The sequence below is a fragment of the Hibiscus syriacus genome, unplaced genomic scaffold, assembly GCF_006381635.1.
Source record: "Hibiscus syriacus cultivar Baekdansim isolate YM2019G1 unplaced genomic scaffold, ASM638163v2 tig00110472_pilon, whole genome shotgun sequence".
Taxonomy (NCBI): Eukaryota; Viridiplantae; Streptophyta; class Magnoliopsida; order Malvales; family Malvaceae; genus Hibiscus; species Hibiscus syriacus.
This window is the reverse complement of record NW_024062752.1, coordinates 2,577,430-2,649,518: the sequence shown is the minus strand read 5'-3', so window position 1 is coordinate 2,649,518 and position 72,089 is coordinate 2,577,430. Positions and strand designations below refer to the sequence as shown.

Genomic DNA, 72,089 nt, shown 5'->3' with positions numbered 1-72,089 from the left:
CATATTCCATGCATTTAGGTCCTCTACCAATAATATTAGCTCCTGAGAAATAGGTTGTCTGGCCTCTCTACCTAAAAAGCCGGCATACAAAAGTAGTAGAAGGCATATTCGGACAACATCGACGTCATTCATCCGAGTAAAACCATCTTTCTTATTAAACAATTTCTTCATGTCGTCGACGTGTAAGTTTGGCTTCTCTATTGACTCATCAGGAAAAACCCTGGATAACCATGATGGGCGGGTGATATGACGAGTGTACCGGCCTACATCATCGTGTCTGAATCGTAGACCAGTGATTAAGCAGAACTCCTTCCGCCCAAAACAAGTATACGCCGGTGGAAAATGAAACCATATCTCTTCCTCACCACGTTGTATACTGTCGGGTAGATCGCTAGTCATGGTCTGAAGCCACAAATGGGTCAAATTAGCATCTCCACCCGGATGCTGTACTCTCAGCCATGGCCCGAAGCAGGTTTCCTCAAACAATTTTCTTTGTGCAGGTGAAAGCTTCGAAGCAATTGTAGTGGCTAGGCTAACTTTATTCCTTAATGTCAATGAAGCCGAAAAAAATTTCTACAAAAAAATAAATATACCAAGTTAGATATACCAAAAACTACACTGTCAAGATATACCAAAAACAATAAACATAAATAGTAGTTTATTCTTGAAACTAAAATTTGCAACACTGTTTTGTCTTTTGGTTGAAATGAAAATCGCAACGAGATAATGAGAATCGCAACGCGGAAATGACTATCGCAACGAGAGAATCGCAACGCGAAATGACTATCGCAACGAGAGAATCGCAACACGAAATGAAAATCGCAATGCGATTTTGGTTTCGCGTTGCGATTTTTATTTCGCGTTGCGATAGTTATTTCCGCGTTGCGATTTTTATTCTCGAAACTATTCTTCTTCTGCATTACTTCAACCAAAAGACAAAACAAAGACAAATACTAACTTCACAGGCTAAACAGTTTAGCAGTATTGGCAGCAATCGAATGAATTTAATAAGAAATCTAAGTGAAATGGTTAATCTATTATTGAAATTACCAGTAAACTTATCATCAATCTCAATATGAAAAACCTAAAATAATGCAAAAAATTCAAAATAAAAAATAAAAAAAACTAACCCTCGGAGGTTGATTTTCTATTTTTGAATGATTGTGAGGGATTTTTGACTGTGAATGGTTGTGAGGGATTTCGCCGGCGATGGGGACGGAAATCTTCGGAGATGGGGACGGATTTCGCCGTAGATAGTGAGAGATGGAGATAGGACTGAGTGTTGTGATTTTGGGTTTGAGGTTATGAGTTGCGATTACTGTGGACGGTTCAGTTTCCGATTTATTAAGAAAAAATTCGTGTTTGGAATTTGAAAAAAAAATACGCGTTAATACGAATGGCGCTATGTAAATCGCATTGCGATAGTAAGATTCGCATTGCGATTTACGTATTCGCATTGCGATTTTCCTAATTCGCGTTGCGATTTACTAAATCGCGTTGCGATTTACTAAATCGCGTTGCGATTTACGTATTCGCATTGCGAATTATGAAAATCGCAACGTGAATACGTAAATCGCATTGCGAATTAGGAAAATCGCATTGCGAATAGTCAGTATCGCATTGCGATTTACTTATTCGCATTGCGAATTGGGAAAATCGCAACGCGAAATTGGAAAATCGCATTGCGATAGTCATAATCGCGTTGCGAATCTGGAAACTGATTTGCGATAATGAAGATTGCGTTGCGAATTAGCGATCGCATTGCGATTTTGTTGGTCATTTTGGCAAATCCGAAAAAAATTGGTTAAAATCGTATATTATATATGGGATTTTTGGTCACTGAGGTTATTTTCTCTTATTTGAATGAATGAGATTCTCTTTGCCTAATTCATGACCAATTAGCTATGCATTCTCCAGTGCGGTAGTTTAGTCTTTAGTTAGAACTGTGTAAGCCGGCCCGGTATGATCAGCTTAGTCCAGAGAAGTTTAGACAATGTGAATTGCACACCGGGTCGGCTCGATTTGGTTTGAATAAAAATCCTAATATGAGAATTAATCTTTTATTTTATGTATTTTCGGGTTGACATTGTTACATTAACAATAATAATTAAAATATTGATATCTTTTAGATATGCTGGATATTATAATTTAATTTTTCCTTTTAAAATTGAGAAACAAATGCTAGAAGGTCGTACTTAGACAAGGATAATTTCAAAAAATCATCAATATTTACCGATAATTTTGTTTTAATATATATTTTGCTTTAAATTTGAAATTAAAATGTAATAAAATAAAAAATACAAGGATTACAATATCAATTTTTAAAATAAGTTTTTTTTAGTGAGAACGATGCGTTTTAAAGAATTAAATTTTGGTTTGAACTACAAGTACGGTGTAAATTTTAGAAATTTATACGCGGACACATTGTCATTATTTTCAGCTTTTTGCCCTAAAAATTTTGTTTAATTTAACCTTTTATTTTGAATTTTGAATTTTTTTGGTTATTTTTGAATCTTTAACTTTATTCTTTTTTAATAGCTACACTTAAAATAATAATAATAAATTATTTCTAGTCCTATACTTTTTCCTACATTTTAATCCCAAAAATATACTAATATCATCCTTAATGACGAACAACTTCATCAATCTTTGTAAAAATTATTCAAACCTCTTAATAGAATCTGAACAGCATTATTTCCCTACAAGAATTCAACAATAATATTTTCATTATCTAGCCTGTTTTTTAACATATAATTAAATTGTGAAATCAAGAAATATTCTTTGATTTTTTATTTGATTTGATTGTATAAATCGTTTTCTCTTGTAAATTATATTCCCATGATATAACACCAATAATTCAGCCTTTGAAGACTTTGTTCTCCCCCCCTCCCCCCTCAGTTCCCATACAGCAGGTAGGAGAAAACAACTACTGTGATTCTTTCAAAACAATTCTAGAATATTAGGTCATCCAAGCACGTGATTTAGAATTTGACTTTCATTTTCCAAGCTAAAACTTGAATTGTTGACCACCAAGAGGGATTCAAACTGCTATTGTTCCATTTAATCAGGAGATGCTATGGCAATGCCTCCCCTCTACTTCTGCTCCTAGCATAAACTATCACAATTAAAATAAAATCAATTCAATCTCAACAATAAATTACAACGGCTAAATAACAATTTAAATATATTTAGATTTAGGATAAAAATATTGACAAAATTTATAACAAAATCTAAATAAAAATAAAAATTAAAAATAATTCACATATAGTTTATTCAAGACGAATTCGAATTTAAAATATTAAAATTCTCAAATCCTCTAATCATGCTCTAATGAAACAATGCAACATATGATTAAAATGTTACGCATAAAAGCACACAAGAGAAGCCAATGGCGTTGCTAATTTCGTTGCAAATCAGATGTGGATTCGACAGGAAGACACCGTATTTCTACAAACCCATCCGAGGGAAGTGGAAGAAATGCTAAAATCTGATATATCGGTCAGCTAGGCTGATTTTGTAACCCCATTTCTCAACCAAAAAAAAAAAAAAGCAAACTAAATCCTATATCAAATTGTATATAAATCATTTTTTATGTGGATAAAATTATGTAGTGATTCATTATGATGATATTTTCAGTTCAATTTTCTTTATTCATAATGTATGAATAACTGAGTTCGAAATATTAACCTCCGTTTAAAATTGACTGTATTATCTTATTAAAACAATCAATAATTATACATTATTGAATTGAATTTTGGATTATTAAACATAGTACAGAACTCTAACTTTGCAGCCTTAATTTAAAAAGGAAAAAGGAAAACCAACAATTTAGTTTGATTAATCTCTAAACTCAGAAGTAATGATTGTAGAGAATTTAAGTGGTAAGTCAAATCTTGGGGCAAATATTTTAAATTTTCGTGGAGCAATCATCTTCATTAGCAGACATTTGCCTGCCTTAGATGATAATGGCCTGAACATGTACTCTTATCTTTATACTATTTTTGAATTGTTATTACCTACTAATGAAGTCAGAGATGATGCACTCTTCTTCCAGAAACAAAAGAAAAAGAAACAAAAGTTTTTGACATTCATTTCATCAACCCTTTATTTAGAGTATGACTTAGTTTACACACTTTTATATTCTTTTCAAACCTAGACCGTAAAAAGTAAAGGGTATATTACACCTGTAGACCTTAAAATATATCTATATTTAAGGATTAGGTTATTTGTCTAAAAATGAATAATAGTCAATAACCCATTTCACGAAGAAAATTTGGTTACCTTCTTGTTTTTCAAAATCGAACTTGCATAACTCAAGTTTTGAAATGGAAGTGTCAAAAAGGTCCTTAAATGCAAAAGACAACGACAAGATTGACCTTTAAAAGTCTATCCACCATTGTTGAAAATAAAACGCGAGTGTTTTTCATGTTTCATACGTGTATAAATATTATTAAATATTAAAATATATAAATATTATCTTTTTATTTAATAAAAATAATTTCATAAACTATCATTGCATTTCCATGAAAACTTTTGATGGATGGGGTGCGTTTGAAATTTTAATGAAATTAAAGACTTTTTTCTAATTTGATTGAATGAGGTTCTTTTGTTCATAAGAGTCAATAATTTGACTTTCACCCGAAAAAATCAGCCAAGTGGGACGAGACGACTCCAAATTCACATTATTTAAGAAGTTTCTTTATATATATATAATGTTTTCCAAGGCTAGCTAGCTTTCCCCGTATGATTGATGGATGCTGGTTCATGCACTGTACACACAAAAGTTGAACGATTAATACTTTAGGTAGCTCCGGGGATCAAGATCAAAGAAGATGAACGTTGTTCAAGGAGTTAGTGATAACAAGGTCGTCGAAGAAGATGTCCCACTTCCTGGGTTTCGGTTTCATCCTACTGATGAAGAGCTTGTAGGGTTTTATCTTCGACGAAAAGTTGACAAGAAACCACTCAGAATAGAGCTGATCAAACAGGTTGACATCTACAAGTTTGATCCATGGGATCTCCCAAGTATGTTCTAACCTACTTTCTTTCATTATTATTCAACATGTGTAAACGTATATATATGGGAAAAGGGATTTGCAGACTTCCTTTGTATGATTGGAATTTTCCAAATAAAAGGTAGCTTTGCAGATCTTAAAATTTTTATATGAGAGTAAAGAAAATTATTGCAGAAATCGATTAAGATTAATGAACTTGTCGCAGAAAAAAAAGTGGAGAAAGGATAATTAAAACCAAATTTCATCCAACAATATACTTTTTGTATTTCATGCACTGATAGCATGAAATTAAACACTATAAGCGCATCCAAAATAAAATTTTAGTTTATAAAAGTGAATTAAACGTTGATGTTTTTTTGATGGAATGAAGCAGGAGCTAGCATGGCGGGAGGCGGCGGAGAGAGTGAATCATATTTCTTCTGCAAACGAGGAAGAAAATACAGAAACAGCGTGAGACCAAACAGGGTAACCGGGTCTGGTTTTTGGAAAGCAACCGGTATTGACAAGCCTGTTTATGCAAAATCATCGTCACCAGGCCAAGGCCATGCCTGCATTGGCCTAAAGAAAACTTTAGTGTATTACCGCGGAACCGCCGGCAAAGGAACCAAAACTGATTGGATGATGCACGAGTTCCGCCTTCATACCGACAATAGTAAAATCGTTGTCGCCGGCTTTTCGAATCCGAAAATAGTTACACAAGAAGCTGTAAGTCAAAATATTGTTCAAGTAGGGTTAATGCATGCTTCGTTTCAATCATACAATAAAATTATGACAATTTTATTACGTTATCGGGATTGTAGGAAGTATGGACCATATGTCGAATTTTCAAGCGAAATTTCTCGGTAAAAAAACACAGATCAGATTGGAGACAACTCGCAGCAAAAAAAGCTTCAGCTGCCACACAAATTAGCTCTCAAACATGTAGTACGGAATCGAACAGCCATGGGAACTACATTAGCTTCGGTTCTCCAATGGTTGAAGGTTATTGTAATGACGAGAAGCCATGGATGCATGCGAATCATATGATCAATGGAAGAAGCCAATGGTATGATAATATTGCAGACAAAATGAGTGCAGTAGCTCAAATACCTTCATCAATGGAGTCGTCTTCTAGCTTTTCGAATTGTCCGGAAAATGATTTCTTCATTGATGCTAATTGGGATGAGCTGAAATCGGTTGTGGAGTTTGCTCTTGAGCCCTTTCCTGTGTAAATAATACTATTATAGAGTGAGTTAGTTTCTAATTTATATAAGCAGACTTGGATTCCTTCTTTTGGATTTCTCATGTAAATTGTTTTCTTTAACTTTGAAACTTCATTTTTTTTCCAAATATTTTATTTACAATGTACAAGTTAGGAAATCATCAAATATTTATTACGATATCAAATATTGGAACTATATTTTAATTTTTTTTGAAACATTTGATGAAATAAAAAAAACTGAAGCTAGCAGTCATATGGGTTGCTCGTAATTGACTCTATTAATAAAATGATTGGATTATTAGTTTCATAATAATTTGGGGCCTTAGAATAAATAAGTCAGAGATCGGATGCACACACACATATTAATTATAATTATAAATTACAGGACATACTTGTTCATTGTTCAACTGTTCATAATTTTTCTTTTGCAAAAAATAATATCAAAATCTTTTCAATTTGTTTCAACTTTCAAACCACGTGGCTAAAACTTATCCAAAATTAACAACGTAATCGTTTTGTTTTGCATCGTCGAACAAATATACAAACCTACTAAAATATTATAAAACAAATTATTTACTTAAAAAATCTGTAATACTCGGAATATATAAAAACAATATAAATACATGGGCACAAGTTTTATATTTAGCTTCTCTTTTTTCTAGTGTTATTATATTATAGATATATATTTTTTAATTAAAGGTGTAGGTTTTATGTTTTGTACGAAATTATTATTTTTATGTATTAGGACAAGTGATAAATTTCAAATTAAAGTAAATCTAGATTCCAATCTACACTACAATTAAAATCATTCTTAAATATCTGGAAAAAAAACAAAAACTAAAAGATACACTAAGAAGACTTGCATCAACTAAAGCAAAAGCCTTTCACTCTTACAGGATATCTGGAAATCATTCGTCGTTTCCATGGTGTCGGGTTGGTGTTCGTGTTTATGTAGCATGTGTACTCCGTCATGTTCGGAGTATGCAGTATTCCCTATACATGCTTCTATCATGTTCTTTTGTGTTATCACCTTTTATTATGCATTTGTATGAACATCTCCTACCTTGAGCCATGAATTTGTATCCAAGCCAGCTTTATTGCCAGGATCATACCTCAGCAATATGGCAAACAAAATCTTCCCCTGAATTGATCGAAAAACTTTATATCACTCGCATTGCAGTTGACAAACCGAAAAAAAGCAACCGAAATTGATTTTAGATTTATTATAGCTAACCTTCATTCTCCTGTATGATGCTAGAGTTGCCAAAGGTTCATTTGTCTTCTTCACTTGCCCAATTTGCTGGTAAAAATTGATCATCTGACATCGGTTGCAACCGCCTAATGACTGCGGAACAAATGTTTATTAGGAAACACAGGCCATGTTTACATCGCATAAACAATAAGGTTTTATATTTATTCGATTTTTGGAAACAAAAAGACAATGTCGTCTGGAGTGGTCTATTTGCGCTCCAGATGATATAGGAAATTAGACTGTGGATGTAATTTATCACTTTAAAGAACATAGAAAAATATTAAAATAACATATCTAATAAAACTGAGAGCAAATTTAGAGAATTCACTAAAACCATGAAGAATCTAAACCGAATGCCAATTTCAGCTTCTTGCATGATAATAAAAGAGTTCATTGAAAATCATACTCGAGGATAGTCTATTGTTGAGGTCAGATACACTTTCCTCGGAAATCAATAAGAACTGAGCTTCGTTTGCAAAATTCACCCTGCTGTTGACATCTCTGCACATACCCACACTTCTGTTCTTCTTCGAAGAGCAGCAATACTCGGACTGGCAACACCGCCCTAAAGTGCAAGGTTGACGAACAGCATTACTAAACCATTGATTTATTTCGTTTTCATAACATTGGACTTCGTATCTGATAATCAAGAAATAACCAATATGTTGCAAGACAAAATCAGAATTTAAGAAATTGGTCTATCCAAGATCCCAAGACAAGGTTTTTGAAAGCCAGTCAGTCCATGACCCACAGACACCTCCACACTCAGCCATTCTCCAAAAATATTTAACTTGACTTAATAATGAAAGAAAATGAAGATTCATTTGATCGTACCGCACCTTTGATTATGCAAATGAAACTCTTCTTTCTCAAAAAAAGAAGAATTAGAGTCTAGTTTGATCTGTAATTTCTTTCTGCAACGGGGTGACTCTACAGACAATATCTGCTGCTTAAGGTTAATGAAGGTATTAATGAGGGACATTTCAGGAACCTACAAAAGAAAACAGGATAAAAATTAATTTATCTAAAAAATTTCATTGGAAAAACAAATTCCTGTCCAAAAATAGATACTTGCTATGACATTTGATTCTTCTAGAAGTAACCATGTCCAACATATATCCGAACATGTGTGTGAGGATATGAACTTTCAAAACCCCTCCAATACATGGAAAAAACCAACTGTTTGGAAACACGCTCGTATCCAATACTCATTCCCGTGTTCAAGTAACACAGGTTTAGTACCAGGCTCATTATCTATATTAAGTTGTTCAAAGCCATGCATTTTCAAAGTATGGAATCTCATTCATCAATACATTCCAGGTCGACGAAATGCAGTAATCATAAAATAGAGTATCCATTAGTCATTAAAGAAAAGAGTAAGAAAGCAATGACAAGAAAACCGGACCAAAGAGATTGTTAAATAAATGAGTGTCCCCCCCCCCTCTTTCAGTCTGTCAGATTACCTAATAACATTGTTCGGTCACGTACAATTTTTGGAAACATATCCTTCCCAGTTCCTAAAGTTTCCTACTAACAAAACAATGGAAGCCTTTACTCCTTTTTCTTTCAGACTCTTCAATTCTAATCTCTATAACTATTTCGTGTTTTCTAATAACATATATTCCCTAAGGAATGACCATAATGCACGGAATACTTTCATGTTAACACAGGTCCATACTAAAGCTGTTGGAAGACGGGCTTTTTAAGCAAGTCATAAAATGCTGCTCAAACAGAGGTTATTCAATAGTTTTCAGCAAGCTTATCAAAGAATTAACAAATAGAATTACCCTGTATTTCAAACTATCTAAGAAGAATATCCACTAAGAAGCATGCCAGTCACCCTATTTTTCATTGCACAAAAAATGAAGTATTAACCAATAATTAGGATAAAAAATATAAATCTACAAAAACAACAGCATTCAGAGGTACAGGATTCTTCTAAGCAGAGAGACTATTAACCTTCTTTTGTGTGAGAATTTCGCCACTCAACCTTTTAAGAAGCCATTTCGGTCATATTGCAGACCTGCATTGACAGGGAATAGTGAACAGACCTCTTAGTTCTACATCATAGAGGAATCAGCAAGCAAAGATCACCCATGCATGCATGCACAAAGAGCAACAACGAACCAAAAAGCTGAATAACCATTATCACGACAATGTAGAAATTTGTGTTAACATTATGATGGTACATGATCATAAGGATGTAATGTTTTTATCACACGTCTTGGACAGTATAAAGATAGTGTTATCACAATGGGTAATAACAAAATTTTTGAAATGAGAAACTATAACATACAAACATAAAAAACCATCAACTTCATTATAAAAAATTCAGCTTGAGCTTTTGGCTATATGGACAGAAGGAAAATAAAAATATCGTATTGGTTTAACCATGAACTGCTAAAGAAGCCAATGTCCTAACCATAGAGATAACGACAGGTTACCAGTATTGCTGAGAGGCCAATTTTTCACACTGAAACCTGCGCATGATTTTATTGGATAGATGTTTATGGACATAAGGCAGCTACCAGAACTTGATAGTTGATCTTCAGAGCCTATCGTTCAGAAACAACAATATGTTACGACATAAAAACAGAAAAGCCAGTACCAGAAAATCTACACAAATTGTCATACTGATAATCATGGGACTCTATGCCACATGATTAGAAGACTATTTAATGTCATTTGCAACTTTTGTACAAAGTTATAATAGAAATAGAAGGCCATTCCTCTTAAAAGAAAATAAAGTGATGCACCATGCAAAACTTAACGGAGAATGTACCGGCGGTCTCTGTATAATGGTACATCAAAAAAGTACAGGTATCACAGTACCAAACAAGAAAAATTAAATGATGTATCTACTTACAAAATAAGAATCCATCTACAATAGTACTATATGATAGAGGAGCACCATGTAAAATAAGAACCATATATTCAGAAACTCTCTTCTTCTGCTCCAGCTCTATGCTAAATCTGCGTGATTCGAGTATTGGAGAACAACCAGCAGCCCTTGCCAAGAAGCAACTTTAACTTCGAGTCCATCCGATCTCAGGGCCTCTTGCACTATATCTGGATTGTACATGCTTTTAATCACCCCAACCAAGCACCTTTTTCTCCATTCTAACTCTCCTTTCAAAAGGCATATCTCATTTGCTTTCTGCATCTCTTGGTCAATCGAAAGCTCCGGGATCGACTCCACTATCTTCACAGAGACTTCTTTTAGAAGGGAATCCGTGTTGTTGCATTCCTTTCCTTTAGGGTTAATATCTCCAATCAAAGCTTCCTTAAACGACCTGGAATCTTTCATTGACGAGCGCTTGATCCAAACTTTGACTTTTTCCGCCTTAGGGTTTGGTCTGGGGCTTTTTCGGTTTTCTGACTCCTCATAAACTCTAATGTGAAACCCATCTATCAGCCCGCCATCTCCTTTCGCTGCAACGTTCAGTGCCTCATCCTTGTTCCTATATCTCACAAATGCGAAAGTTAACTTATTGTTGAGTCTCCTCGCATTATTGTGTGCTATAAACACGTCAATAACCACTCCATAAGCCTGAAAAACCTTTCTCAAGTCTGAACGTTGAATTCTTTTGCTAACGTTGTCCACAAAAACTGCGTAGCCCATGCGACGAAAATCTCTGACGACTCCCCGGCGATGTGCTGTTCTCTCCCAACGCTCCATTCTCCTTCTGCGTTCCGGTCGCCATTGACTCCCCTGACGCTTCATCTCCTCTACGCAACTTAATAAAAAAAAATATTCTGAAATTTGCATTTAGGTCCCTTAACTTTTAAAACTTGTAATACAGTTCCTCAACATTTAATCCGTTTATAATATGGTCCCGCACCTATAAAAATTAAAGTAAATTATATAAATGATCACTGAATTTTTTAGGTACTTAAATTTAGGTCCCCCAACTTTTAACTTACAAAACATTCCTCAATTTCATTCTAAACCCTAAATTCCAAAATAATTCAATTACATTCTAAAACCCAAATTATAAAATACTTCAATTTCTGTCTTTTTTTATAAACGACGCCAATGTCACTAAATTATTAATTAATTTACTTTTTATATTTAAAAACAAATGATATTTTTTTAATATTAATTTAAAGACATGAAAATTTTTCAATAGTAAGAATATATGATAATAATTCATTTATTTAAAAATAAATATATTTCTGATTATTTGTGTATGTTTTTATATCTAATCATACGTGTTAATATATTTTATATTTTCATATAAATATTAAGACTACATAAATAGCAGAGTCAAAATTTTATATATGAGTTATGTTAATTATAGTAATGATGTATAAATATATTTTATTTTTATGTTATTTCTATTATAATTAAAATATAAATACTACCATGATAATTAAATATTTATTTACTTATTACATCGAATATTTTATGTAGAAAAATTATTTAATAAAATCATAAAAAACACAATAAAAAATAAACACTGAAGTTGACTACTTCAAAAATAAAATAAAAAAATCAATAATTTAATATAATATACCCTAAGTTGATGATAACAATCAACTCAAAAGATATGGGGTTTGTGCCATATTTTCGTAATGTACGTAAACTTTCTATTTCATGGTCACGTATTCTTTTAGTTCTAGCACGATCTATTTTTTAATTTTTTAAAACACTTAACAAAATTATATTATAACTCGTTAAGTGATTTCATAGGTAAAAAATGTTATTTTCTTTAAAAGTTTTAAATTCAAACAATTGTGTTTGTAGGGTATATCTATATTATTAATAAATTAAAAAAATTGAATAAATACTATCTTATAATCACATCAAACTATTAAAAAACTAAATTATAATTGAAATAAATAAAAATTATAAGGATGTCAATTGAGGATTTTGATTCTTAATTTTTTCATTGAGAGATTGTGTTTTTTAATTCAATTTCTTCCATAATACAACAACAACAACAACAAAACCCTATTCCCATATGCAATGGGGTAAGGGGAGGTAGAGTAGTAGACTGCCCCCAACGCATGGTTAAGAGCAGCTTCCGTGGAAGACCTCCGGCAGTCAGAAAATTAAAAATAAAGATAAAATGCGATGCATGTATAAATAAATAAGTAAATACATATTTGAACAGTCTTCATATACAATCTTCATATGTGCGTCATATAATGGGAAGTAATCCTTGCTAATAAATCCCTGCATAATAATCTCAGCATATAGACAGAAACGTAAGACCAGACTAAAATTAAAGAGAGGAAACATGAAGAGAATGATACACAGAAGTGAACGATAACAACATTAATTCGCTACCCTAGTTCTAAGCCTTCATTAATTCCAATGACAGAAACGTATAAAAAGTAGAAATCATGAGAATTACTATAAAGACATTTAAAAGAAGACAGAAATGCTACACCCTATGGATGTGACCCGCACTAATCGACTACCTTGGTCTTAAGTCTCCATAATTTCCTATCAGAGGTCATGTCCTCGGTAAGGGCTAAATCCTTCAAATCAGATCTTAAGCAATCTTCCCACTTCCGCCTTGGTCGTCCTCTCCTTCTGGCACCGTCGACTCTAATCGACTCTACCCTCATGACCGTATCCGACGGTTGTCGCCTAAGGACATGCCCAAACCACCGTAGTCTTCCCTCTCTCAATTTTTCGGATACATGCACCACCCCCAAGGACATCCTAATAGCAGAGTTTGGTGTCATGTCCCATAGAGTCTTACCACATGCCCATCGAAGCATTCTCATTTCTGCGGCCTCCATCCTCCTTACGTGACCCTTCTTGATTGTCCAACATTCTGATCCATACAACAGCGCTGGTCTTATTGCCATTCTATAAAATTTTTCCTTAAGTTTTTTAGGCACCATCCTGTCACACAAAACTCCAGTAGCTGCCCTCCACTTTAGCCATCCCGCCTTTATACGGTGTGTAACGTCATCATCTACACCCCATCCTTATGTATCATAGACCCTAGGTACTTAAAACAATCATTTGAGGGGAGAACATGTCCTTCTATGCATACTTCTACATCTTCATCGTTTTGGTTCCCACTGAAGTTTGAACATAAATACTCTGTCTTTTCAATATTGATCCTTAACCTTTTTCTTCCAAAGCAGTCTTCCGGGTAGCCAGTCTACTATTCAGCTCAGTTTTTGTTTCAGCAACTAGGACAATATCGTCAGCAAAAAACATACACCATGGAACACCGTCTGGTATCGCACAATAGATGTCGTCCATAATTAAGGTGAAGATGTAAGGGCTAAGAGCCGACCCTTGGTGGAGTCCGATTTCCACCGGGAATGCGTCAGTGTCGCCAACTATAGTCCTGACGTATGTAGTAGATCTACAATACATATCACGAATCGCCCGGATATAAGCAGTTGGGATCCGTCTAGTTTCCAAGGTCTTCCAGATCGTGTCGCGGGGAACGCTATCATACGCCTTCTCAAGATCAATGAACGCCATGTGAAGATCTCTATATTTTTCCCTATATTTCTCCATAAGCCTTCGAAGTAGATGAATCACCTCCGTAGTAGACCTGCCTGACATAAAGCCAAATTGGTTTTCCGAAACCCTAGTAACATGTCTCAACCTAGCCTCTATTACCCTTTCCCATAGCTTCATGGTATGACTGAGTAGTTTAATACCTCTGTAGTTGCCACAACGTTGGGGATCTCCTTTATTCTTAAAGATTGGTATCACCGTAGACTCTCTCCACTCCTCTGGCATCTTGGCAGTCTCTAAAATAATATTAAAGATGTTGGTCAACCACTTAACTCCCTCTTCTCCTAGGGCCAACCACACCGTGATAGGAATTTGATCTGGACCGACAGCTTTGTCCCTCCCCATATTTCTAAGAGCCATTTTGACTTCCTCAAACACTTTCACTGTAAGATACCGAAACTTCGGGAAAAATAATTTCTTCCATAATCATTTTTTATATTTAAATTATTGAAGGTGACTAAATTTACATTTACGAGGAGGGAGTGTAATTTTTTTCTTCACAAAAGTAAAAAAATCAAAACGCTATCACGTTCTTAAAGATAATCTAGTATATTCCTCCTTAAATTGAAATATTTTAGAATTTGGGTTTTAGAATGTAATTGAATTATTTTGGAATTTAGGATTTAGAATGAAATTGAATTACTTTGGAATTTGGGGTTTAGAATGAAATTGAGGAATGTTTTGTAAGTTTTAAAAGTTAGGGGACCTAAAATCAAGTGCCTGAAAAGTTCAGTGACCATTTATATAATTTACCCTAATTTTCATAGGTGCGGGGACCATATTGCAAATGGATTAAATGTTGGGGGACTGTATTGTAAGTTTTAAAAGTTGAGAGACCTAAATACAAGCTTCAGAAATGTTCAGTGGCCATTACTATACTTTACCTTAAAAAAATTAGCTGACCTATTCCGTTAGGGGTAGGGGAGGTAGGATAGTAGCTGCCCCAACACATAAACTCGTTTATTTGAAAAACTATATAGTAATTAGATTTTAATGCGATTAATATATAATAATAATGAGAAAATAACCTCAGTGACCAAAAATGCCTTATAATATACGATTTTAACCAACTTTTTTTGGATTTGCCAAAATGACCAACTAAATCGCAATGCGATCGATAATTCGCAACGCGATCTCCGGTATCGCAAATCAGTTTCCAGATTCGCAACGCGATTCTGACTATCGCATTGCGATTTTCCAAATTCGCGTTGCGATTTTCCGACTATCGCAATGCGAATATGTAAATCGCAATGCGAGTATGACTATCACAACGCGATTCTGACTATCGCAACGAGATTCTAACTATCGCAACGCGATTTTGACTGTCGCAACGCGATACTGACTATCGCAATGCGATTTTCAAAGTGCCATTATTATCGTAACGCGTATTTTTTTTCAAATTTCAAACACGAATATTAATATATCAGAACACTGAACCATCCACAGTATATCCCGTAATCGTAACTCATAACCTAAACCCCTAAATAACAACTCAGTCCCATCTCCATCTCTCACTCTCTAAGGCGACATCCGTCCCCATCTCCGACGAAATCAGTCCCCATCTCCGACGAAATCCGTCTATCTCCATATCTCAGAGCCACCCTTACAATCATTCACGGTCAGAAATGGAAAATCAACCAAATCAACCACTGAGGGTTAGTTTTTTTAATTATTTTTATTTTGAAATTTTTGCATTATTATTAGGTTTTTCATATTGAAATTGATGATAAGTTTACTGGTAATTTCAATAATAGATTAACCATTTCATTTAGATTGCTTATTAAATTCATTCGATTGCTGCCAATACTGCTAAACTGTTTAGTCTTTAAACCCTGTGAATTTAGTATTTATCTTTGTTTTGTCTTTTGGTTGAAGTAATGCAATCCATTCAAGTTTCAATTTTAGTATTTAAAACCGAGAATCGCAACACGAAATGAAAATCGCAACGACAGAATCGCAATGCGATTTTAGTTTCGCGTTGCGATTTTCATTTCGCGTTGCGATAGTCAAATTCGCGTTGCGATAGTCATTTTCGTGTTGCGATTTTCATTTTCGTGTTGCGATTTTAAGTTTCAGAAACTATTCTTTTTCTGCAAATTGAAACTTGAATGAATTGCATTACTTCAACAAAAAAATAAAGACAAATACTAAATTCACAGTGTTGCAAATTTAAGTTTGAAGAATAAACTACTACTCTTTATGTTTATTGTTCTTGGTATATCTTCACAGTGTAGTTTTTGGTATATCTAACTTGATATGTTTATTGTTTTTGTAGAACTTTTATTCGGCTCAATTGACCTTAAGAAATAAATTAAGCATGGCCAAAACAATTGCGTCAAAGCTTTCACCTGCACAAAGAAAAATATTTGAGGATACTTGCTTCGGGCCATGGCTAAAAGTACAACATCTGGGTGGAGATGCTATGTTGACCCATTTGTTTCTTCAAACCATGACTAGCGATCTACCAGAGACTATACAACGTCGTGATGAAGAGATATGGTTTGATTTTCCACCGGCGTATACGTGTTTTGGGTGGAAGGAGTTTTGCTTAATCATCGGTCTACGCTTCGGACACGATGATGTAGGTCGGTACACTAGACATATTACCCGCCTATCATGTTTATCTCGGGTTTTTCCTGAGCTGTCAATGGAGAAGCCGAATTTACACGTGGAAGACTTGACGAGATTATTGAATAAGAAAGATGGTTTTACTCGGATGGATGACGTCGATGTTGTCCGAGTATGCCTTCTAATACTTTTGCATGCCAGCTTTTTAGGCAGAGAGGCCAGACAACCTATTCCTAATGATATAATTAAATTGGTAGAGGACCTAAATGCATGGAACCTGTTTCCGTGGGGTTCGTATCTATGGAAAGCTACATGGAATAAGTTGTCGTCTGCCTTTGATGATCGAAAAAGTTTGCGTGGCGATGGTTCCAAATACACTTTGTCAGGCTTTATCTGGGCCTTTAAGGTAAGAATTCTTATATAATGTTTCCAAAATTATAATTAATTATTATTTAACAATTACTAATATTTGTTATTATATTGTTTGTAGATTTGGATATTTGAGGCCTTTCCCGCCATACAGACATATGCATTAAAAACTTCTAATGATATTCCTAGGGCTATTTCCTGGAAGAGGAAACGAACCTTGCAGCAATGGGAAGATTTACTACCGTATACGAAAATAAATAATGTAAGTTAACACAAATACTACCATATGTTTATAAACAAGTTATTACTAGTACACGTTTAACTTTGTTTGAGCTTTTATATTGTTAGGAGTCCAATACTCCATTACAGAGGCTGACACCCATGGAAGCTGAGCTTGCCACTGATTGGTGGCAAGCTAGTAAGCGTTTTTTTGATGGCACGGATGATGAGCAACCTCCACTTCGAGAGCCATCACCTGATCGACCCGACTATACACCTCCACAATGAGAGCCATCACCTATTCTGTCACATCATTGAGCCTCTTCTCCACCATCACCTCATGATAGGCGACCGACAAAGATGCCACGATGTTTATCTCACTGTTCTCCACCTCCACCTCCACGGGATGAGTTAGGGGAGTTATGTGATGCGGTCAATGCCTTGCGTAAGGAGGTCGGTACTTTACGCGATGACAATGATGCATGGCGTGTTGAGGTGTCTACTTTACGTGGTGAGGTAGCCGCTCTACGTGAGATGGTAGCATCGTTGTAGAATGAGGTTCATACTCTACGCAACGAGGTAAGTTTAATATTTTTCATATTTAACTTGATGATAAATTTACTCGTAATTTCACTTAGATTAACCATTTCACTTAGATGTACCATTTCACTTAGATTGCTTAGTAAATTCATTCGGTTGCTGCCAATACTGCTAAACTGTTTATTCTTTAACCATGTGAAGTTAGTATTTGTTTTTGGTTGTCTTTTGGTTGAAGTAATGCAATCCATTCAAGTTTCAATTTGCAGAAGAAGAATAGTTTACTATCGCAATGCAAAAATGACTATCGCAACGCGAAAATGACTATCGCAACGCGAATTTGACTATCGCAACGAAAGAATCGCAATGCGAAATGAAAATCGCATTGCGATTCTCTCATTGCGATAGTCAAATTCGCGTTGCGATAGTCATTTTCGCGTTGCGATAGTCATTCGTGTTGCGATTTTAAGTTTCAGATTCTATTCTTCTTCTGCAAATTTAAACTTGAATGAATTGCATTACTTCAACCAAAATACAAAGACAAATACTAACTTCACAGTGTTGAAAATTTAAGTTTCAAGAATAAACTACTACTCTTTATGTTGTCATTGAACCTGCACTAAACCTATATGTTTCCCTTTTAAATGTTTATATAAGTGATTACTTCTGGAATGTTATCTGATGTATTTTGTGAACAATGATAGAATAATGACTTGGGTGAATACCGTGCAAGTTTGAAATATATTTGTCTTTGTTTTCACTGTTTAATATCATGTCTGTTTATTTACTGATTTATGTATTAATTTATTTTTAGCGGCTCGCTAAGGTGGATACTCTACGTCGGGTTTTTCTTGCAAGACGGAGTTCACGCATCAGACGGCGTGCACGTGCCATTAAGTCTCCGTTCACCCCAATAGTGCAAAGAATCCGTAAGAAAAAGCCTGACTCATCTGTCATCGTTCAAGAGGCCTCCCCTATCGTTCAAGAGGCCCCTATCATCCCTTAAGAGTCCCCTCCCACCGTTCAAGAGGCCACTGTTATCGTTGAAGAGGTCCCTCCCAGCATTCTAGAGCCCGATTCACACGGCATAATATATCGAATTATTAAGAAACCCCTTCACGTGCCGGACATGATGGATGACTGTTGGCTTTCATATAAGTTACCGGCCAGTACCATTCCGGCAGATGAAGTGGAGAGGAAACAACTACCGGAAACAATTCTGGATAATACCCTTTGGGCTAAGACCGTAGTTGATTTTTATCTACATGAGCGGAGCCAAGAGTGTTACGCTGACATATATAAACTCAACGATGATATGCATTTGTTGATTGAACGGTCTTGGTGGGGTGTGTTATTAGGGGTTGAAGACAATGGCTATTTCGATGGGGGGTAAGTCTTATATTTCTTCTTATATTTCATTTTGATTAATTTTTTTTTAAAATTTATGTAATTCACTAATATATGTCTTTTTTTGTAAAACAGCATATTGATGCATGGGTGTCACTTCTTCTAATAGTAAGGGTTTTGAAGAAAAAAATACGCAATATATAATTATGCCGACGTCTTTTCACGTAGTTCACTTGAAGAATCAACGACAGGAATCATATGTGTTGGCTAATGGACAAGCTAAACTTTATCCTGCATGGTGGGAGGTCGATAAGATTAGTATTTATTTATTTTTAAATATTTTAAAGGTGTTAATAAATTAGTGCACAATTTGAATTATTACTTATGATTGCAGGTATTTATCCCTGTTTTGGAACGTACTCATTGGCTTCTCGTCGAGCTTCAGCTCCATTTCCTGAAGACAATAGTATATGACAGCATGATAAATTACATATCATTGTCTGATTTGAGAGATATTATTAAGGGATGGAGCTCTCATTTGGCTAAATTCTTGGATGTGATTAATTATTGGACTTATTCTGAAAACAAGAAGCCAAAGAAGTTCAATGTTACAGTTATCAGAGACGAGACCGCGCCACAATAAACGCCGGAAGCCAGAGGGGATTGTGGTCTTCTCGTATGCATGTGCTTGGAGAGTTTGACGACAGGAAGTACACAGTTTCTACCTCCCACCGATAGAGATAGAGGTGCAGTAGGCTTGTGGTTTCGGCATTTTATGGCTAGAGCAATATATTCGAGACGCTGCCTACCTGCATCCGCGTTATGAAAGTGTCCATAAACAATTTGTAAGTCAAATGCAAGTGTTGTTAAGTACCTATAATTCAATAATAATTTGTTGTTTGTTGGTTTTAGATGTGTTGAAAGTGTTATTTGAGAAAATGTTAGGTTTCTGCAGGTTAATCCTGAAGTGAGCTGCGTGAAATTGATGTATGGGTGCATAAACAACTGTCTGGGGTACATTTTTTTTGATTGTTTAATTGATTCTTAAAAGTCTGATTTGTTTAATTAATTGATGAGGAAAATAAGAATTATTATCATTTTTTGCTTGTTTAATTGATTTATAAAAACTGATTTGTAAAAGTTGATTTGTTTAATATTGATGTGTAAATAATTCTTATTTGTGCTTGTTTAATTGATTGAAATGTAAAAGTTGATTTGTTGATTTCAATCTGCATCATATTGAAGGCAAAAGACTTGTTGGAGGTACACTTTCGCAACGCTAAACTCAAAATCGCAATGCGAAAGACAAAATCGCAACGCGAAAGTCAATTCGCGTTGCGATAGTCTAATACACTTTGTGATTTTCTCGTTGCGATAGTTAAATATCCGTTGCGATAATCAAATTCGCGTTGCGATACTCAAATTCGCGTTGTGATAGTCAAATTCGTGTTGCGATTTTCTCGTTGCGATAGTCAAATAGCCGTTGCGATAGTCAAATTCGCGTTGCGATAGACAAATTCGCGTTGCGATTTTTGCGTTGTGATAGTCATATTCGTGTTGCGATAGTCAAATTCGCGTTGCGATTTTTGAGTTGCGATAATCAAATTCGCGTTGCGATAGTCAAATTCGCGTTGCGATATTCAAATGAATGTGTAATAAGTGATAACAACTGAACATATCATAACAATGTTCAAAATCAAGTTACTAATACATGCCTAACTGAAAATGTTAAAAGTTTACACATAAAATACACATAATAGTCAAATTCGCGTTGCGATATTCAAATAAATGTGTAATAAGTGATAACAACTGAACAGATCATAGCAATGTTCAAACTCAAGTTACTAATACATGCCTAACTGAAAATTTTAAAAGTTTACACATAATACAACGTTTGCATTTAAAAATCACCTAAGTTAATAGTCCCAAAAGGTGAAGCCGGTTGTGATTGGGATTTTGATTTTGATTGCAATTTTGATTGCCTCTTTCTTGACACCATATGAGCTTTGGATTTTGATGAGGATCCATATTTTGGTAGAGGAAAAGATGATTGTGATGGCACTGGTGATCCATATGTCAACCTTGTATGACCACTTTCCTTGCACCGACTATATGTCGATCTCTTCTTCTCTTCACCCTTAGACGGTATACGATCGTGACTTTTTGGTCGGCCATGTAGCCTTCTGTCCATGGCTGGTGGCAAAACTGTTTGTAAGTCATCTGGTATGTCACACTTAGAAGGATGTGGAATAGGGTAGATAATCTCGGCATAAGTCTGTCGATATACTTATGTAGTGTAGCAATCCATAGCGTATGCACTTGAATCATATTGGTTTAGATGAAGAGCAACTTTTATAACATGCCCACATGGATAACCAGATGTTTGTCATTTCATACAACTACACGTCTTTGCATTTAGATCGACAAGCCCATTTAAGTTATTATCCAGTACTTCAAACAAAGTGTTTGAACATGGTTCAACTCTCCATGACGTTGACTTCATAACACATTTTGTTATCTTTTTTTCAGTCCATGGTGTAACACGATGTTCCAATGTTCCTATAAATTTAAATAAATAATACTTAGTAAAATATATGATAAGTTACGAATTTAAAGAAATAATACCTGCATGGTTTCTTTTCTTGTAGTACCACTGTTGAATAGAGGCTTGAAAAAACTCCATTAACATAGTAATGGGTAATTTCCGGGAATGACGACTTAGAGCGTTGATTGATTCTGCACTATTAGACATCATGAAACCATATCTTGCTCCAAGTTGATGTACTCTTGACCATCTTTCAAACCCGACATCTTCTAGTGTTTGAGCACACTGAGGCAAAACACATCTTAAACAATTTATATGCTTATTAAAATCCACTTCCCGATAAGCTTTTACAGCATTCCAGTAAGTCCATTTGTGATTTTTTATACCAGCATACCTTGATTTTAGATTTCTATATAAATGAACACCACAAAGTCCATGAAAAGCATCTGGAAAACACCTTCTAACAGCGTTGTCAATTGAGTTTGCTCTATCGGATATGATTGTCAGCTTGCTAATAGGACCTATACAATCCCTAAGATGCCCCATAAACCATGTCCATGAATCAGAGGTTTCAGATTTGCCAACCCCGTAAGCTATTAGCAGTATTCCATTGTTAGCATCCATGGCTACTTCTAATAAGTTTACTCCAAGGTATCGACCTTTTAAATGTGCTCCGTCAACTATAATAATTGGGCGCATGCAAGTAATAAACGAACGAATCTACAAAATCATATACACAAGAAATATAATCATTTAAATGTGAAATGTATGTAACTAACAAAAATGAGTCAACAAAATTATATTGATTTACTAACCGCAGCACCAATGGCGATAAACAGTAACTCAAAGCGTCCATCTCTATCTGTTTTGATATGAGTTACCGACCCATGATTTTTCAGCTTTAAATTGTGACAATAAGCCGGCAGTTGGGCAAACGATGCTTCTGGCGACCCCCTCAACAATTCCAAGGCATAACATTTGGCTCTCCAAGCTTGAGAATATGAGATACTAATCTTGAACCGAGCATTCATGTCAGTCATAATTTCATGTCCCCGATATACCCTGCTATTCAAAAACATTAACTCAGCTAGAAAGCCACCTAACAACTTTTTGTTTGCCTGTCTATGGTGAGGAAAAACTTGGGTTCTTGAACATGTATGTTTATCAATAAAAGTCCTAACTTGAAACATTTCGCAATCTTTTATCCTCTTTGCAATCATACGCCACGTACAATTTTTGTCAATCATACACCTTGTTTCGAAACGATCTTTGCTTGATTTGTTAACTTTTAGTTGATAGCCATCTTCCACACATTTCGTATACAAAGCTATCTTCAAGTCTTCATTTGTATCAAAACAATCATCTTTCTTGATACGAATAATTTTTGTGTAACAATCAACTGCTATTTTTACCAACTCTTCTTCCAGTATCTGAAGTAATTCTGGCATATTCCAGTTATACTCCCGTGGCATTTTCTTCGGGGATTTTTCTTCGGGGATTTCTTTTTCTTCTTTTTTTTCTTCAGGGTTATATGAATTACAGAATGAATGTTCAACATGTTCATTCACATTCGTAACTTCCTCCTCATTATCATCAACAACATCTTCCTCGGCAGTGGCTGTTTCATCATCAAAATTCGGGTATTGATCAATATCAAAATCATTACACGCAGGGTCTATTTCTTCTTCTGAAACATCATCAAAATCCGAGTATTGACCAAGATCAAAGTCCGGGTATTGACCAATATCAAATTTCGAATACCGACTAGTACTCACAATTTTTTCTGTTGTCTCATCATCGTCTAACTGGTTAATACGAAAACTGGAATTTGGTGCTGAAAGTTGATTGGGATTTGGATTAGGGAAAGGTTGTGGGTTTTGAGATTGTGTTTGGTATTAGAAATGTGGTGAAACAAAATTTGCTTGGTGATGAAATTGTGGTGGAATCATTAAATTTTGAGCACCATAAACTGGGGTTGAAAAACTTAGTTGATTACTACCCGCTACTGACCCAACTTCACTACTTCTAGGTTCAACAACATACAATGTAACATCATCTTGCGAAACACTAATGTAAGCAATGAATCGTTCAACATCTTCATTGTCGGTTAACAAATAAACTTTACCTTTTCTATGATAAGATAGCCTAAATCCACTTAAGGGCTCTAAATTCAATTTATTTGCAACACGTAACATTAGAGTTTCATAAGTTAACTTTTTTAATGACAGTTTTAGTTGAAGATTCATGGGTAAAGGCATATATTGTAAAACACCATGAACATTCTCCCATGACCCTCCAAAACACAAATCTATCCAAACATGATCAACATTAGATGATTTCATTATTGTAAATTAATTTACTAAACAAACGAGCTGCGAAACTAAAACCTGTTGTCGGATGGGGAAGGATGTCGTTGGATATAAGAACGGATATCGCCGGAGAGAGTGATAGATAGAGATGGAATGAGTTGCGATTTAGGGATTTAGGTTATGAGTTGCTTCTGCTGCGTAGTTATATACCCAAAACATTTGTGTTGCGAAACTAAAACCTGTTGCGAATTTGAAATTCAGTGTTGCGACAGTCAGAATCGCGTTGCGATAGTCATATTCGCATTGCGATTTACATATTCGCATTGCGATAGTCGGAAAATCGCAACGCGAATTTGGAAAATCACAATGCAATAGTCAGAATCGCGTTGCGAATCTGGAAACTGATTTGCGATACCGGAGATCGCGTTGCGAATTATCGATTGCATTGCGATTTAGTTGGTCATTTTGGCAAATCCAAAAAAAGTTGGTTAAAATCGTATATTATAAGGCATTTTTGGTCACTGAGGTTATTTTCTCTAATATAATTATGGTGTATTTAAATAATAATTATACTTTGTGGATTTTATCACGTTTGATATTATTACAATTTTATCATGGTGTATTTGTGGATTTTTATTCTAATCTAACTTTGAATATTTTTATTATTAGTCAAATCATATATTATTTGATTGATTCTAATATAGTTATTTGAATATATTAACCACAATTATACTGAAACTTTCTTTAAAAGATTTGGAAATAATTAACAAATATTCTATATTTAAAACTATACGAGGGATTGAATTGAAATATATTGATACAATAATAAAAATGTGAATCACAAATACATTACATTACAACATTTCATTAAAAAGAAACTATAGAAAGACGGTAAAACATCTTTTAATTTATTGTCACATAAGAGCATTTTTCTTGTCCAAAAATCAATAGCTGAAATAATAAAGTAGCGCACGTCTTTTTCTTGAAGCAGATCAGTTGATTTTAGCAAACTCGAGCGATTTCTTGCCGTCATGTGCATTCCCAAAAAAGTTGTTCATATAATCTGAAAACACGAATTCTGTGTAACGAGCCACTCCATCTTTCTCCACCACTTGAGGCAATGGTGCAATCTTTTGTGTTGCTTCAGGACTCACGAATATTGGTATTGACACTCGAGATTTTGTGCTTGTGGCGCGCACTCTATGCTCTGCACTTTTGTATCTTCCATTGCTCCATATCTGAATACAGATAAATTAGATCAGAGTGTACACTACAAATGAAGTTTACATAAATATAAAGCGGTTTTGAAAGTTAATATTAATTCGAACCTGTAACATATCACCAACATTGATGACCAAGGCTCCGAGAATAGGAGGAATCTCTACCCATTCTCCCTTCTTTTCCATGTCTACATTTTCAGGAACTCTCACATACAAACCACCAATCCCATCTTGTAATAAGATTGTAAGAGTACCCATATCGGAATGACGTCCCACACCGACTGTGAGTTCAGGATTAGGACATGTTGGATAAAAGTTCATGTTAACCATCTTCTTTCCGATGAATGAGTCATCTAGTTCCACTCCCAGACTTCCCATCAAAGCTTCAAGCAATTTCCTCACCATCTCATGTGACGTCTTCAAATATTGTAGGGCATCATCTCTACACAGAGAATTTCAGTAGTTATATGAATCTCTATTCAAAATGCCAAGGTAGAAAGAAAAGAAAATACAGATCCTATATATTTCAGTACCTGCACTCTACAGGCCATTGTTGCAGAGCTTCGTCATCATTGGTATAAGCCATGCTAATGTAGTCTTTCCATTCCAAAGCTTTCTCCTTCTCGGGCACAAAACTCGTCCCATACTTCACTAATGGGGATGGACTCACTTCCTTACGATACACAGCCTTCCTTTCTGCAGGCAAGCCAAAGAAGTTATGGGCCGTCTGCTTAAGGGAGTCCAGTAATTCTATAGGAACTCCATGGTTGATAACTTGGAAGAATCCAAGAGTCTCAGCAGCTCTAACAATTTGATTCACCACTTCATCATGGTCGGGACCATCAAGCCTGGACAAATCAATGGGTGGAATGTCACATTTGGGGGCATTGTTCTTATCAATTTGCTCGGTGGATGGTTGAATGTAAGCCTGAGGCACTTTTGAAATGCCAGAGTCCACAATTCCTTTGACGCCGTTTCCATCTCGGACGACAAAGTTAAAAAGGGAGGTCTCATTATCAAAACTGGGTGCCACTCGGGTGTAATGTGTTTAAGTAAGCTGTCGGGTATTGCTTTGCTTTTGTATGTGCAGAAAGGGTTGTTTGATATGAAATTGTGTTGTGGATCGACAAAAGAAGAGGGTGGGGGGCTATTTATAGCGCATGAATGGATGACCATCTACTAATAAAAAATGTTTTTCTTCTTGACTTATGATGCCAACGGATTTGAACTTTTCGTCAGGACAATTATTTTACTTTTGAAGAAACTTAGGAATTTATAAATTCAAGGAAGTTGCCACAATCTCCAATTCTGACTGAAAAATTAAGCAAAACATCACAATTGGAAACTAATTATTGCTGAAGCGCAATAACCAATTCATTTGTGAAAATTATTATCTTTTAAGGCCGCTATTGCTGAAGAGAACCCTCCAAAGGATGAAAAGATGGCTATTTCACACTACCACTCCTGCACCAGCCTTCCCCTCAAAGGCACCACATATTTAAAAGTTTTAATTTACCATAATTGAAAATTTAGTTTATAGTTTTGAAATATCCTGTACACATATTTCTAGATTTTGATGCGTTACCGAGTCATGTTCTGTTTCTCCTTTGATGGCCAGGGGCTTGAATTGAACCTTGTCGTTGAAGGATTTGCCATTTACAAAAGTGTAGCAATTTCTTTCTTTGTTTCGTAGAACTAAGGATTGTGATTCATTGGGAAAATCATTACTCTGGTCGTGTTGAGATTTTTCCCTTGGTTCTATTTCCTCTGGTCTTTTTACTAGAAAGATTAATTATTTTTTCGTTAATTGACATTTTGTTTAATTTTTTTGGTCAGAAATGGAGATTGTGGCAACTGGCCTTGAATTCATAATTCCCTAAATTTCTTCAAAGGTAAAACTTGTCATAATCGAACGCCCCCATACCTTCTTTTTCTGAAAAGTTCAAACCATTGCTGTCAACACAAAATTCGTATTTTAATAATTATAATCATCCATCACGCACTATAAAACGCCCCCTCCTTCCTTTTGGTGGATCCACCGTAAAATTTCAAATCAAACAACCCTTTCTGCACATACAAAAGCAAAGCAATTCCCCAACAGCTTTAGTTACTTAAAACATTTTACCCTCAAATGGCACCCAGTTTTGACAATGAGAGCTCCCTCTTTAATTTTGTCGTCCGGGATGGAAACGGCGTCAAAGGAATTGTGGATTCTGGCATTTCAAAGGTACCCCAGGCTTACATTCAGCCACCCGATGAGCAAATTAATAAGAACAAGGCTACCAAATGTGAGATTCCACCCATTGATTTGTCCAGGCTTGATGGTCCTCACCATGATGAAGTGGTGAATCAAATTGTTAGAGCTGCTGAGACTCTTGGATTCTTCCAAGTTATCAACCATGGAGTTCCTGTAGAATTACTCGACTCCCTTAAGCAGACGGCACATAACTTCTTTGGTTTGCCTGCAGAAAGAAAGGCTGTGTATCGTAAGGAAATGAGTCCATCCCTATTAGTGAAGTATGGGACGAGTTTTGTGCCCGAGAAGGAGAAGGCTTTGGAATGGAAAGACTACATTAGCATGGCTTACACCAATGATGACGAAGCTCTGCAACAATGGCCTGTGGAGTGCAGGTAATGAAATATATATGATCTGTATTTTCTTTTCTTCTTCCTTGGCATTTTGAAACCTAATTAATAGAAATATCAATGTTGAAATCTCTTTGAAGGGATGATGCTCTTCAATATTTGAAGACCTCACATGACATGGTGAAGAAATTGCTTGAAGCTTTGATGGGAAGTCTGGGAGTGGAACTAGACGACTCGAAGATCGATGCATTCATAGAAAAGAAGATGGTTAACATGAACTTTTACCCAACATGTCCTAATCCTGAACTCACAGTCGGTGTAGGACGTCATTCCGATATGGGTACTGTTACAATATTATTACAAGATGGGATTGGTGGTTTGTATGTGAGGGTTCTTGAAGACGTTGACATGGAAAAGAAGGGAGAATGGGTAGAGATTCCTCCTATTCCCGGAGCCTTAGTCATCAATGTTGGTGATATGTTACAGGTTCAAATCAATATTAACTTTCAAGAAAACTTCATATTTATGGAAAATTCAGTATACTCTGTTCTAATACATAATTTCTTTCAATTCAGATATGGAGTAATGGAAGGTACAAAAGTGCAGAGCATAGAGTACGCACCACAAGTACAAAATCTCGAGTATCAATACCAATATTCGTAAGTCCCGACGCAACACAAAAGATCGCACCATTGCCTCAAGCGGTGGAGAAAGATGGAATTGCTCGTGACAGAGAATTTGTGTTTGCAGATTATATGAACAGCTTCTTTGGAAATGCACATAAGGGCAAGAAATCTCTTGAGTTTGCAAAAACCAACTGATCTGATTCAAGTAAATTTGTATTTTATTTTGTTTTGCTATTGATTTAAGACATCTATTATGCCCTCTTGGCTTCAATACAAAAGTTTGTAATATAACAATAAATTATGATGATTCTTTGTAACATCACTCATACATTATTTTTTTAATAAACGATTCACAACTTTCTTAATTAGTAGTATAACTCAGTTTTTTTAATCTACAAGTAAAATTATGAGTACAATTAGAATTCTAATTAATATACATATGAATAATTATCACTATAATATTCGATGATTACAATGAACAATTAGATTAATAACTATAATTTATTCAAACATAAACCAAACTAAATCTAAAACTTCTATATTTGATGGTATTTAAATTAAAATAAATTTTGAGAGAACTTTTCTATGGTTTAGGTAGGATAGATATAATATCTTAGACCCAATTCAATCATAAAACAGATTGAAATTATTACTTCTAAAAGTCGAAGTTAAGATAAATTTGATCAGGACATAATTTAGTAAGATAATCATTTTACAAACATTTGCACAAGACATACAATCTCCAATAATTCTAAATCACATGCCAATAATAAATTTACAAGATGAAATGTTGATAAAGTAATATTCTATCTTGTTTTGACAAGAGTATTACACCGTATTAATAAAACTATATTTTAATAAGGGTAAAGTATATTAATGGTCTCCGGTCACAGGGTACTGATTTTTTTAGTCATCGACTGTTAAAAGTTATAAAATGATTTTTTTTACTATAGGGCGTTACTTTGTCGGATCCCTTGTTTATTAAAAGTTACAAAACGATCACTCGACTATTTCATATGTTCTAAATTAATCATTTTTAGTTAAAAAATTGATGACAATCCTAGTTGGATGTTAACATGTTGATTGAGATATGATAAAATCTGATCGCAGAATCTCAAACGACTATCATATCTCAATCAGCATGTTAATGTCAAACTCAGACGACCATCAATTTATTAATGAAAAATGACTAGTTTGGAACATATGAATAGTCGGGTGAGTGACCATTTTGTAACTTTTAATAGTCGAGGCAACAAAACAACATCCTATAGTTGAAAGATCATTTTGTAACTTTTAATAGTTAGGGGACTCAACAAAGCATCGTACTATAGTCGGGGATCATTTGTGTACTTTACCCATTTAATAATTAAGAATTGTGAATACATATTTTCTTATATCTTTAATTTTTTTTATAGAAACTGCTAATTTTATTAAAAATAGAAAATATCCAAATTACAATGAAAGTATACGATGGAAGGAAAGAGATACGGTAGCTTAAGATTGGGATGAAATATTTCTCGCTTTCACTATAATAAACTGTTATTAGACATCTTTGTATTTAAAAAAAATCAATGTAATTAGTATATTATTTTTCACTCAATGTGACCTTTCAATTTAGAAAAAAATTTAATGTGACTTTTTAACCAATGTTTTCCGTCGTTGACTGTTACAGTGCTGACGTGACAGTTCATAGTGGCTAATGACGTGACAATTGACATAGCAAAATGGATTCAATTGATTTTTTTTTGTTTTGTTCAAGGGCCAAATTGATTTTTTTAAAAAGGTTCAAGGATTTGTTTAATTATTTTTAAAAAATAAAAATTATTTAAAATTTAAATATAAAAATATTTAGATATTCAAAAAATTAAATATAAAATATTAAAAATAAAAATTAAATTACTAAAAAAATTGAATATGTAAATTAAAAAAAAATACTAAAACTATTATTAAAAAATTTGAATATATATCATAGTTATAAAATAATAATTTATAAATTATTAAAAAAATTAGAAAATATTTTTTAAAGGATATATTATATATAACATATACATGTAACATATAGGTAGAAAACTCCTAAGAATGTTTCTAAGATAAGAAGTTTCATGGGATTAGCTTATTATTATCGGCGGTTTGTGAAAGGCTTTTCAATGATTGCTGCTCCAATTACTAAGCAATTGATAAAGGATGTGACATTTGTTTGGACATATAAATGTTAGAAAAGTTTTGACAAACTAAAGAAGATATTAACAGAAGCTCCTGTTTTGGTACAATCAGAATCTGGAAAAGATTTTGTAATATATAGTGATGCATCCCATAATGGTTTGGGGTGTGTATTAATGCAAGAAGGGAAGGTGATAGCTTATGCTTCTCGACAACTCAAAACTCATGAAAGAAATTATCCTACTCATGATTTGAAGTTGGCTACAATATTGTTTGCTTTAAAAATTTGGCGTCACTACTTATATGGTGAAAAGTGTTATATTTACACTGATCGCAAAAGTTTGAAATACTTGTTATCTCAAAAGGAGTTTAATTTAAGACAGCGATAGTGGATAGAGTTGATCAAGGATTATGATGTAATCATCGATTATCATATGAGAAAGGATAATGTGATAGCAGAAGCACTTAGCCGAAAAACATTCTTTGGCTTGAGAGCTTTGAATGCACAATTAAATTTGCAGGAAGATGGTGCATTAGTGACAAAACTTGAAATTAAGCCTACTTTGATAAGTCAAATTAAGGAGTTGCAAGCAAAAGATGAAAAATGTTTGGAAATAAAGAAACAAGTTGAGCATGGTGAATCTAAAGACTTTGAAATAAGGTCAGATGGATGCCTATATTACAAGGGACGTGTGTATATTCCAAATGATAAGGAATTAAAGAAGGAAACACTTTCAGAAGCATATTATAGTCCTTTGGCTATGCACCCTGGAGGCAACAAAACGTATTAAGATTTGAAAAGTCAATTTTGGTGGCCTGGTATGAAACGAGTTATTACTGAGTTTGTTAATAAATGTTTAACTTGCCAACAAGTAAAGGCGGAATATCAAGTACCATAAGGATGACTCCAACCAATTTCACTTCCGCAATTGAAGTGGGAAAATGTTATTATGGATGTTGTAAAAGATTTACAACTAAAACCAAGTAAAAAGGATTCAATCTAGGTGATTGTAGATAGATTGACTAAATCGACACATTTTGTACCAGTTTGAACTAACTACTCCTCGAATAAGTTAACATAGTTATATATTAAGGAAATTGTCAGACTACATGGTGTTCCTGCATCCATTATGTCTGATAGAGATCCAAGGTTCACTTCAAGTTTTTGGAGTGCATTACATGAAGAATTGGGAACTCGATTACACTTTAGTAATGCTTTCTATCCTCAAACAGATGGACAATCGGAAAGAACTATCCAAATATTATAAGATATGTTTAGGGCTTATATTATGGAATTTGCAGGCTCGTGAGAAAATTATCTTTCATTAGTTGAGTTCCCCTATAACAATAGTTACCAATCAAGTTTAAAGATGGCACCCTACGATGTATTATATGGAAGAAAATGTCGAACACCATTAAATTGATTCGAACTAGAGGATCGAAAAATCATTAGACCAGATTTTGTTCAAGAAGTAGATGACAATGTAAAGATAATTCAAGATAATCTTAAAGCAGACTTTGACAGACAAAAGTCGTACTCAGATCTTAAAAGGATATATATTAAGTTCAAAGTTGGAGACAAAGTATTTTTAAAGGTTTCACCTTGCAAACTTAGTCCAAGATTCACTGATCATTATGAAATTTTGAAAAGAGATTATCCAGTGGCATATCAACTAGAATTATTGCCGGAAATGAGTAAGATTCATGATGTGTTTCATGTGTTAATGCTCCGAAAATATCGATCAGATCCTTCACATATCATTACACTAGAAGAAATTGAAATCCAACTGGACTTGTCATACGAGGAAGAACCCGTAAGGATCTTAGCTCATGGAGAAAAGTAGTTAAGGAAAAAAAATATTCCTCTAGTTAAAGTTTTGTGGAGGAACCTCAAGGTGGAAGAAACTGGGAAACAGAGCAGACAATGAAAGAGCAATATCTGCATCTATTTTGAACTAGGTACGTCTAAAAATTCGAGGATGAATTTTTCTTAAGGGGAAGAATTGTAATACCCCAAAAATATAGTTAGTAACCAAAATGAATAAATTGAAAGTTTGGTGGCTAAAGTAAAAACTTGAGAAAGTTGAGAGACCAAAGTGTAATTTAAAAAAATTATGTAACCTAGTCCCGTAAATGGATAGTTTACCCTCAAGAATGATGTTTTCGTGGGTTTCAGATTTTTCGTACGGAATTTGTGTCAAAAGCTATAAAGTGTAAAAGTTCGAGGAAAATTAGATAATCATATCGAATAAAAAATTCAGGAAATTTTTTTAGATGATAAAACAAGGGGAAAATGTCTTTTACATACTTTAAAATGATAAGATTTAACATGGATTTAAGTTGATTTCCATGTTAAATCTTAGCCATTAGATTAAAAAAGACAAGATTGTAATTTTGGAACTTTACAAGGGTAAAGTTGTAAACTACTAACTTCATGGATTAATTTCAACCCTTGGATGATAAATTTGAATGTGACATGATTATGATCATTAGATTTTAAGGTCATAATAGTCATTTTGGACTAAAATGAATTTTAAATTCATTTAGATTATAAAATACAAAAAAAGATTAAAAAACATAAAAAAAATATTCAAGAGTGTTCTTGAATTTCTGCTGCTGTCGTGAGTTATAACAAAGATATAGGTAAACTTTTTATTTTGATTTTTAAGTATTTTGAGTTAGATTTAAGGTTAAGACATGAAATCTAATTTTGTTCTCCATTGAATTCTCTTTCATTTGGTACCATTTGTTCATGTTGTTCATCTTTATAACCCTAAATTTATGAATATTGTGGATGAAGGAGATGATGAAATTTGAGGTTTTAAAGCTTGAAAAATGATGATATACGTGTCATGATGTTGATTTCATGTTCCAAGTAATGAAAAATCCATTAGTATTCCTTTAGGGATCTATTTGGAAAAGATGAAAAGTTAAGGGGTTGATGTTTTGAATTGATTTTATGTTAGATGTGATGAGAATATTATGTTTTATATCTTAGCATGTTTATTCAAGCTTGAAATTAGGAAGAATGGTTGAATCCTAATAGTGACCAAAATGACACTTTAGGAAAAGTTTGGGAATTATATTCAAAGTTTGAATTTGATGAAGGTTATGGTATAAAATTACAATACATGTTTAAATTTGTTGTTTGGATCTTGAAAACACCTTGGAAGGTGATGGATTATATTAGGACATATGAGTTTCTTAAGGGAAATTTTATAGGAAAATTCAAGTGACTTATTTATGATATTTGTTATCTTTCAAGTATTAATTTGATATTAAATTATTGGATTTAGACTTGAAATGTAAAATTTTTATGATTAGTCCTTAAAGACTAAAAGAGAAAAGTAAGGGTTTAAGGTGAAATTGTGATTTTAAAGACGAATTCAAGTAAGTTAAAAGGTGGAAAAGAAGTATAGGAAACATTGTAATTACAATGTTGTATTGGAATGAATATTATGAATTTTTCCTACACTATATGCACATGGGTTAGATGGATTCTACCATGTGCTTTTGATTATTTGTGTTATAGGTTTGATGTATTTATAGACATCAATAAAAAAGGGGACCTAACTAGCAACAAAGGAAAGGAAAAAGATCGAGCTTAAAGTTTAGTGAGGCTTATATTTTGACTTGTATAAAAGTGTCAAGGTGAGTGCAATGCATACATAACATGATACATGAATGTTTTATACATCATTAGGAAGACTTGCGATTAGTCTACCTTATTTATATTAACATGATATTTATGTCATTAATCATATATTTTACATGTTTTAAATATGTCAAAAGTTAATATAAAATGCATTGATCTTTAGTTTATTTATGATGTTATATAATGAATGTTATTTCAGGTATGAACTGCCCAATTTTGAATTATGTTGATATACAATGTTATGATTGAAATAAATATAGATGGTATAGTTGGTATGTCATAGAGTCCAACAACAGGTTGCATATTTGATTTAGTACTATAGTGTATATAAATGACACTTAGGGTGTGTTTGGTTGAGGGAATGTGAGATTCACATGGGAATGGAATCCATATTCCCCCGTTTAGTTGGTCGGGAATGTCATTCCCGGTAATCTTATATTACCAATAGTGGATTTTTTGGGATATATTACCGGGAATGTCATTACCTCACTTTCTTTAGGTATTATTGGATTACCGACGTTTTGGACTAAAATGCCCTTAATTTTTTTTTCTTTCAAAAATATCCTTATTCTATCATTGAATAATAAAAATTCTACGAAGGTTAACATACAAATTTATCCTTAAACTATTTTAGATTTACAAAAAAAATCTATAATTAAAATTTTATATGAAGTTCAGGGGTTAAAATAAAAGTTTAGCTTTTCATTAAACCTTTTTATATTTTCAATTTTGTAAAAAAATTATATAAATTTTATGAATTTAAATTTTTTAAAGAAAATATATAAATATTTTCTAACTTGTTAAAAAAACAAATATATAATAAGGATAATTTGGTCAAATATACATTTCAATAATCTTTTATTCTTTTAACCAAACACGATAATCTTACATTCCTGCTAAACCAATCAAACACAAAATACAACATTCCCGATAATCCTATTCCCTGATAATCTTTTATTCCCATTGGTAATCTTACATTCCGTGAACCAAACGTACCCTTAGTGCATATGGTGGGCACGACCTTATGTGTATTAGCACTTCGGTGCATATTTGACTTGTGTACCTAGGGTTCTCATAGGCATATACTTGGGGTATGGTTTATTGGTTAATAAATGATAAACAATTGAATAAGCTTTGGAGCTTTGAAATAAATGGCAATTATATTAGTAAGAAATTTTATATGGGGTTTATATCATGTTAATAAATGGTAACATGACTGAAATACAAATCATAATACATTGAGTATTGTTATTTATTTATTTATTTATATTTATGTGTTGTATTGCATTGACTATTACTATGATTGCCTCACTAAGTGTATACTTAGCGTGTGATGATTCTCACGCGTAAATAAAAAGCAAAAATCAAAGTAAGGAGTATTCGACATTGTACCTATCGAGGAGTATATCTTTAGTATCAGTAATGACATCTTTCTGATGTATTTTGATTTTCTAGTTGGTATGTATATAAGTGTTAATGGTATTTTGGTATAAACTATGCTTAAAACAGGTTTGTAATGATTTACCTGATAGTAGTTTAATGAATAGTATATAGATTATGATAGTTATAAAAAAATGGATTGCATGTTAACTATACGGTAAAAAGAATTAGAATTAAACCGGTATTAAGATAAATTTTAGTTTAAGTAAAATACAAACAATTTTATTTGTTATATGTTATAATTATGAACTGTTAAGTTACTGCTTGAAAACGAAATTAGTTTGGTGGAAAAAAAAGTATGAATTGATGTATAAATTAATAAATGATTTAAATTTGAATGCTAGAAAATTAATTTGTGACAGTCTGATTCGTATTTTAGAATTAAATACGGATAAGGGTGTTACATATATTTTCCTTATTTCAGAGTTCCCATTATAGCACTTCCCGAGTTATTGGTAGCTTAAAATCTGAATGAAATATTTGTGGCTTTCAGTAAAATAAACCTATTTTTTCCTTTGGATATCGTCAATGTTGCCACTAATAATATTATATATCTTAATTTACAACAGGTAGGTTTTAAAATGATAAATCTTAAAAGTATATATGTTTTTTAGTTCAATATGTACTGTATAAATTACAACATTAATATGTAAAATTATAGTTGGCAATCTGAAACACCAAGTAATATCATTCATGTACAAACTGTTCTTTTCTGCCGAACGAAGCGACATTCAATTGAAAATGCTATAAATATCTACTTTGGCTATTCTTTTCATCATCCAAAACCAAAATTATACAGCAGATTAAGATTTTGAAGGAGAAGAAGACGAAGACGATGGAAGTTCGTGTTAGTTCAAGGGAAACGATTCGGCCCGATTCCAATGAAGCTCATCTTCAAAAGCCATTCAATATCTCATTTCTAGACCAGCTCATTCCTCCAGTTTACGTTCCCGGCATCTTATTCTTCAATGGTTCAACTGCTGATACCACACAAATCTCGTCCCTCTTGAAAAAATCACTTTCGAAAACCTTGAATCAATTTTACCCTTTATCTGGTCGAACAATACACAACCTTTGCATCGATTATTACGAGGAGGGAGTGCCGTTCATTGAAGCGCGCGTAAACGGTTGCTTGTCTGATTATCTCGAAGCCGTCGAACTTGAAAGGCTAAATCAGTTGCTTCCCTTGGAACCCTTTCGCCACCTCTCGGGCTTACACCCCCTACTAGCCGTTCAATTCAATGTCTTTGATTGTGGCGGGATAGCTCTAGCACTGTGTTGTTCCCACAAGATGGTTGATTCGTCGACGGTATCCGCTTTTCTTAAGAGTTGGTCAGCTTTTGCTCGGGGTACTAACGGCGAAATCCCTCGTCTCCATTTGTTAGAGGCATCATCACGATTTTTCCCCACCAGGGATTGGATTTCACCAGATACCCTGTCTTCCTTGAAACGAGTTTGGTTCAAAGAAGGAAAGTACAAGACGAGGAGTTTCGTGTTTGATGCGAATGCAGTGAAGACGCTAATGTTTAAAGCCAAAACCAAAAATCTGGAGCATCCTTCTCGAGCAGAAACACTGACAGCATTCATATGGAAACATGCCATGTTGGCATCGAGATCGACATCTGGAATTGTAAAGCCGTCTGTGATAATCCAAGCAGTGAATATGAGACGAAAAATGAAGCAGCCGTTACCGGATTATTCCATTGGGAATCTATTTTGGTTCGCAACCACCACGTATAATAACTCTGCTGATAAAGACACAGAGCTACATGAATTGGCATATATAGCGACACAATCAGTGGAGAATTTCGACACAGAAGGTCTGCAAGGCGATGAAGGGTTTAAAGTCATAAGTGAACAAATAAAGCAGTTATCAGAAGTATCCTCGAATGAAAATGTAGACTTGTATGGTTTCTCTAGCTGGTTGAATTCTGCGATGCATCAAGTTGATTTTGGATGGGGAATGCCCAGCTGGCTGGGAATCCCAGGGCTCGTTGCTCCTGCACTTAATAATTTCACTTTTCGAAAAAGAGGTAGGAAATGACAAGGCCATCGAAGCATGGGTTACTTTAGACGAAAAATGCTTGGATATGCTACAACATGACCATGAGTTTCTTGCATTTGCCTCCCCAAACCCTAACGGCAATCAAGTTAAGATTTAACCATGGGTAGCTGTTCTTTGCATGGTTTTCATGTGCTGCTCTCTTGCAAGCTGAAAAATCTCCTCTTCTGATTTGGCTTCAGCGGTATGTGTGGTGATCTGTTACTTATGTCTACAATTATATCATGTTCACGTTAGGGGTAAAGATTGAGTTTGAATGAATAAAGTTATGTTTATGTTTGTTTTTTTATTCTTGGAAAAATTTATGTTCCGTTTGTATTTATTTAAATAATTATGACTACGGATAGCTGTTCTTTGCATGGTTTTATTGTGATGATAAAGATTAACTAAATAATAGAATCAAACAAAACAACACTATATTTTTTGGGAGAAGATAACTTCATTAATATTAATATAACTTTTGATCTTTCAATACAATCGAGACGACAATAAAACAACAGTTTTCAATATAAGGCTCTGAGTGCAACTTTAGCCTCTATTGCTTAACTGCATAATTCATGCAGTAAGCCTCCGCACAAAAATGAGATCAGTTTATTATTAAAAAATATTTCAAGAATTAATTTTCAAACAACCTTAATTAAAAAAATTAGATGAAGACGTCCAAATCATTATCAGATACACAAAGAAAGGAAAGAAAAAAAAAACAATTAAAAACATGATTAAAATGTATTTCAAGAATTATTTTTCAGACAACCATAATTAAAAAATAACATTTAAAAGTACAAATCATGATCAGATATGGAGAAAATAAAGGGGGAAAAAACAATTCAAATTATAAATTCAACTCTTTACGTTTTCAAAATATGACTTTTTACGATATTACCTCATTGGCATCCCTTGTATATATATGTCATCAAAATTATTTATTAATATATTTATCTTTTTGTTACGTTTGGAACTTTGGATACATAGGTATTTAAAATAAGAAAAAATAATTATTGCATAAAATTTTAAATAATCTATTAAAAAGAATTAATATAATAAAATATAATATTTTAGATTTAAAATAAAGAGAGCGAAACTCGTTTAGATTAATGTATTAACAATTTCTTAGATTGTATCTTAAATTTCTTCAAAAGAAAAATAATTTTCAAAACTTAAACGCCAGAATTTTCGTCTTGCTGAAAAGTCGAACCGTATGCATCATAGAAGTCGGCAGAAAATTAAAAATCCCATTACTCGTAGTCATCCGTACAAGATACATGCACTAGTACAAATAGCCCCCTTGCCTGGTTCACGCCACCACCACAAAATTTTCATTTCAATCAAACCCTCAGCGCATACAAATGGCTCCAAGTTTCGATAATGAGAACTCCCTCTTTAACTTTGCCGTCCGAGATGGAAATGGTGTCAAAGGAATAGTGGACTCCGGCATATCAACCGTGCCGCCGGCTTATATTCAACCTCCAGCCGAGCAAATTGATAAGAACAATGCAAGCATATGTGACATACCACCCATTGATTTGTCAAAGCTTGATGGTCCTGACCATGATGAAGTGGTGAACCAAATTGTTAGAGCTGCTGAGACTCTTGGATTCTTCCAAGTTATCAATCATGGAGTTCCGGTAGAATTACTCGAGTCACTTAAGCAGACCGCGCATAACTTCTTCGGTTTGCCGGCCCAAAGAAAGGCTGTTTATCGCAGAGAAGTGAGTCCATCTCTATTGGTGAATTACGGAACGAGTTTTTTACCTGAGAAAGAAAGAGCATTGGAATGGAAAGACTACATTAGCATGTCTTACACCAATGATGATGAAGCTATTCAGCAGTGGCCTGTAGAGTGCAGGTAATGAAATAAATTCCGTTCTTTCATTACAAAACCTAATCTATAGAGATTCATATAATAATATCGATATCCTCTTCGTAGGGATGATGCCCTTCAATACTTGAAGACATCACATGAGCTGGTGAGGAAATTGATTCAAGCTTTGTTGGGAAATCTAGGAGTGAAACTAGATGAATCAAATATCGACACATTCATCCAAAAGAAGACAGTTAATATGAACTTTTATCCGACATGTCCTAATCCTGAACTCACAGTCGGTGTAGGACGTCATTCCGATATCGGTACTCTAACAGTCTTATTACAAGATGGGATTGGTGGTTTGTATGTAAAAGTTCCTGAAGAAGTAGACACCGAAAAGAAAGGAGAATGGGTAGAGATTCCTCCTACTCCGGGTGCCCTAGTCATCAATATCGGTGATACCTTGCAGGTTCAAGTTAAAGCTTGCTTTATCACTTATTTCATATTTACGAAAAAAATAATTATACCATATCATTATATACCTCCAAATTATTGTTTTCTTATTCAGATATTAAGTAACGGAAGGTACAAAAGTGCAGAGCATAGAGTCCGCACAACAAGCACAAAATCAAGGGTGTCAATTCCACTATTTGCAGGGCCAGAACCAACACAAAAGGTTGCACCATTGCCTCAATTGGTGAAGAAAGATGGAGTGGCTCACTACAGAGAATTTGTGATGTTAGATTACATCAAAAGCTTTTTTGGAAACCCCCATGACGGTAAGAGATCTCTTGATTTTGTAAAAACCAACTCCGCGTGAAGAATACATCTGTTGTAGCCTCTGGCTTTAGCACAAATGCTTCTATATGACAATAAATTGAAAGATTGTATCATAGTGTAATCTTTACCCCATCTCTTCTTTCTATATTTCCCTTATGAATAAAAGGTTATAACTGAGGTTTACAATTTGTTTAATAAACATTTCATGATTTTATATTTTTTGTGTTTATTTTACAAATTATATTCAAATAGTGAATCCGTGTTTATTATTTGAAAATACAATTTACTTTAGTAAGTGTTAACTTTGAATGTTTAATTGAATTTCATATAATACGTCCCACGTGAAAGATGAAGATTAGTTTCTCAAGGTGTATGGGTTGATTGTTGACTCTATATATATATATATATAAAGATGTAGAGAGAAAAACTTGTTATTTAATGACATATTATGTTTACATGGCCAAAGTTTAAAGGAACTGTATGCATATTGTAAGACTTAATTGATTTTGAAAATATTATCATAAGTTGAAATTTGATGAGGAATTCTACTAGACGAGGTGGGTTTTGTTGAAGGATATATGTGTGTGTATTATATATGAAGATTTATTTAATTTGAAATTTATATTACCAAAATCATATGTTAATAATTTAATGGATTAATGTTACCAATTACATTACTAATGAAACTAGATCTCACAGCATAGGGTTAGAAAATTATCATATTGTTAGCATAGGGTTGAGATTTATTAAAAGCTGCTTTTTGTATTAATCCAAATACCAAAGCATATTAACAAATATCTAAGCGTTAATTTATCCATAGATAATAGTCAAACATATACACTTTGAAAAGTTAGTATCTATATTCAGATGGACCGACTACAATCGGAATTTGATTAAATATTTAAAGTCAAAATATAAGACATCAAATTACAATTGAGTGTACTAAGTGGGGTTGGTTCAAGTGATATATAGCTCGATATTGCTTAAGCAAGGTCTTGAGTTTGAGTCCTTATGTATGTAAAAAAATCCTTTTTAGGAGACTCGCCCACCAAAACTATGTGTGCGACCCAAGTTGTTCCAGATTAGTCAAGGCTAAATCTTAAAACCGAGAGGACAAAAAAAATGCAATTGAGTGTGATTCATTACTTATAAATAACCAATATTTAAGGTGATAGATAAAAATAGGATAAACTAGATACTATTAAATGTTAATGTTTTTATTAATTTTATTATTAAATGTTAAATTAATGTGATTGTAGTTTTAAATTTTAATTTTATCTTCAATTATAGTATTAGATTGTCATCTCGAAAATGACACAATAGCATGGATGCTAATTTCGTCAATGTGATAAATTGACAAAAATAATTGAGGAGCAACACTTATTTTTATCATTAAGGCCACTTAATGAGTTCATGATGTTGTTTTAAACTATATAAATTATTTAACTTTTGAATCGGTTTTGTCACTAGACTTTAAAACACTTCAATTTTAGGCACTAAATTTTTTGTTTATCGTTGACGATCAATCACCGCCCATCACATGTTGTCATTCATGGTAACATTAATATGAAAATATATGTATTTTACTTTAATAAAAATCTATTAAAAATTCGACATACTAATTCTTGGATCTCCTTCACCAATGAATATACATATGATATTGTAATACCTAAATTTTGTCTGGTCTATTTTTTCAAACCCGAAACATTTTTTTTAGAAATGATTTTGAAGCGCAATACATCAGCCAACTTGCAACGATTTTTTTGACAAGATCTAGACATTTTTAAGGTATGATATCTTCTTAAAACTGAATCATCTTTCACTTAGTTTTCTAATGCATTTTGAAATCAATCGGACATCAGAAACTCAAGATATGCTTATTTTAGCGAAGACATCGCGTGCAGAAAATTAGATACGGGCCCAATACGGAGATTTTAATTTATTACAAAATTTCTATTATTTTATTGAATATTTGTAATTAAATTCAGTTTTAGACTTTCCATAATTTATTTAGGGTAATTTAGGGCTTTCTTATTATTTTAGAAATACTTTTCTTTTAATTAGTATATCTAGTATTAATAGATGTTAGTTTTTTGCTTTTAGGGTTTTTAGGAGCCTATAAATAGACCTTATTTTTCCATAGTTTTTTAATTCATTGTTATTTTTTTTATTATTATTATCTTTATTGTTTCGGTCAACTTTGTCATTTTTTTCCTAAAAAATTATGTCGTATGAGATAAAACTGATGAATAAGGAAAAGACTTTTGAATAGATTTTTCTAAATCTAACATTCTTTGAGGTTTCTCAGTGAAAATCGATGATTTTCTTTTTTATATTTGTTTATTACTTTTGAGTTTATTGCTTCGGCCTTGATTTTGTTTGAAAATTCAATCGAATGAGAGAACCAATGAATAAAGAAAAGACTTTCAATTAGATTTTCATAAATCAAGCATTCCTTGATCGTTAGGTGATTTAATTTTGGTCTGAAATTGATTTGGAATAAAGGATTACCTCTCACATAAATTACTATGAAAAGTTTACCTCTCAATTTATGCAAATTATCATCTATGACTTGTACATTAATATAAAATCAAAATAAACAAAACAACAATCTTGGTCAACAAGATTGCAAGGAAAGTGACAGATTTAACCCGCAATTTCTTAGAGGAACAAAATTGTCAGTCATTGCACTGTTCAAACCCATTGCCATCAAAGAAGAAGAAGGAAAAAAAAAACCGAGTAACGCGTCAAAAAGTTGAAAAAGAAAACTTATATTAATTTAAACATCGTTTATATATATATTCCGTTCAAAAGTTTAGAAAACATTAGGACTCTTATGACATGACGAAGCTTTTTCGATCGAAGTTCGTCTTGAATTTAGCACGTAACTTTTATGATATTAAACGATATAAAAATTAAGCTAAATAATCTACTTATTATTTCATTTATTCTTATATTTTTATTCTAATAATTTAACTATTGTGTGATGATGATGATGATATAATATGATTAAATATAAAATTTGATGATATTATAAAAAATATTTTATTGACTTAACAGAAAAAAAAATCAAATTTGTGACTGGATAATAATAATTAATCGAAACTTCTTTGATAGACAACTTTTGTCCCATAGAACAATTTGTTTGTCGTAGATTTGTCCATGATCGTGTGTTGAGATTTTTCGCAAGAAGACGATTGGAATCATAAGTAAATGTCTTGAACTGGCAATAATGGGAACAAAAAGGAAATGTGTTCAACGCATTACATTTTTCAATTCTGTAATCTCCGATGAAATTGTATTGTTGGTGTTCTTTGGACAACTCCATAGTTATCACGTTACTTCACTTTAAACTTCTTCAAATAACAAGAAATTTAAAGGACAATATATTTTTATATATTCGTATATAAATATGAACAAAATAAGCTTTTTAATATATTAATTTTTCATAAAAATAATGTTTCATATTCATATTCAATCCATGCACTATTTATTTTGAACCTTGAATCATATATATATATGAAATAAGATTCACTTATACAGAATATTTAAAATTATTAAATAAGTAAAAATAGACGGTTGAGATTAGCAATAAAAAATAAAAAAATAAACAAAATAATATGATGAGATAATTTCAACCATATATATATATACACACAATAATTTATTTGTTTTAATAGCCGATGAAGCCTCGTGGAATTTTGATGAAGGATATCTAACGCCATTCTTGTCTTGAAATTTTAATTCAACCATCTTGTGTTTTGTGAATTAATTCAACCAATATACGTATATATATTTTTGAAATTTAATGAATGAATTATTTATTGAACAAGTACGTTGTAATTACATAAAATTGATCTGCTGAAAGTGTACGTTCAAAATAAATAATTTTATAGCCACATGAAGAGGTCTTCTTCACCTGTATTGGCTGCTGCTGTCTGCAAAGAATTTATAACAATAAATCGTCTTGTTGATATTAGTACCTGGGACATTAAATTGCATAATAATATTATTTTTAATATTATAGCATTTAATAATAATTTATTTTGTTGTTACATATAAATTTTAAAATTTATAATAATAAATCTTACGATTAATACACTAACAACTAAAGTCAACAATGATATTTAAGGGTTATTAAAAATATTTTAATTTTATACAACGACATTTAGGGTCTGTTTGTTTGCCTGTAATTGGTTTTCTGGAAAATGAATTACTAGAATTTGAATTCTGGAAAATGAATTACATTTCTGGAAAACGTTTTATGATGTTTGGAAGATGTTATTTAAACATTTTTTCCACTAGTTGAAGAGTTTTTTAAAAATTATTTATTACAAATATTAAATATAATAAATAATATTATTTCTCATAAAACTTAATATTATTATTTTAAAATATTAAAATAATTTATTTATTATTAAATATATTTTTTTATAATTTTATTAATAAAAATATTAATATTGGTATATTTTAGTGAAATAAAATATTATAAATTATATTAATTATTTATTAAAGTAATAGTGTTATATTATATTTTAAAAATATTAATTAGTATATTTTAAATATCTTTACTAAAATATTATTTAAATATATAAATAATATTATTCATTATTATATAAAAAAATTTATTATATATTATTAAAATAAAAAATATAATATCTTATATTATTATAATATAATTTATTATATTATTAAACTAAAAAATAATTATATTATATATATATTAATAAATATATTTTAAATATTTTAATAATTAATATTTTGATGAAAATAATATTAAAATATTTTATTAATATTAAATTCATAAAATAAAATTATTTTGAGTATTTTTACTTTGAAGTGAAAAGTTCGAAAAATGACTTACGGAAAATGAATCCGTAAGTCATTTTACAGAAAACACAAAGGAAATTCTGTTACTAGGGAAATGAATTACGTTCCGGAAAACGAATTACGTGAAACAAACACGGGAAAACATTTTCCGGAAAACGAATTACGTGAAACAAACACGGGAAAACATTTTCCGGAAAACGAATTACATGAAACAAACACGGAATTTCGGGGAAAACCAATTCCGTAATTGGTTTTACGGCAAACAAACACACCCTTAATCTCATTATAATATTACACAACAACATGAAATATCATCACGAAAAAAAATATTTTTCTTGAAACATAAACTACAGCCACTGCATACCCCTAGAAACAAATCAATTTATGCCTAATATCTGTATTCAAATTTAAGCATATTTAAATCTACATATATATATAAATAATATAAAGTATTATAAAGCCGAGAAATTAGATTTATTATACCATTATTCTAGAAAGACTAATTAGATTTTTTGGTTTCCATTTTGGCATTTTGCATAAACTTTTGGTCAGAAATGGAGATTGTGGAAACTTGTCTTGAATTCATACATCAAAACAGATTCTTCGAACGAAAAAATTGTCATATTCGAACGCCCCCATACCTTCTTCAGCTGAAAAGTTCAAACCATTTACCGTCAACACAAATGCATATTTTAATAATTTTAATCAACCCTCCATGCACTATAAATAGCCCCCTCCTTCCGTTTGGAGGATCCACCATAAAATTTCATATCAAACAACCCTTTCTGCACATACAAAAGCAAAGCAAGACTCCAACAGCTTACTTAAATATTTCACACCCAAATGGCACCCAGTTTTGATAATGAGACCTCCCTCTTTAACTTTGTCGTCCGGGATGGAAACGGCGTCAAAGGAATTGTGGACTCTGGCATTTCAAAGGTGCCTCAGGCTTACATTCAACCATCCGCCGAGCAAATTGATAAGAACAATGCCACCAAATGTGACATTCCACCCATTGATTTGTCCAGGCTTGATGGTCCCGACCATGATGAAGTGGTGAATCAAATTGTTAGGGCTGCTGAGACTCTTGGATTCTTCCAAGTTATCAACCATGGAGTTCCTGTAGAGTTACTCGAGTCCCTTAAGCAGACGGCCCATAACTTCTTTGGCTTGCCTGCAGAAAGGAAGGCTGTGTATCGTAAGGAAGTGAGTCCATCCCCGTTAGTCAAGTACGGGACCAGTTTTGTTCCCGAGAAGGAGAAAGCTTTGGAATGGAAAGATTACATTAGCATGGCTTACACCAATGATGACGAAGCTCTGCAACAATGGCCTGTAGAGTGCAGGTACTGAAATATATAGGATCTGCATTTTCTTTTCTTTCTTCCTTGGCATTTTGAATAGAGATTCATATAACTACTGAAATTATGTGTAGAGATGATGCCCTACAATATTTGAAGACGTCACATGAGATGGTGAGGAAATTGCTTGATGCTTTAATGGGAAATTTAGGAGTGGAACTAGACGACTCGAAGATCAATGCATTCATCGGAAAGAAGATGGTTAACATGAACTTTTATCCAACATGTCCTAATCCTGAACTCACAGTCGGTGTAGGACGCCATTCTGATATGGGTACTCTTACAATCTTATTACAAGATGGAATTGGTGGTTTGTATGTGAGAGTTCCTGAAGACGTTGACATGGAAACGAGGGGACAATGGGTAGAGATTCCTCCAGTTCCCGGAGCCTTAGTCATCAATGTTGGTGATATGTTACAGGTTCGAATTAATATTAAGACCGCTTTATATTTATGGAAACTTCATGAGTAGTGTACATTGTGATCTAATACATAATTTATTTATATTCAGATATGGAGTAATGGAAGATACAAAAGTGCAGAGCATAGAGTGCGCACCACAAGCACAAAATCTCGAGTGTCAATACCAATATTCGTGAGCCCACAAGCAACACAAAAGATTGCACCATTGCCTCAGGCGGTGGAGAAAGACGGAGTGGCTCGTTACACAGAATTTGTATTTTCAGATTATATGAACAACTTTTTCGGGAATGCACATGACGGCAAGAAATCTCTCGAGTTTGCAAAAACCAACTGATGTGCTTCAAGTAGAAGATATATTCTGTTCTATTCAAGATGCTATTGGTTTTAGCATATTTGTTTTATATTTTATTTTCAAATTAACAATAAAAATGATGATGATTTAGGATATTCCAGACGATTTTTCATTTTATTTTTCTGTTATGCTGTCTGGTATTTTAGATATATTTTATTATTTTTGTATTACATTCTATAATACCATTTGTCCATTTATTTATTAACTTGGCTTTATTATATTGATAAGCTTGACATTGCAGTATTTAATAAACCGGTGCTATTGTTGTTCGCTGCTTTCTTACTTTTGAATTTAATCCTTTTAAAAAAATAATATAAATTGTTTAAATATCCAATTCGATAATTAAATTCCATTTGTCAATATATATTAATAGATTTTCATTAAATTTAACTGCATGACATTTTAATATTCAAATACTCGGTTTAAAAATTGAAAGTATAATTGATGATGATATGTGCTCAAATTAAAAAGTAGTTAACAATAGGTTAAAAGTAGCATATGTATATGTAACCCAAAAATTAGCATGTGTACATAAAACATTATCTAACTTATTCTCCTCTTAAAATTTAAGAGTAGATTTGTCTAGTAATTGATGATAACTACAAGTAGTGAAATTTTTAATTTTCTATCGACTTTTATGTTAAAAATTTGAAGGAGAAAAATTCGGTCTTGTCTATATCTACGACAAGAAAAACAATAAATTATAATAAATATAAAGATCACGAAATACATATATACACAATAATATATGTATCCTAAAATTCAGTATCTATATCAAAATATGGAATATTCCAAAATACTTTCTCAACAATTCTACAAAATTTATCTCTACCCTTATAGCCCCGGGTTAAGTGATATGATGGATCAACACTATATGTTTGACCCAGGGAAGCTTAATTGGGCTTAACTACCTCTAACAAACTAACAAATTCTGTTACCAAATAACCACCGTAGCAGCAACGGCCCAAACAACCTCCATCAGCTGCAGAGCCTGAAACCTTCACAATAAAAACCATGTAAAGAACAACTTGGCTTCAAGGTAACCAGACAAGCAGCCGTTTACGCCAGCGTCAATGAACGACACTCCCTCCTCGTAGTAGTTGATGCAAAGGTTGTGCATTGTCCGACCATATATTAGTTGTCATGCAAAATTATTAGTTGTCATGCAACTAATAATAGTTGTATAATGCATAATAATGGTTCATAATGCATTGTAAGTTGGCAACAATAATGGTTCATAAGTGACACTAATAATGGTTGAAAAGTGACATGGCAAAATCTCACATTTAGTAATTGTAATTTAGGGTATTTTCAAGATTAGTCCTTAAAGCTTCTACTATAAATACCCTAGCTCATTTAGCTTCAAAACCATCCCAAAGCATTCTAGCTTTCTTCCAATACTAGAGAGAATTTAGAGAATTTCTTGAGAGTTGTTTTCTCCTTTTTATCAAGAGAGAATTATCATTGTTTTCTCATTGGTAGATCGAGAGAAGTTGTAATTCCTATTTTCTCATAGTGAAATTCTTCTACCGTTGCCCGTGGTTTTTACCCTATATTATTTAGGGGGTTTCCACGTAAATTTATGTCTCTTTTATCTTCATTTTTATTTTCTCAAATTATTAGTTGCGATTTTGCTCTATCCGATAGCCGTCTTCTGCAACAATTGGTATCCGAGCCAGATTTGAGTGTGTAATATCTGCTTATTGTCTTTGTGGTTGCCACCAAAAGGTGGATCCTCCAACATAATAAAGTAAGAAGGTATTACCCATTCTTTGAAGGTTCCAGAGAACTATTCACGATAGTGAAATAGTGGGAGCTATCTGTAATAGAAGATATGACAACGAAATTTGACATTGAAAAAATTTAATGAGAGAAATTTCTCATTGTGGAAATTTAAGATGAATGCCATCCCGAGGAAAGATGGTTGTCTAGCAGCTATCAGTGAAAGGCCGGTAGATTTCACAGACGACAACAAATGGATCGAAATGGACGGGAATACTATGACAAACTTTCATCTAGCATTAGCAGATGAAGTATTGTCAAGCATCGAGGAGAAGAAGACAACTAAGGAGATATGGGATCATCTCACCAAATTGTACGAGGCCACATCATTACACAATAAAATTTTCCTTAAGAGAAAATTATACACTCTCCGGATGTCAGAATCTACTTCAGTGACAGAGCACTTAAACACACTGAACACTTTATTTTCTCAGCTTACATCCTTAAGCTATAAAATAGTAGAACAAGAACGTGTTGAACTTCTACTTCAAAGTCTACCGGATTCGTATGATCAACTCATCATCAACTTGACAAACAGTAATGTCACCAGTCTAGTCTTCGATGACGTTGCAGCTGCTGTTCTATAAGAAGAAAATCGGCGCAAGAACAAGGAAGACAGACAAGTAAATCTGCAACAAGCAGAAGTGTTGACAACGATGAGAGGGAGATCAACAGAATGTGGCTAAAGCAGCAGTTACAAACATGGTAGATTGAAGTCAAGAAGCAAGAAGAATTTAAAGTGCTACAACAGTGGAAAGAAGGGTCACTTGAAGAAGGATTGTTGGAGTCTAAATAAAAACTTCAATCCATAAGGCAATACTGCAAACACTTCAGATGATGGAGATGTTCTATGCTGTGAAGCGTCAACCACCGTGGAAGGTAGAAAGAGATATGCAGATATATGGCTCATTGATTCGGGAGCAACATATCACATGACCTCAAGAAGAGAATGGTCTCATCATTATGAACCTGTCTCAGGAGGATCTGTGTATAGTTGCAATGATCATGCCTTAGAGATCATTGGCGTGAGAACCATCAAATTGAAGATGTATGATGGAACAATTAAAGTTGTTCGAGATGTGCGACATGTGAAAGGCCTGAAGAAAAATTTATTATCCTACGGATTGTTGGATAATAATGCAAGTAAGATTGAAACACGGAAAGGAATCATGAAGGTGTTCCGTGGAGCGCTTGTGGTACTGAAAGGCGAAAAGATAGCTACAAACTTGTACATGCTGAAGGGAGAAACTTTGCTAGAAGCATAAGCCTCTGTTGTCTCATGTAGTTCAGATTTTGCAATGCTATGGCATCAGAAACTTGGACACATGTTAGAACAAGGAATGAAAGTCCTTATGGAGAAAAAGCTACTTCCAGGCTTAACAAAGGTATAACTTCCTTTGTGTGAGCATTGCATAACAAGTAAGCAGCACCGGTTGAAATTCAACACGTCAAATTATAGAGCCAAAAGTGTTCTAGAATTGGTTCACTCTGATGTATGGCAAGCACCAGTTACATCCCTAGGCGGAGCAAAATACTTTGTCTAATTTATTGATGACTACTCCAGGAGATGTTGGGTGTACTCTATTAAGAAGAAGTCAGATGTGTTTTCCATTTTCAAAAACTTCAAAGCGCGGGTGGAACTTGATTCTGGAAATAAGATCAAGTGTTTCAGAACAGATAATGGAGGAGAATACACAAGTGAAGAATTTGATGACTTTTGCAGGAAAGAATGCATCAAAAGACAGTTCACAGTGGCAAACACTCCTCAACAAAATGAAGTGGCAGAGCGGATGAACAAAACCTTGTTAGAAAGAACAAGAGCAATGTTGAGGGATGCAAGCCTAGAAAAATCATTTTGGGCAGAAGCAGTCAATATTGCCTGTTATTTGGTGAATCATCAACTGCAATAGAGCTGAAGACACAAATTAAGATGTGGACTGGTAAACCAGCTGATTATTCAAACCTCCATGTATTTGGAAGTATTGTGTACGTGATGTACAACGCCCAAGAAATTTCAAAGTTGGATCCAAAATTCAGGAAATGCAAATTCTTGGGGTATGTTGATGGAGTAAAGGGGTATCGCTTGTGAGATCCCACTGCCTGCAAAGTGATCATTAGTAGGGATGTTATCTTTGTAGAAGATAAGCTACAAAGAAAAGAAGACGGTGATAGCGCTGAAAAGTCAGAGACTACACAGATACATGTGGAAAAAGAGTTTGAACAAGGAGATTCTTCTGAAGTAGAACCAGCACATGATGAACAAGAACCAGAGAGTTCTGAAGTTCCAACAACTCATCAATCAGATCGTGTAAGAAGATGTCCCAATTGACACTCAGATTATGTTATAGAAGGTAATATTGCATACTGCCTTTTAACAGAGGACGGTGAGCCATCAACATACTAGGAGGTAATAAACAGCTCAGATGCTTCACTGTGGATGATGGCGAAGCAAGAAGAAATTGAAGCCCTTCATAAAAATAATATATGAGACATTGTTCCACTACCACAAGGAAGGAAGCCAATTGGTAACAAACGGGTCTTCAAAATCAAGAAAAATGGTGACGATCAAGTTGAGAGGTATCGTGCAAGACTGGTGGTCAAAGGATATGCTCAAAAAGAAGGTATTGATTTCAATTAAATATTTTCTCCTGTGGTTCGACTAACAACAGTTCGAGTAGTTTTGGCAATATGTGCTACATTGAACTTACATCTAGAGCAGTTAGATGTTAAAATAACTTTTCTTCATGGAAATCTTGAAGGAGATATTTACATGCTCCATCCTGAAGGTTTTAAAGAAAAAAAGAAGAAGAACTTGGTTTGCAGGTTGAACAAATCTCTGTACGATCTAAAGCAAGTGCCGAGGTGTTGGCATAAGAGATTTGATTCCTTCATTATGTGCCTTGGATACAACATACTTAATGCAGACCCTTGTGCTTATTTCAAGAGGTTTAGTGATAACAATTTTGTTATATTGATGTTGTATGTGGATGACATATTGGTTGCAGGACCCAACAAATATCATATTGAAGAATTAAAGGCACAACTGGCTGGGGAATTTGAAATGAAGGACTTGGGATCAGCAAACAATATTCTAGGGATGCAAATTCACCGAGACAGAAGTAATAGGAAGATTTGGCTTTCACAAAAGAATTACTTAAAGAAGATCTTGTCACGATTCAGCATGCAAGATTGTAAGCCAATTTCTACCTCTCTTCCTATTAACTTCAAATTATCCTCCAGTATGTGTCCTAGCAGTGAAGAAGAGAGGATGGAGATGTCTTGAGTATCGTATGCATCGACAGTGGGAAGTTTAATGTTCGCCATGATATGCACAAGACCAGACATTGCACAAGCAGTGGGAGTGGTTAGTCGGTACATGGCGAATCCAAGCAAAGAGCATTGGAATACAGTAAAAAGGATCCTGAGATACATCAAAGGGACCTCAAATGTTGCATTATGTTACGGAGGATCAAATTTACTTATCAATGGGTATGTTGATTCTGACTATGTAGGGGATTTGGATAAAAGCAAATCTACTACATGATTTGTGTTTAAAGTTGTTGGTGGAGTTATAAGCTGGGTTTCAAAATTGCAGTCAGTTGTGCCTACATCCACAACAGAAGCTGAATATGTAGCAGCTACATAAGCCAGTAAATAAGCAATTTTGTTGAAGACGCTATTGGAAGAGCTTGGGCACAATCAAGAGTATGTCTCTCTGTTTTGTGATAGTTAAAGCGCCTTGCATCTAGCAAGGAATCCATCATTTTATTCAAGGACAAAGCATATAGGAGTTCAGTACCATTTCATTCGTGAAAAGGTGGAAGAATGGACGGTAGATATGCAGAAGATCCATACAAAAGACAACATAGCAGATTTCATGACGAAAGCGATCAATGCTGATAAATTTACCTGGTGTCGATCCTCTTGTGGCTTGTCAGAGACGTAAGCAACATGATGATACAAGGTAGAAAAAATGGTGTGAAGATATGATTGTTCCAATTAAATCTTCAAGTGGGAGATTATTAGTTGTCATGCAACTAAAATAGTTGTATAATGCATAATAATGGTTCATAATGCATTATAAGTTGGCAACAATAATGGTTCATAAGTGGCACTAATAATTGTTGAAAAGTGACATGGAAAAATCTCACATTTAGTCATTGTAATTTAGGATATTTTCAAGATTAGTCCTTAAAGCTTCTATTATAAATACCCTAGCTCATTTAGCTTCAAAACCATCACAAAGCATTCTAGTTTTCTTCCAATACTAGAGAGAATTTAGAGAATTTTTTGAGAGTTGTTTTCTCTTTTTTATCAAGAGAGAATTATCATTGTTTTTCTCCTTAGTAGATCGGGAGAAGTTGTAATTCCTATTTTCTCATAGTGAAATTCTTCTACCGTTGCCCGTGGTTTTTACCCTATATTATTTAGGGGTTTTCCACATAAATTTTGTGTCTCTTTTATCTTAATTTTTATTTTTTCAAATTATTAGTTGCGACTTTACTCTATCCGATAGCCGTAGTCCGCAACACCAGATTGATTCAAGGTTTTCGAAGTGATTTTTTCAAGAGGGTTGAGATTTGTGTGGTATCATCAGCAGTTGATCCAGTGAAGAATAAGTTGCCGGGAACGTAATTTGGAGGAATGAGCTGGTCTAGAAATGTGAGCTTTATTGGCTTTAGAAGATGAACTTCATTAGAATCTGGAAAAACCGTTTCCCTTGAACTAACACCAACTTCCGTCGTCCTCGTCTTCTTCTCCTTCAAAATCTTAATCTGCTGTATCATTTTGGGTTTGGATGATGAAAAGAATCGGCAAAGTATATATTTATAGCATTTTCAATTGAATGTCGCTTCGTTTGGCAGAAAAGAACAGTTGTACATGAATGATATTACTTGGTGTTTCAGATTGCCAACTAGAATATCGCTGGTTCCGTCTTTATCATTTTATACATGAAGTTTAGATATTGTTATAATATTCATATATCATTAAATTCATATACTAATTTTTGAGAGAAAACAAAGATTTATAATGGATACAGAGATACTCGGATTGATAGGTCCAAAACTATGTTCCATCACTGGTTTCATCAAATGTAAAATTTAAATTATTATGATATGATACAGGTTTACTATTAGTTTTCGCATATTTATATATATTTAAAACTTTTTAAAGTTAGAAAAGCATGTATGATTTTACATAATTCTCTTATAATATTATTAATTTTAATTTTAATTGTACTTATAATTTTACTTGCAGCTCGAAAACAAACGGTTATACAACTAATTAAGAAAGCTGTGAATTGTTTATTAAAAGAAAGAAAGAAAGAAAATAACACGAATCAATTTATCTTAATAGTTAAAAAATATGTTTGTTATCCTTTGAGAACCAGGGATTATAAGGATGTGAACTTTTATTATCAAATGATTAAATTTTTTTAGAATAAATATTACTTTATAATCATCCTAAATTAATAATGATAAAATATAAAGAAAATATGAGTGAGATTACAATACGTCAGCATATTTTAATTTATTGTCACATAAGAAACTTTTGTACTAAAAGCCAAGAGGGCATCATAGATGTCTTAAAATCAATAGCAAAAAGAATAAAATACAAATTTAGTTTATTTTCCTATACTTGAAGCAAATTAGTTGATTTTTGCAAACTCAAGAGATTTTTTTCTGCGCTTCCAAAAAAGTTGTTCATGTAATCTGAAAACACAAATTCTGTGTAACGAGCCACCCCTCTTTCTCCACCACCTGAGGAAATGGTGCAATTTTTTGTGTTGCTTGCGGGCTTACGAATATTGGTATTGACACTCGAGATTTTGTGCTTGTGGTGCGCACTCTATGCTCCGCACTTTTGTGCCTTCCATTACTCCATATCTGAAGACAAATAAATTATGTATTAGATCACAATGTACACTACTCTTGAATTTTCCATAAATATAAAGCTGTCTTAATAGTTAATATTCATTCGAATCTGTAACATATCACCAACATTGATCACTAAGGCTCCGGAAACTGGAGGAATCTATACCCATTTTCCCCTCTTTTCCATGTCAACGTCTTCAGGAACTCTCACATACAAACCACCAATTCCATCTTGAAATAAGATTGTAGGAGTACCCATATCAGAATGACGTCCTACACCGACTGTGAGTTCAGGATTAGGACATGTTGGATAAAAGTTCATGTTAACCATCTTCTTTCCGATGAATGAGTCATCTAGTTCCACTCCCAGACTTCCCGTCAAAGCATCAAGCAATTTCCTCACCATCTCATTTGACGAAAAAGTAAGCCGTTGGGGTATTGCTTTTGTATGTGCAGAGAGGGTTGTTTGATATGAAACTGTGTTGTGGATCGACCAAAGGGAAGGAGGGGGCTACTAATAGTGCATGGATGGATGATTGTAAGTAATAAAATATTAATTTTGTGTTTGAACTTTTCAGGAAAAGAAGGTACGGGGGCGTTCGAATATGACAGTTTTTACCTTTGAAGAAACTTATTGAATTATGAATTCAAGACAAGTTGCCACAATCTCCATCTCTGACCAAAAAATTAAACAAAATGTCAATTAATGAAAAATAATTAATCTTTCTAGAACAACGACCAGAGTAATGATGCTCCCTTGAATGTTTCCCAATGAATCAAACTTAAGAACAATCCTTAGCTCTACCAAACCAAGAAAGAAATTGCTACACTTTTGCCAATGGCAAATTTTTCGACGACAAGATACAAGTCAAGCCCCTGGCCATCAAAAGAGAAACAGAACAGGACTCAGCAAAGCATCAAAAACTAGAAACACGGACATACGGATATTTCAAAATTATAAACTAAATATTAAATTATGGAAAATTAGAGTTTTCAAATTATTAATTATCATTTTAATTAGATTCTTTTATTAATCATTTTATTGATTGTTCTATTAGACGTCAACGAAAGACATATTTAATTGCGATGGTGTCTTTGATGGGAAGGCTGGTGCAGGAGTGGTAAGTCAGAAATAACCATCTTTTCATCCTTTTACAATGTTTAAAAGATCTATCTTTGGAGGGTTCTTCTGGCCTTAAAAGATATACAATTTTTACAAATGAATTGGTTATTGCGCTTCAGCAATAATTAGTTTCCCTTCATTTTTCAGTCAGAATTGGAGATTGTGGCAATTTACTTGAATTCATAAATTGCCAAGTTCCTTCAAAAGTAAAATAATTGTCACATGTAACATTGTCCTGCTGAAAAGTTCAAATCATTTGGGCATCACAAGTCAAGAAGAAAAATATTTTTTATTAGTACATGGTCATCCATCCATGCACTATAAATACCCCACATTCCGTTTGGTCGATCCACAACACAATTTCATAACAAACAGCCCTCTCTGCTCATACAAAACAATTACTTACATTTTTACACCCAAATGGCTCCAAGTTTTGATAGTGAAAGCTCCCTTTTTAATTTTGTCGTCTGAGATGGCAATGGCGTCAAAGGAATAGTGGATTCTGCCATTTCAAAGGTTCCCCAGGCTTACATTCAGCCACCCGCCGAGCAAATTGATAAGAACAATGCCACCAAATGTGACATTCCACCCACTGATTTGTCCAGGCTTGATGGTCCCGACCATGATGAAGTGGTGAATCAAATTGTTAGGGCTGCTGAGACTCTTGGATTCTTCCAAGTTATCAACCATGGAGTTCCCGTAGAATTACTCGACTCCCTTAAGCAGACCGCCCATAACTTCTTTGCCTTGCCTGCAGAAAGGAAGGCTGTGTATCGTAAGGAAGTGAGTCCATCCCCCTTAGTGAAGTATGGGACGAGTTTTGTGCCCGAGAAGGAGAAAGCTTTGGAATGGAAAGACTACATTAGCATGGCTTACACCAACGATGCTGAAGCTATGCAACAATGGCCTGTAGAGTGCGCAGGTACTGAAATATATCTATGAACTGTATTTTATTTTATTTTTCCTTGGCATTTCGGATAGAGAGTCATATAAGTATTGAAATTCTCTGTATAGAGATGATGCCCTACAATATTTGAAGACGTCACATGAGATGGTGAGGAAATTGCTTGATGCATTGATGGGAAATTTAGGAGTGGAACTAGATGACTCGAAGATCGATGCATTCATCGGAAAAGAAGATGGTTAACATGAACTTTTTATCCAACATGTCCTAATCCTGAACTCACAGTCGGTGTGGGACGTCATTCCGATATGGGTACTCTTACAATCTTATTACAAGATGGGATTGGTGGTTTGTATGTGAGAGTTCCTGAAAATGTAGACATGGAAAAGAAGGGAGAATGGGTAGAGATTCCTCCTATTCCTGGAGCCCTAGTCATCAATGTTGGTGATATGCTACAGGTTCGAATCAATATTAACTTTCAAAACCGCTTCATATTTATGTAAACTTCATTAGTAGTGTACACTCTGATCTAATATCTAAGTTTCTTGTATTCAGATATGGAGTAATGGAAGATACAAAAGTGCAGAACATAGAGTCCGCACAACAAGTACAAAATCTCGAGTGTCAATACCAATATTTGCAAGTCCAGAAGCAACACAAAAGATTGCACCGTTGCCTCAAGTGGTGAAAAAAGACGGAGTGGCTCGTTACACAGAATTTTTGTTTTCAGATTACATGAACAACTTCTTTGGGAATGTTCATGACGGCAAAAAGTAACTCGAATTTGCAAAAAACAACTGATTTGCGTCAAGAAAAAGAATTGTGCTACTTTATTCTTTCAGCCATTGATTTTTTGGACAAGAGAAATGCTCTTGTGTGACAATAAATTAAAAGATGTTTTACTTTCTTTCTATAGTTTTTTTTTATAAAACGTTGTAATGTAATTGCGATTCAGAATTTTATTGTATCCGTATATTTTAATTCAACCTCGGTTGTTTTAAATATATAACATTTGTTAATTATTTCAAAATCCTTATTCCTGCACATTCAAACGCTCCCTTTTTATGGACATAGAAACACAAAAGTAATGAAACATGTCTGCTGTGGAAATGCATGTTTGCATCAACCAATAAAAAGAAGCATCGAATTTTGCCAATTGTGGTATGGCTTATCATTTTTGTAATATGTTGGCATTACATAGAACAAATAATGCCACCTAGAAGGTAGTAAGCAGTCCGATTACTCATACGACACAAACACTATAGGCAACCTATTTTCTATTACATGCACAAACGTGAAACTAAGTAGCTTCATCAGTAATAATAACACAAATCAACCATGGAAAACAGTGGTTTCAATTGTCTTGCTGATGTACTTCCCCGGTGCATCAAACTTGGTGAAAAGTCTATAGGAAGACACCAGTGAGACAACACAGCATAGCAAATTACAGTGACAAATGTGATGATCACTGATGTTGTGTCTTTGTGACAGAAACCAGAAAATGACCCACAAGCAGCACTCCAGGTGATTGCCGAATCCCCTTTGTCTGCCAAGTAAAGCACCTCCGTTGATACAGCAGCGGCACCCAGGATTATATATGTGAAAATCTGCAGGAATATAAAAATATATATATGAAAATCATTATGATGTTAAATGGTTGATGTAATTAATGGGGAAAAAAAGTTAAATTAGATGACCTGATCTAAGAGGAAGAAAGTCCAAGCTCTAGGCATAGTTGAGGGACGAGGCATGAATGCAACAATAGCTGAAAGAAGGGAATAGCCTGCACAGATTTCATTTGCGTGCACGAGATACCTAAAAAAAGGTTTTAAAAAACCAGTGAACTCTTTATATAAAGAGTTCATATTGATTCAATTAGTTAACTACTAAACTAAATTTGTTTGATCTAATGGGGTTCTTTACACTCTAGTAAAAGACTTAGGTTCAAGGTTAAAAAAAACCTGAAAGCTCCAAGATCTGAGTAGGAAACCGAGCCGAACTCATTGAACTGAGAGTCCTTAAGCATGACAACAATTGCAGCAACCCCTAAAGCCATCGGCACCAACCGTAGCATGGTCTCGGCAGTCCTCATGCTGGTGTTCACTTCTTCCTCGTTTTCATTTCTCGAAGACCCCATTAAAGCCATTGGAGACCTTGTTGTAGCAGTAGCAACACCATTACCCTTTTCACTACTCTTCATTATTTCTCTCTTTTCTTTTTCCTTGTTCTAGCTGTTGATATTGGAAATATGTATATACAGCTATGGCTGAATACCTTATTAATGGGATTCAGGTAAGGTAGCTGGTGAAATCAATGAACGGCATTCAAGGCATGTGCATTAAATAAAACAAAGCCTTCCTCTCTATCACATGGTTGGTGTTATGGCTTAAGTTACCATCTTCCATGCTTATCTTCCCTCTCCCATCAAATTCTCATTAAAGCACAAATTTCATTTTACCCGGTCTTCCATTCCATTAATCATGTGTCAAGTCAAGCATTAAATGGCTACCAAATACTAATTAATTTCTTTATGTCCTATCAATTCTAATCTATGTATAGAATATGGCATTGAACTATTTTTTCTTCTCATTTGGGGCTCACTACAAACCTCACATAAGAAGAATTATTTGTTCATGGGCTGAGATTAAACAGGCTTCTTTTAAATATGGTTTAAGTAATTGTTTTGCTGGTAATTTTTAATTTAATTTTAACATAGTAATTCTTAATACTGTTTTATAGTGAGAAAGCCTAGTCAAGCTTATGCAGGTGAACATGATTCAACCCTGAACAAATATTTACCCATAAGCTTATAGTTACCCATAAACTTATTCAAGCAGTCCAATGTGTTTTTATCAAAAAAAATAAAGTAGTCCAATGTGTGATTGTGAACTCATATTAAATTATTAATTATATAATTCTTTGAATCAAATGTAACAAATCGAGTTGATTTTAGATATAATCAAGATTCATTTAATATTACTATTAGTACAGTTTTCGAGTTTGAAAGAGTTTTTACTCTTAGAGACAATACTAACAGGTTCTTCAACATTACTCATTGCAGAGACTGAACTCTTAAGCATAAATGGATTGGATTCCAACACTTATTGAGATCTGGTTCTTCAACATTTCTCATCCTCAACATCCATTTCTTTCATCACAACTCGATATCTACAAGTTTCATCACTGATACCACACTGTGATGAGGACAATATTGCAATGTATAGATTCATGGCCCTAGTTACTGAGATGCAGAAATCAAAGATGGTTTTTATAACCAACAGATTAGTACCACTTTTAGTCCCTTGGGTGGCATGCCTGACCTTCAAGTGGAATTCAATGGCATTCTCTACAATCAAATGCTTCTAAATATAATTCAAACTCATTGACAACTCAGTTCATCACACTCTTTTGAATGATTTGATACTCGTGTTTCAAGGACTCAAATTTATTAACTGATTTACAATCTCCATCTTATTTCAACACATCCATACTTCATATGAGAATTAGGGTTAGATTCCTTGAAATTGATCCAAGAACTTTGCCTTAAAATATCAACTTTCACTTTTAACCCCACTATCAGCTTCCCCTAAATCCAACAATCTTAAGAAGCTTAGACAAATTTCATACATTTAACATTAAGAGTATCAATTTCAATTACAATAATAACAAAAAAAGAGTTTCAAACCCAATTCTCAAAAAAAAAAAAATCAAAACTCATACAGCAAGTTGAATATCACCTACTTCAAGCTGAGCAGCAATCTCCTCCAGTTGCTTCTTAACACTCATATCAATCAATTTCGAGCCTGAATTCCCATACCTGATAGTAAACCCGGCTACCAAACTTGGGTCAATCTTAGTTTTAATCCTGACATTCTTAGCACCAGTCAGCTTCTGCACCTGTTTAGCAATCTGAGCCAAATGCTGAGACTCCAATGGCACAACTGAACTCACCACGGCCAACTCAGTATCCGTCAGCTTATTGTAAACCATCTCGAACTCCTTGGCAATTTCTTTGATAAGGTCAATCCTCTTGGCGTCAACCAGGATGTTCAAGAAGTTGGCCGTGTGAGGCTGAAGCTCCGATGATTTCACGATTTCGTCCAGGACCTGACGCTTCTTGAGGATATCGACGGTGGGGTTAGCAAAAAAGTCGAGGACTTGAGTGTCGGAGAATACTTTCTCGATTTTTTCGACGTCGGAGGAGGTGGTTTCGAGGCTGTTGTTTGACTTGGCTACGTCGGCTAAAGCGGTGGCGTAGCTGGAAGCCGCTGTTGCCGACATTCTGGCACCGCCGATGAGGGGGCGAGAGGTGGTGAGTTTGAGGGAAGGGAAAGTGGCTGAGAAGGAGAGGTTGAGGGAAGGGAGGGCTCTGGGGAGCTGGGAAGAAGGGAGAAGCTTTGATCGAATGGCGATTGAAGTTTGCTGAAGGGAAGCCATTGATGAAAGACTGGGACTTTCGTATGAAAGATTGGAACTTTCAGAATTGAGAAGATGAGGAAAATGGGGATTTTGATTTGTGGAAAACAAAAGGGGGGGGGGGGGTTTATCTTGAACTGGAAGAGGAGGGCCACTTGTTGGATTGTGGAAGATAAACTAAACTGCTGACTTCCACATACATTTTAGTAGAACAAAAATAAATATATATTATTGTTTTGTTAATTGATAAATATTTAATAATACTATATAGAAAACAAATGCTGATTTCAACCCCAAAAATGCCGAAATGAAGATATACTAGTAATTGAAAGATGTGGTTGTTGAGTTTGCAATCAACCTACACACACGTATCAAAATATATTTTCAAAAATTATCATTTGCATTAAACGTTATATAAATAACATTAAAATTTTAAATTTTAAGTTACAAATGGAACACTTAATCAGAAGAATCGTCTTATATTAGAATTCTGCGATACCTAATATTATTGGGATAATTTTTTTAAACAAAGTTATTTAAGTAATTATATGATCTTAATAGTAAGAAAATAAATGTTAAAATATCGTTATAATTCTTTTTATCTATTTAAAAAAGTTCGTAATATTGGTGTTAATCGTCATTGTCGATGTTTTTTATTTTTCCTTACTTTCTTGCATTATATATTTAATTTCCTTATACTTTTCTTTTTCTTTTTAATAATTTTATCTTTGTGACATATTTTTATTTGTCTTGTGTTTTTCTCTGTATTTCAATCGTTTGGTTGTTGTTTTCATTTGTTTTTTTTAGGGTTTAATTTGATATGTTACGATTGATCAATATGACGCTTATTTGTTATCATGTTGATCTTCCCTGCTTTAAACATTTGGATTAAATTTGAATATGTGATTTGAGTTCTTAATAGTTTTTTCACGTCACTCAACTCTAATTTACGATTTATCGTTAGTCTTTTAGTAGTTTGATTCTCTTATATGATAAGTTTATCAATGCAATTGGATATGTTTGTATTTATATTTATATTTTAATATTTTTTGTTGGATTTTTAACTATTTTTTTGTATGATCCTTTAATGATTTTAAGTGAATAGTTTCTTGTGTTAACGATTATAGAAAAATATATTTCTTATATGTTAATTTACAATTATGATTGTGAACTTACATCATAATTTTAGGTATTTTCTTTTTTAAAATAAAATTAGCTCCTTCCGTAAATCATTTAGAGAAGCTTTAAAATACATGGTAAGATTTCCTAAATGATTTTAATGCCTATAACAACTTAAAAATAACATTTGGTCATTATTGTTGTTGTTGAGAGTCTTAAGGAAACTTACCTTCCAGAAATATTGGAACCTGAAAAAAAAATATTGCAGGTTTTATAGATTTGTTTGTTTAGATGAATTTGAGAATTTAAATTTATAACGTTAAAAAACATTTTGTAATAAATGCTTGTTAAATTAAATTAATTTTTTTAAGTTTTATTTATAAATATTATTTTCAAATACGAATTTTAAATTGTAAAACTACTACAATCATCAAACTTTAAAGAGTGTTTTGGACTTGCAGTTTAAATATAGAATTCTCAACATATTACAAGTTTATCAAAATTATTTGTTCAAGTAAATTTGAAAGTACCCTAGGGTTTTTCCTTAGGTTTTCTTGTTTTAACCGCTTACTTTTTTTTTTCTCTTAGCCGACGGTGAAACTATTTTTAGTAAGATAAAATAACCTCAGTGACCAAAAATGATTTATAATATACGATTTTAATCAATTTTTTTTGGATTTGCCAAAATGACCAACTAAATCGCAATGTGATCGATAATTCGCAACGCGATCTCCGGTATCGCAAATCAGTTTCCAGATTTGCAACGCGATTCTGACTATCACATTGCGATTTCCCAAATTCGCGTTGCGATTTTCCTAATTCGCAATGCGAATACGTAAATCGCAATGCGATTTACATAGCGCCATTCGTATTAACGCGTATTTTTTTTTCAAATTCCAAACACAAATATATTAATATATCGGAACACTGAACCGTCCACAGTATATCCCGTAATCGCAACTCATAACCTAAAACCCTAAATCACAACTCAGTCTCATCTCCATCTCTCACTCTCTAAGGCGGCATCCGTCCCCATCTCCGACGAAATCAGTCCCCACGACGATAACAATCTCCATCTCCGGCGAAATCATTCACGGTCAGAAATGGAAAATCAACCACCGAGGGTTAGTTTTTTTAATTATTTTTATTTTGAAATTTTTGCATTATTATTAGGTTTTTCATATTAAAATTGATGATAAGTTTATTGGTGTTTTCAATAATAGATTAACCATTTCACTTAGATTGCTTATTATATTCATCTGATTACTGTCAATACTGCTAAACTGTTTAGTTTTTACCCCTGTGAAGTTAGTATTTGTCTTTGTTTTGTCTTTTGGTTGAAGTAATGCAATCCATTCAAGTTTATTTCAATTTTAGTATTTGAAACCGAGAATGACTATCGCAACGAGTGAATCGCAACGCGAAAATGACTATCGCAATGCGAATTTGACTATCGCAACGAGAGAATCGCAATGCGATTTTCATTTCGCGTTGCGATTCTTGCGTTGCGATAGTCATTTTCGTGTTGCGATTTTCATTTTCGTGTTGCGATTTAAAGTTTCAGAAACTATTATTCTTCTGCAAATTGAAACTTGAATGAATTGCATTACTTCAACCAAAAAACAAATACTAAATTCACAGTGTTGCAAATTTAAGTTTGAAGAATAAACTACTACTCTTTATTGTTCATATCTTCACAGTGTAGTTTTTGGTATATCTAAATTGGTATGTTTATTGTTTTTGCAGAACTTTTATTCGGCTCAATTGACCTTAAGAAATAAAGTAAGCCTGGCCAAAATAATTGCGTCGAAGCTTTCACCTGCACAAAGAAAAATATTTGAGGATACTTGCTTCGGGCCATGGCTGAAAGTACAACATCTGGGTAGAGATGCTATGTTGACCCATCTGTTTCTTCAAACCATGACTAGCAATCTAACAGAGACTATACAACGTCGTGATGAAGAGATATGGTTTGATTTTTCACCAGCGTATACGTGTTTTGGGCGGGAAGAGTTTTGCTTAATCACCGGTTACGCTTCGGACACGATGATGTAGATCGATACACTAGACATATTACCCGCATATCATGGTTTTCCCGGGTTTTTCTTGAGCAGTCAACGGAGAAGTCGAATTTACACGTGGAAGACTTGACGAGATTATTGAATAAGAAAGATAGTTTTACTCGGATGGATGACGTCGATGTTGTCCGAGTATGCCTTCTAATACTTTTGCAAGCCGACTTTTTAGGCAGAGAGGCCCGACAACCTATTCCTAATGATCTAATTAAATTGGTAGAGGACCTAAATGCATGGAACCTGTTTCCGTGGGGTTCGTATCTATGGAGAGCTACATGGAATAAGTTGTCGTCTGCCTTTAATGATCGGAAAAGTTTGCGTGGCGATGGTTCTAAATACACTTTGTCAGGCTTTATTTGGGCCTTTAAGGTAATAATTTTTATATAATGTTTCCAAAATTATAATTAATTCTTTAACAATTACTAATGTTTGTTATTATATTGTTTGTAGATTTGGATATTTGAGGCCTTTCCCGCCATGCAGACATATGCATTAAAAACTTCCAATGATATTCCTAGGGCTATTTCCTGGAAGAGGAAACGGTCCTTGCAGCAATGGGAAGATTTACTACCGTATACTACAATAAATAATGTAAGTTAACACAAATACTACCATATGTTTATAAACAAGTTATTACTAGTACACGTTTAACTTTGTTTGAGCTTTTATATTGTTAGGAGGCCAACACTCCATTACAGAGGCTGACACCTACGGAAGCTGAGCTTGCCACTGATTGGTGGCAAGCTAGTAAGCTTTTTTTTGATGGCACAGATGATGAGCAGCCACCACTTCGAGAGCCATCACCTCACCCAGAGCCATCACCTGATCGACCCGAATATACACCTCCACAACGAGAGTCATCACCTATTCTGTCACATCATTGAGCCTCTTCTCCACCATCACCTCATGATAGGCGACCGGCAAAGATGCCACGATGTTTATCTCCCTGTTCTCCACCTCCACGGGATGAGTTAGGGGAGTTACGTACTGAGGTCAATGCCTTGCGTGAGGAGATCGGTACTTTACGCGACGACAATGGTGCATGGCGTGTTGAGGTGTCTACTTTACGTGGTGAGGTAGCAGCTCTACGTGAGATTGTAGCATCGTTGCAGAACGAGGTTCATACTCTTCGCAACAAGGTAAGTTTAATATTTTTCGTATTTAACTTGATGATAAATTTACTCGTAATTTCACTTAGATTGCTTAGTAAATTCATTCGGTTGCTGCCAATATTGTTTAACTGTTTATTCTTTAACCCTGTGAAGTTAGTATTTGTTTTTGGTTATCTTTTGGTTGAAGTAATGCAATCCATTCAAGTTTCAATTTGCAGAAGAAGAATAGTTTACTGTCGCAATGCGAAAATGACTATCGCAACGCGAAAATGACTATCGCAACAAGATAATCGCAATGCGAAAATGACTATCGCAATGCGAAAATGGCTATCGCAATGCGAAAATGACTATCGCAATGCGAATTTGACTATCGCAACGAAAGAATCGCAATGCGAAATGAAAATCGCATTGCGATTCTCTCGTTGCGCTAGTCAAATTTGCATTGCGATAGTCATTTTCGCGTTGCGATTTTGTTGTTGTGATTTTCATTTTGCATTGCGATTCTCTCGTTGCGATAGTCAAATTCGCATTGCGATAGTCATTTTCGCGTTGCGATTTTAAGTTTCAGATTATATTCTTCTTCTGCAAATTGAAACTTGAATGAATTGCATTACTTCAACCAAAAGACAAATACTAACTTCACAGTGTTGAAAATTTAAGTTTCAAGAATAAACTACTACTCTTTATGTTGTCATTGAATATGCACTAAACCTATATGTTGTCCTTTTAAATGTTTATATAAGTGCTTACTTCTGGAATGTTATCTGATGCATTTTGTGAACAATGATATAATAATGACTTGGGTAAATACCGTGCAAGTTTGAAATATATTTGTCTTTGTTCTCACTGTTTAATATCATGTCTGTTTATTTACTGATATATGTCTTTTTTTGTAAAACATCATATTGATGCATGGGTGACACATCTTCTAATTGTAAGGAAATTGAAGAAAAATATTAAAAAAACGCGATATATAATTATACCGACGTCTTTTCACGTAGTTCACTTGAAGAATCAACGACAGGAATCATATGTGTTGGCTAATGGACAAGCTAAACTTTATCCTGCATGGTGGGAGGTCGATAAGGTTAGTATATTTGTTTAAATATTTTAAAGGTGTTCATAAATAAGTGTGCAATTTGAATTATTACATTTCGATGCAGGTGTTTATCCTTGTTTTGGACCGTACTCATTGGTTTCTCGTCGAGCTTCAGCTCCCATCCCTAAAGACAATAGTATATGACAGCATGATAAATTACATATCATTGTCTGATTTGAGAGATATGATTAAGGGATGGAGCTCTCATTTGGCTAAATTCTTGGATGCAATTGATTATTGGACTAAGTCTGGAAACAAGAAGCCAAAGAAGTTCAATGTTACAGTTATCAGAGACGAGACCGCGCCACAACAAACGAAGGAAGCCAGAGGGGATTGTGGTCCTCTCGTATGCATATGCTTGGAGCGTTTGACGACAGGAAGTACACATTTTCTACCTCCCACCGATAAAGATAGAGGTGCAGTAGGCTTGTGGTTTCGGCATTTTATGGATAGAGCGATATATGCGAGACGCTGCCTACCTGCATCCGCGTTATGAAAGTGTCCATAAACAATTTGTAAGTCAAATGCAAGTGTTGTTAAACATATTTACTCTTTTTGGTTTGAAAATGTTTGGTTAAGTAGCTATAATTCAATAATTTGTTGTTTGTAGGTTTTAGATGTGTAGAAAGTGTTGTTGATTCAATGTTTGGTTTCTGCAGGTTAATCCTGAAGTGAGCTGCGTGAAATGGATGTATGGGTGCAAAAGTTGATTTCATTATTATTTTTGATTGTTTAATTGATTTGTAAAAGATGATTTGTAAATGTTGATTTGTTTAATTGATGTGTACATAATATTTGTGCTTGTTTAATTGATTGAAATGTAATAGTTGATTTGTTGATTTCAATCTGCATTATGTTGAATGCAAAACAGACTATCGCAACGCGGAAATGACTATCGCAACGAGAGAATCGCAATGCGAAATGAAAATCGCAACGAGTGAATCGCAATGCGAAAATGAAAATCGCAACGCGAAACTAATTTCGCTTTGCGATTTTCATTTTCGCATTGCGATTCACTCGTTGCGATTTTCATTTCGCATTGCGATTTTCATTTCGCATTGCGATTCTCTCGTTGCGATAGTCATTTCCGCGTTGCGATAGTCAATTCCGCATTGCGATAGTCATTTCCGTGTTGCGATAGTCATATTCGCGTTGCGATTTCCGTGTTGCGATAGTCAAATGAATGTCTAATAAGTGATAACAACTGAACATATCATAGAAATGTTCAAACTTAAGTTACTAATACATGCCTAACTGAAAATTGTAAAAGTTCACACATAATATACACATAATACAACGTTTGCATTTAAAAATCACCTAAGTTAACAGTCCTAAAAGATGAAGCCGGTTGTGATTGGGATTTTGATGAGGATCCATATTTTGGTAGAGGAAAAGATGATTGTGATGACACTGGTGATCCACATGTCAACCTTGTATGACCACTTTCCTTGCACCGACTACATGTCGATCTCTTCTTCTCTTCACTCTTAGACGGTATACGATCGTGACTTTTTGGTCGGCCAGGTAGCCTTCTGTCCATGGCTGTTGGCAAAACTGTTTGTAAGTTATCTGGTATGTCCCACTCAGAAGGATGTGGAATAGGGTAGACAATCTCTCCATAAGTCTGTCAATATACTTCTGTAGTGTAGCAATCCATAGCGTATGCGCTTGAATCATCTTGGTTTAGATGAAGAGAAACTTTTATAACATGGCCACACGGATAACCAGATGTTTGCCATTTCATACAACTACACGTCTTTGCATTTAGATCGATAAGCCCATTTAAGTTATTATCCAGTACTTCAAACAAAGTGTTTGAACATGGTTCAACTCTCCATGACGTTGACTTCACAACACGTTTCGTTATCTTTTTTTCTGTCCATGGTGTAACACGATGTTCCAATGTTCCTGTAAATTTAAATAAATAATACTTAGTAAAATATATGATAAGTTACGAATTTAAAGAAATAATACCTGCATGGTTTCTTTTCTTGTAGTACCACTGTTGAATAGAGGCTCAAAAAAACTCCATTAACATAGTAATGGGTAATTTCCGGGAATGAAGACTTAGAGCGTTGACTGATTCTGCACTATTAGACATCATGAAACCATATCTTGCTCCAAGTTGATGTACTCTTGACCATCTTTCAAACCCGACATCTTCTAGTGTTTGAGCACACTGAGGCAAAACACGTCTTAAACAGTTTATATGCTTATTAAAATCCACTTCCCGATAAGCTTTTACAGCCTTCCAGTAGGTTCATTTGTGATTTTTTATATCAGCATACCTTGATTTTAGATTTCTATACAAATGAACACCACAAAGTTCATGAAAAGCATATGGGAAACACCTTCTAACAGCGTTGTCAATTGAGTTTGTCCTATCGGATATGATTGTCAGATTGCTAATAGGACCTATGCAATCCCTAAGATGTCCCATAAACCATGTCCATGAATAAGAGGTTTCAGATTTGCCAACCCCGTAAGCTATTGGCAGTATCCCATTGTTAGCATCCATGGCTACTGCTAATAAGTTTACTCTAAGGTATCGACCTTTTAAATGTGCTCCGTCAACTATAATAAATAGGCGCATGCAATTAATAAACGAACGAATCTACAAAATCATATACACAAGAAATATAATCATTTAAATGTGAATGCATGTAACTAACAAAAATGAGTCAACAAAATTATATTGATTTACTAACCGCAGCACCAATGGCGATAAACATCAACTCAAAGCGGCCATCTCTATCTGTTTTGATATGAGTTACCGATCCAGGATTTTTCAGCTTTAAATTGTGACAATAAGCCGGCAGTTGGGCAAACGATGCTTCTGGCGACCCCCTCAACAATTCCAAGGCATAACATTTGGCTCTCCAAGCTTGAGAATATGAGATACTAATCTTGAACCGAGCATTCATGTCAGTCATAATTTCATGTCCCCGATATACCCTACCATTCAAAAACATTAACTCAACCAGAAAACCACCCAACACCTTTTTGTTTGCCTATCTATGGTGAGGAAAAACTTGGGTTCTTGAACATGTATGTTTATCAATAAAAGTCCTAACTTGAAACATTTCGCAATCTTTTATCCTCTTTGCAATCATACGCCAGATACAGTTTTTGTCAATCATACACCTTGTTTCGAAACGATCTTTGCTTGATTTGTTAACTTTTAGTTGATAGCCATCTTCCACACATTTCGTATACAAAGCTATCTTCAAGTCTTCCTTTGTATCAAAACAATCATCTTTCTTGATACGAATAATTTTTGTGTAACAATCAACTGCTATCTTTACCAACTCTTCTTCCGGTATCTGAAGTAATTCTGGCATATTCCAGTTATACTCCCGTGGCATTTTCTTCGAGGACTTTTCTTTGGGGATTTCTTCTTCTTCTTTTTCTTATTCAGTGTTATATGAATTACAGAATGGATGTTCAACATGTTCATTTACAGTCGTAACTTCCTCCTTATTATCATCAACAATATCTTCCTCGGCAACGGCTGTTTCATCATCAAAATTCGGGTATTGACCAATATCAAAATCATTACACGCAGGGTCTGTTTCTTCTTCTGAAAAATCATCAAAATCCGAGTATTGACCAAGATCAAAGTCCGGGTATTGACCAAGATCAAATTTCGAATACTGACTAGTACTCACAATTTTTTCTGTTGGCTCATCATCGTCTAACTAGTCAATACGAAAACCGGAATTTGGTACTGAAAGTTGATTGGGATTTGGATTAGGGAAAGGTTGTGGGTTTTGAGATTGTGTTTGGTATTGGAAATGTGGTGAAACAATATTTGCTTGGTGATGAACTTGTGGTGGAACCATTAAATTTTGAGCACCATAAACTGGGGTTGAAAAACTTAGTTGATTACTACCCGCTACTGACCCAACTTCACTACTTCTAGGTTCAACAACATACAATGTAACATCATCACTTGAAACACTAATGTAAGCAATGAATCGTTCAACATCTTCATTGTCGGTTAACAAATAAACTTTACAATTTCTCTGATAAGATAGCCTAAATCCACTTAGGGGCTCTAAATTCAATTTATTTGCAACACGTAACATTAGAGTTTCATAAGTTAACTTTTTTAATGACAGTTTTAGTTGAAGATTCATGGGTAAAGGCATATATTGTAAAACACCATGAACATTTTCCCATGACCCTCCAAAACACAAATCTATCCAAACATGATCAACATTAGATGATTTCATTATTGTAAATTAATTTACTAAACAAACGAGCTGCGAAACTAAAACCTGTTGCCGGATGGGGAAGGATGTCGTTGGATATAGGAACAAATGTCGCCGGAGAGAGTGATAGATGGAGATGGAATGAGTTGTGATTTAGGGATTTAGGTTGTGAGTTGCTGCTGCTGCGTAGTTATATACCCAAAACATTTGTATTGCGAAATTAAAACCTGTTGCGAATTCAGAAATCGAGTTGCGAATTTGAAATTCAGTATTGCGATAGTCAGAATCTCGTTGCGATTTACAGATTCGCATTGCGATTTACGTATTCGCATTGCGATTTACGTAATCGCATTGCGATTTAAGTATTCGCATTGCGATTTACGTAATCGCATTGCGATTTTCCAAATTCGCGTTGCGATTTACGTATTCGCATTGCGAATTAGGAAAATCGCAACGCGAATTTGGAGAATCGCAATGCGATAGTAAAAATCGCGTTGCGAATCTGGAAACTGATTTGCGATACCGGATATCGCGTTGCGAATTATCGATCGCATTGCGATTTAGTTGGTCATTTTGGCAAATCCAAAAAAAGTTGGTTCAAATCGTATATTATAAGGCATTTTTTGTCACTGAGGTTATTTTCTCTTTTAGTAATGATTGTAGATACTTATTATTTTTCGTTTATTTTTTATATTATATCTTTGTTCCTTTTTACTTTTAGTTTTTCAATAATTTTATTTTTTTTACACGTTTCTGTTGTCTTTTTGTATGTTTCGCTCGTTTGTTCGTTCTAGTTGTTTGTATCTTTTTCTCAGTGTTAGATTTGTTGATGCATCGATTCATCAAGATGACTCTTGTTTGTTATTCTAATAATCTTCTCTACTTTGGACACTCAGATTGAATTGAGATATGTAGTTGTTTTGGTGGATAATTTTTCACGTTACTCGACTCTTATATGCGATTTGTCAATAATTTTTCATTAATTTTCATCTTTTTTTGTAGTTCGTTTACCGATGCAATTATATCTATTCGTATCTATATTTGTCGAGTATTTTGATTGGATTTTTAACTTTTCATACTCAAGTGGCTAGTTTCTTGTGCTAATTGTTATAAAAAAGATATCCTAGTTATATGTTTAGTTTACAATTACGATCGTAAACATTCATTGTATTTTTCTTTTAATAAAATTAGAGAAAAAAATTAAGTTTCAAAGTAT

The 72,089-nt window shown here is 33.9% G+C and overlaps 6 protein-coding genes and 4 pseudogenes across 6 annotated transcripts; 6 read left to right on the top strand and 4 right to left on the bottom strand.

Moving 5' to 3' along the window:
- The first annotated feature begins 4,748 nt into the window (after positions 1-4,748).
- Positions 4,749-6,265, top strand: LOC120127677 (transcription factor JUNGBRUNNEN 1-like). Its single transcript, XM_039145538.1, has 3 exons — positions 4,749-5,025; positions 5,389-5,720; positions 5,816-6,265. Exons 1-3 carry the CDS (start codon positions 4,833-4,835, stop codon positions 6,224-6,226), a joined length of 936 nt encoding a protein of 311 aa, XP_039001469.1. The 5' UTR covers positions 4,749-4,832; the 3' UTR covers positions 6,227-6,265.
- A 1,444-nt stretch (positions 6,266-7,709) lies between these two features.
- Positions 7,710-8,536, bottom strand: LOC120127808 (molybdenum cofactor sulfurase-like). The gene is made up of 2 exons (XM_039145625.1): positions 8,308-8,536; positions 7,710-8,107 (listed from the first exon to the last, which is right to left on the bottom strand). The coding sequence occupies exons 1-2, from the start codon at positions 8,448-8,450 to the stop codon at positions 7,831-7,833; spliced, it is 420 nt and encodes a 139-aa protein (XP_039001556.1). The 5' UTR covers positions 8,451-8,536; the 3' UTR covers positions 7,710-7,830.
- Positions 8,537-24,844: 16,308 nt separating this feature from the next.
- LOC120127778 lies at positions 24,845-56,269 on the bottom strand (annotated as a pseudogene).
- LOC120127655 (scopoletin 8-hydroxylase-like) lies at positions 27,210-28,539 on the top strand. The gene is made up of 3 exons (XM_039145517.1): positions 27,210-27,709; positions 27,805-28,150; positions 28,240-28,539. The coding sequence occupies exons 1-3, from the start codon at positions 27,210-27,212 to the stop codon at positions 28,483-28,485; spliced, it is 1,092 nt and encodes a 363-aa protein (XP_039001448.1). The 3' UTR covers positions 28,486-28,539.
- Positions 36,381-37,707, top strand: LOC120127653 (annotated as a pseudogene).
- LOC120127654 (scopoletin 8-hydroxylase-like) lies at positions 38,900-40,271 on the top strand. Its single transcript, XM_039145516.1, has 3 exons — positions 38,900-39,453; positions 39,535-39,880; positions 39,980-40,271. Exons 1-3 carry the CDS (start codon positions 38,954-38,956, stop codon positions 40,229-40,231), a joined length of 1,098 nt encoding a protein of 365 aa, XP_039001447.1. The 5' UTR covers positions 38,900-38,953; the 3' UTR covers positions 40,232-40,271.
- On the top strand, positions 45,853-47,135 carry LOC120127656 (scopoletin 8-hydroxylase-like). The gene is made up of 3 exons (XM_039145518.1): positions 45,853-46,364; positions 46,454-46,799; positions 46,890-47,135. Exons 1-3 carry the CDS (start codon positions 45,865-45,867, stop codon positions 47,133-47,135), a joined length of 1,092 nt encoding a protein of 363 aa, XP_039001449.1. The 5' UTR covers positions 45,853-45,864.
- An 85-nt stretch (positions 56,270-56,354) lies between the features above and the next one.
- Positions 56,355-57,639, top strand: LOC120127777 (annotated as a pseudogene).
- A 477-nt stretch (positions 57,640-58,116) lies between these two features.
- Positions 58,117-59,256, bottom strand: LOC120127678 (annotated as a pseudogene).
- Positions 59,257-60,443: 1,187 nt separating this feature from the next.
- Positions 60,444-61,353, bottom strand: LOC120127956 (ATP synthase subunit delta, chloroplastic-like). The gene has a single exon (XM_039145755.1). The coding sequence runs from the start codon at positions 61,273-61,275 to the stop codon at positions 60,553-60,555; it is 723 nt and encodes a 240-aa protein (XP_039001686.1). The 5' UTR covers positions 61,276-61,353; the 3' UTR covers positions 60,444-60,552.
- Between the last annotated feature and the right edge of the window lie 10,736 nt (positions 61,354-72,089).

Bases quoted from the DNA above. Each gene is read 5' to 3' on its own strand.
- LOC120127677 (XM_039145538.1), top strand. From the start codon at position 4,833: ATGAACGTTGTTCAAGGAGTTAGTGATAACAAGGTCGTCGAAGAAGAT. The intron at 5,026-5,388 runs GTATGTTCTAAC...GGAATGAAGCAG, and splicing joins TGATCCATGGGATCTCCCAA to GAGCTAGCATGGCGGGAGGC. The intron at 5,721-5,815 runs GTAAGTCAAAAT...TCGGGATTGTAG, and splicing joins AAATAGTTACACAAGAAGCT to GAAGTATGGACCATATGTCG.
- LOC120127808 (XM_039145625.1), bottom strand. From the start codon at position 8,450: ATGTCCCTCATTAATACCTTCATTAACCTTAAGCAGCAGATATTGTCT. The intron at 8,108-8,307 runs GTGCGGTACGAT...CTTGATTATCAG, and splicing joins TTTCATTTGCATAATCAAAG to ATACGAAGTCCAATGTTATG.
- LOC120127655 (XM_039145517.1), top strand. From the start codon at position 27,210: ATGGCACCCAGTTTTGACAATGAGAGCTCCCTCTTTAATTTTGTCGTC. The intron at 27,710-27,804 runs GTAATGAAATAT...ATCTCTTTGAAG, and splicing joins CAATGGCCTGTGGAGTGCAG to GGATGATGCTCTTCAATATT. The intron at 28,151-28,239 runs GTTCAAATCAAT...CTTTCAATTCAG, and splicing joins ATGTTGGTGATATGTTACAG to ATATGGAGTAATGGAAGGTA.
- LOC120127654 (XM_039145516.1), top strand. From the start codon at position 38,954: ATGGCTCCAAGTTTCGATAATGAGAACTCCCTCTTTAACTTTGCCGTC. The intron at 39,454-39,534 runs GTAATGAAATAA...TCCTCTTCGTAG, and splicing joins CAGTGGCCTGTAGAGTGCAG to GGATGATGCCCTTCAATACT. The intron at 39,881-39,979 runs GTTCAAGTTAAA...TTTCTTATTCAG, and splicing joins ATATCGGTGATACCTTGCAG to ATATTAAGTAACGGAAGGTA.
- LOC120127656 (XM_039145518.1), top strand. From the start codon at position 45,865: ATGGCACCCAGTTTTGATAATGAGACCTCCCTCTTTAACTTTGTCGTC. The intron at 46,365-46,453 runs GTACTGAAATAT...AATTATGTGTAG, and splicing joins CAATGGCCTGTAGAGTGCAG to AGATGATGCCCTACAATATT. The intron at 46,800-46,889 runs GTTCGAATTAAT...ATTTATATTCAG, and splicing joins ATGTTGGTGATATGTTACAG to ATATGGAGTAATGGAAGATA.
- LOC120127956 (XM_039145755.1), bottom strand. From the start codon at position 61,275: ATGGCTTCCCTTCAGCAAACTTCAATCGCCATTCGATCAAAGCTTCTC.